General features: G+C 35.9%; 1 protein-coding gene across 1 annotated transcript; it reads left to right on the top strand.

The window, feature by feature from the left end:
- Positions 1-44,535: 44,535 nt before the first annotated feature.
- Positions 44,536-46,565, top strand: LOC118847688 (testis development-related protein-like). Its single transcript, XM_036756270.1, has one exon. The coding sequence runs from the start codon at positions 44,747-44,749 to the stop codon at positions 45,377-45,379; it is 633 nt and encodes a 210-aa protein (XP_036612165.1). The 5' UTR covers positions 44,536-44,746; the 3' UTR covers positions 45,380-46,565.
- Positions 46,566-72,089: the final 25,524 nt, after the last annotated feature.

The raw sequence follows: 72,089 nt of genomic DNA, 5'->3' as shown, positions 1-72,089 counted from the left end.
TTATTTTCTGCTTTGTTAATATGTTTTCACAATTTTTTTCCTTTTAAGTGCTATTTTAGAAATGTTGACCCACCCAAAAAAAAACTTTGTATGTTTTCTCATTCTTCATGCAGTTATTTTTTTCATTGATTCTTTGACTCACTGACTATTCATTATTTTATTAAATCTCCACTCATATCTTTATATTTTGCTTTCCCTCCTGTAACAACGATGTTACTTACAGCTACTGTGGAGCTGTAAGGCCAATAATACCAATACACAGGAGGGCTGCTAGCACAGGTTCTTTGATATGCTTTTCTAAGGAAAGCAGCTTTAAGGGGTGTACAATCTCAGTTTAATTAAACATACAAATATCATTCACTTAGTTCAGGGGAAAAAGTCAGCACCCTGAACTTCAGAGAAAACACAAACAGAAATTATAAGCAGAAATTATATAAACAGAACAAATAATCACAAATCAATGGACAGGCTTCTAGTTCTCTGACCAAGAAATTGCACACATAGTTACCAGAGAGAGAAGCACCAACATCTGGGTTTTCAAAGCCAGGAGGCTCCTTAACATCTACCAAGGACCTCATTTGGCCAAATCACATGAACACTCTTTCAATGAGTGAGCCCCAAGCAAAATTCAAACCTTCCCATGACTTAAGCAGGTCAAACACTTCAGATTCAATCAAAGACTCTTGATTGAAAAAAGGCAAGATTCAAAGGCACTTAATTGTGTTAGTGCTGAGAAGCACTCCAAAACAAAAAACAGCAAAAAGTCCCACTCTGCCTGCCATTACACCTCCCCAGATTGATGGCTATTTTTATGGCATTATGACACAGAAAGTTCACTTGTTTATAATCTACTTGAGTCCTAGCACATGGTTAGACTGAAAGCTCCTAATGGCAAGGAATGTTTCACTTTTGTCTTTGTGTCCCCAGCACCTACTACAATGTTACATATTATTTTATTCAGTTGATTAAGTTTGCACCCCTTAAAGATCATCATATTTTTCAACTTTAATATTTCCAAAAGATCTACAGAGTTCTCTATTTTCTTTTTTGTTTATATTTTTATTACTTTTATGCAGCTCAGAATGAGTAACTTTAAGGTGTCATACAATCATTCTATCCATATTTCTTTTTTTCTGCAATTCAGTTAAGTTTTCTTTTCCAAATTTAGATGATATGTCATCTGGTTCATATATTTTTAATCATGATATTTTTTCATTGTCTGTGGTGACTTTAAACATAATTTAGTTTCCATGTTCCTTTATCTTCACATTGTGAATTTTTTTTCTGTCTTTTTTGATAGAATTACTGCAACTTCCGGTTTTTTTGGAATCACCTAGGACATGGTAAAATTTTATCCCAACTTTATAAATTTGATTCTGTATCTTCCTTCATTTTCAGATGTGATTCTTTATTGTCTGTTTTCTAATATATTCTTTCATTCTTTTTTTCCTTTTTGTTGACTTGTTTAAACAACTCCCATTAACGTTTTCATTGTTAGATTTGTTTTCCTCTTCTTATTTCTCTTGTGTTGACTTTTTTTGTTTAGTCATTTACAGTCATGTCCAACTCTCCATGACCCCTTTTTGGTTTTTCCTTGGCAAAGATACTGGAGTGATTTGCCATTGCCTTCTTCAGATCATTTTATAGATGAGAAACTGAAACAAATAGCATTAAGTGACTTGCTTAGGGTCACCCAGCTCATAAACGTCTGAGGCCAGATTTGAACTCCTGAATATAAGTCTTTCCAACTGCAAGTCCAAGGCTCTATCCAGTGATTTTTAGTCTCATCTTCTAAGTTAGTACATTGTCCTTGAAATTAATTTTGCTTATAGTTTTGATAATAGACTATATCCTTCCCAACCCCAAACAACTCTTCAACTCCTATTCACCCTCTCGGTCCCAAGTTTAATTTACTTAAATTATTAATTTTTTCTTAGTTAATTGCCTATTTTGTTCCTCCCCTTTTTGACCCTTTCTTTTCCCAGTTGATTAACATGTCGATCCCTTTCACTTGCCCACCTTCTTAATGTAAGTAGAATTTTGGAGCATTCTTCCATGAACTACACATTTCATTTGTTTTTCTTAATTCTATCCCCAATTATTATATTTTGAATTCTGTTCTGCCATTCATGGGCTATACACCATTATGCCTTTCTTCTTTATTCTATCTATACCCTTCCCGAAATGTATAGCTTCTGGAGCGAAAAATTTGAGCTCTTTTTTCTATCTTGTTTCTATGTTAGTACATTTGTAGGTCTCATCTCATTCTACATTCCCCTGATTTGCATGCTTCTTTGTTTATCAGTGGGACCTTTGTCTGTGCTTGACTCTAAGAAATAGCAGTCAATAAAGAAGGTAATGAAATGTGGTTAAGACCATTTGGTTTCCCAAGTTAGGAGACCCAGAATTATTCCCTGCTCTGACTATGAACCCCAATCACTCCTAAGATCTAAATATCTTGCCTCTAAGTATATCATCCCCCTAATACCCTGAATATTGGACACTCCAGAGTACTCACTTTGATAAAATGTGATCCTCATTTGTGTTAAAAAACAATAAAAATTCATGACCCCATTTAGGGTTTCCTTAGCCTTTGCCTTTTCCTTCTCCAGCTCATTTTACAGATGAGGAAGCTGTGGAAAAGAGGGTTAAGTGACCTACCCAGGGTCACAAAGCTAATAAGTGTCTGGGACTAGATTTGAATTCAGGAAGATAAATCTTCCCACATTACATGACTTCCTTCTTTTGTATCCCCTTAAAAAAAACCAATAAAATACATAGAAAAGATGGACCTTTGCTTTATATTACAAACATCATCTGAGACCAAATTAGCAATTATTTGTATCAGAGAAACATTTTAAAAAATCTTTCCAATAAAACCAGAGCTAAAATTGTGAATTGGTTCAATAAATCTGAGAAACAATTTGGAAGTAAACTTAAAAAATCATAAAGTTCATGGACTCTTACACCCAGCAATACTAACACTGGGCACATACCCAAATAAGGTCAAAACCAGAAGGAAAGTTTCTGTACATAGAAATATCAGAATTAGCTAGGTTGTTCAGTAGATAGAATGCTGGACCTAAACTCAGGTTCAAATCTCAGACCTGAGTTGAAATTTAATTTCAGACACTTAATAACTAACTATGTGACCTTGAGCAAGATATTCAAATTCTCTGTAATGGCAACTGTCTCCCAGTTATTGTGAGGATCAAATGAAATGATATTTATAAAACAATATAAACACTAGCTATTATTATTGCCTTTACTATAAATTTCCAGGATTATTTAAAATAATACTTTTTGCATGTGAAGCAAAAACTGGAAGCAAAGAGGATTCTCATTGATTGGGGAATGGCTGACTATGTTGTGGAATTTAAAATGATGAAATATTATTGTGTTTTAAGCAATAATAAGCATGAAGAATTCAGAAAACTTGAAAAGCTGTAAGAATTGATGAAGAGTGAGAGCAAATCAATAATTAAAGAAAAATAGCCACAAAAGGCATCAGAACGGTGAGCAAAGCAATATCCAATCAACTTCAGAAGATTGACAGTGAAATGTACATCGTATTTGAATTGCCTTGCCCCACAAGTGCAAAAATATACATTGTATGTGTGCAGTGTTAAGGGTTTGTTTTTGTTTTTTTCACATGCTTAACTACACTTATTTGTCATAAGGAAGGGTAGGAGTATTTATTAGGAAGTAATAGCGAGGTTTAAAAAAATATGGTTCAAGGGCCACCTGTGGAGCACCGACAAAATTTTCTTTCCTACTTCTTGCTGACCATGTGGTGACTCAGCATTTGTGTACAACTTAGATGAAAAACTCCTCGGCTACTTCAAGCAAGTGTTTTGGTGTGAGTAAGCCCTAGGTAGTTCCTTAATTCTCTTCCTTCCCTTCCCTTACTCCATGAAATTGGAATGGGAATGAGATATTCTAACAGGGTAAAAAGGGGAGAGTGAGCTTCCTACTCACTTTCTTCCTCCAACTCAACCAAATGCCAAGCAGTGTTTACTCAAAAGGAAATGGTGAGATGGGCAGCATCTTAGTCTGTGTTCACTGCCATGTGGAGAATGGACAAGTTCACACCTGGGAAGCTCTTACCTAGGCTTCTGGATTTGTTTCCTTTGCTGAGCATGCCATTGAGGATTTTGATTGAGGCTTGGAGGTGGTCTTGTGAGCTTCTAAATGCGTTTAAGTGTAAATGATTGATAAAAAAAAGCTTCTGCATGGAGACAGCCCTGAACCCCTGGTTAATCTTGCTTGTAGACATGAACTTTGAGGGAGATAAGTGTTGTCCAGGTAAAATTTTTTTAAAAATTACTAATCACTTTTCCCAAGAGACAGGAACGGTTGTTATAAGTTAAATTGTTACATTGTGTTTTAGTTTTTGGTATAAATGTGGACTGCACATGTTCTGTGTCTTTTACTGTCTCTTTTATGTACTAGAAATAATTGCTTATCCCTTATCTGGTTCATATTGTAAAATGAGTACCTCTCGATCCTCCTCCAACTTGGAGAAATCTAAAATGTGAGACAAAACACTCCCCTGGGCATTCACTATGGTGCTGATTTAATGAGTCAAAGAGTGTGAGAAAAAAGAACCTAGCCTCTCTTATTAGAGGGAATGCTCCTCAAGACAAAACCCAGTCCAGGGCTAAACAGCTGGTTCCATAGTTGATAGGGAGCAATTACTGAGAGCAAGGAAGTGTGTACAGTGCTCCAGTCCATAGGGGCCCAGCAGCAGGACAATTTTTTTATAGAAACCCCCTATTTTTTTCATTTTAACAAAAAAATTAATTTTTTTTACTGTTTAAAATTTTTGGAGGCAATTGAAGTTAAGTGACTTATCCAAGATCACATAACTAATAAGTGTTTATAATGATGATCCAGAATAGTAGTGGTTGTTATCCCAAAGAAAATGTTTCCCCAATTTCCCTGTGGTAAAACTATCCGTTATCACTAAAAGAGCTTGATTATTTAAACAAGACATCCTTTAGGTTCTTTACTACTTCAACTCGGACAAACGACCAGAGTTCATATCACATTTCTGGACCACTCTCCAAGCCAAAATTTACTTTGTCTGTTGCACTTACTACTGCTAATCTGATAGTAGATAAAATATATTTATTGTGCCTTATAATAGAATCTCCACTATTGCATCCCTTACCATGAGTATATCAGACACACATTGAGAAGTTCTACTCCATTTAGTTCTCCACCAAGTATTTGCTATAGACTACTATCATGAGTCTTCCCCAATTCATTACGCCATACTTTAATCCCAGCGGTGGATAATTATTTGTGGGAAACAAAAAAGAGAAGCAACAAACCTGGGACTGGAAACAGGATTAGAAATCATTTGAGTAAGACAAAAAGTAAAAATATACATGATATCATTTTAGTGGTATCCCACAAACTTCTGGCAGCTAGATGGCTCCTTAGGCCTGGCATCAGGAAGACCTGAGTTCAAATCTGGCCTCAGGCACTTACTAGATCGTGATCCTGGGCAAATGCTTTAACCTCAATTTGTCTTAATCTACTGGAGAAGGAAATGGCAAACTACTCCAGTACCTTTGTCAAGAAAACCCTGTGGATGCTACTGGTATGTTACGGTCGATGGGGTCATAAAGAATGGAATACAACTGAAGAATAACAACAAACTTCTGATACAGAGAATATAAACAATACATTCCTAATATGGATAACAAAATTGGAACTGAGGTATCATACAGGAAAGGCCCAGCATAGTCAGTAGCCAAAAGGGAAAGCTTTACCACTGACAGAAGGAAAAAGAGATGGGAAATGTCAAGAATGTTTTTAATACTCCACAAAGATATTTCAGTGCTCATAGATGTTTGTTGATTCTTTATCTTAATGATTAGTAGCTTTCTACTAATTAATGATTGCTGCACCTGGAAAAATTATGCCAGACAAAACAAGATAATAGAAAATTTCAAAAAAAGGCTTGTTTTTCAATCAGATATACAAACCTATTTTGGGGAACATAATACAGGCAACAAAACCACAGCAATGGTAGAGGAAACATGCATGGCAAACAAGCAGTAATAAAGTCAGAGCAATAAAAACACAAAAGAAAATTTATAATTCTAGATAAAGAATTAAATAAAGGGAGCAAATAAAGTGAAATATTTTTTTCCAGTAACTCATAGAATTATGTTATATTTTTATTTCTTCTGGGGATTATAAACAACTCTGGGTATAAGTGGGTCTCCCTATTAAAGAAGGTGAAAGGCCCTTAAAAGTATGCTTCTATTCCCTGACTTATCAGAAAGGTGGAAAGATTCCTGATTCCCACATAGGATAAAAGAAATGATTAATGAAGGAAATCAGAAAAAAGAAAACTACTATGAAGAGGTTCATAGGATCATAGATTTATGATAGGATAGATGACTATAACACAGAGGAAAAATGGAAGACATTTCTCTGAACTACAGGAGGTATGTCATGGATATTAAGCTTTCCAGATGGTAGAGCTAGATACTCTGAGGAAGAAGCAATATCCCATGCTTCCTGAAATGAAAATGGGGATTTGTGGGTGCTGATGGGTATGATAAAATCCATTACAGGCCTCAGAAATAAGACATATGTTAAAGTTGTCAGCAATTCCCTGCTGAGGAGTATGGTGGCAACCATATGCAAACTGACATGACCAGCAGGGAGATGTGCTGTCTCTCTGGGGCATGTATCTAGGATGTGACAAAGAGGCCCTAGAGGCTTGTCAGATCTGACAGGAACTATGACTTCCAGTAATTTATGTGGGTCTGAATGAAAATGCCAGAAGAAACCTGGATGGAATCTCAAGGGATTACTGTACAGGAACCTGTGGCATAGATAATCTTCTCAACACAATTTCTGATTGAAGATTGGAACTTTAGAGTGAATTAAAAAAGATATGTGAAGCAAATAGCTGGCTAAGGAGACAGTGTTAAGAGATTAGGATATAACTTTACAGACTATGGCTAATATAATGAGGGGCCCTTGGTCAGGGATGGATTTCATCTAAGAAGGACTAGGAGCATGTTTGAAGACATACTAACCTGATAAACAGTTTTAAGTTTAAATTAGAAGGGATATAAAATGATGAAATCAGAAACTGGAAATCAAGAAATGAAACCTGTAAAGAACAGTGGTATAGACTTCATAGGACAAAAATGCTAGAGAGATGAGCAGAACCAGTACTTATAACCAGAGATGTCCATAAACCAATGCATAGGATATGTATGAACAGTGAAAAGAGGACTGGCTCTGGAGTCAGAGGACCTGGATTCAAATACTACCTCTGTTGTTTGCTACCTCTGAGTACTTAGACAGATGAGGTCTCATTTTTCTTCATCTAAAAATTAAGAGGGTTTAACTAAATGGCCTCTGAGGTTCCTTCTACCTCTAGACCTAAAAACTATAACCAAATTTGAGATCATATCACAGAGAAGTAAATACCACATTTTTAGGTTTCACCAAGCTTCATTACCACAGCATAGAGGACTGCAACGGAAAAATATATACCATCTAAGTCAGGATTACATCATGAGTAGAACATTAGCCTTGGAATAAGGAAATATAAATTCTAGTTTTGCCTATGACACATACTAGCTGCGTGGCCACGAGCAAGTTATTTATCTTCTCATTATTCTGGGTTTGCAATCATCAAACTTTTTTGATTATATACCAAAACCGATAAAAAATGAGCACAGTCTCAAAATATATATTTGTTTATAAATTATGTACATGCATTAATTTGCTAATAATGTTTCCTTCATCCCATGGATTACTTCTTGCATTCTCTCATATGTGTATCAAACTTGATAGACCACTACCCCAAGCAGCTCTCTAAGATGAGAAGTTAAAGACGGATGGCCAATATAGGTAGGAGTTTCTTCTCTGGAAATTCTTCACCAATGATATTACAGAACATTACAATATATAATAAAATGTAACAAAACAAAGGGGTATTCAAAAGAATTGCATTAGCAGGGGTATAAAAAGATAACTATTGGTACAGAAGATATATTTCTGTGTAACAATTCACAAACCTGAGAGAATAGCAAGGAGAAGAGCATCCGAGTAAAGATAAAAGCAGGCACATGAAGAAACCACTACTATAGGAGTAGGGTACGGTACTGTGAGGGAAAAATGAATGATGAAGTCCTGCCAAAGATAAGCTGTGATTAATTGTTTTAAATACCCAGACACCTGTTAGAGGACTCTCTCCAAAAAATATTGCATCTGATCAATTTTCTGATCATCTGATCAATGGCTTGTCTTCTCATAATAATAATTACACTTTAGAGGGCAGAGTGATAGGGAAGCTATTTTTCTGTGACATATCTCGGGAGAGGGTATTAATTTTAACTTAGAGATCATAATGGATAAGAAGTGGAATGCTAACCATAGTCTGAAAGGTACCCTAGAATTTAGAAAAGCAAATTCTAAAAAGTTCAGACAAATAATATTTTAATAGATTCCCTACACAGGTATAATCTTATGGGCTAAGATTTTAAAAGGGAATTCATCTCTAGAGGTACTCAGGAGGCTCCGAAGAACAAAAGGTTGACCACCCAATTATAAATGATTCTAAAATAGAAGAAAAAGATTCTAAAGAAATTGCTCTGGTCACAAAACTTTTATGAGCTTTTTAAAGAGGAAGTTTACAAAGAAAAGGAGCAAAAGCATGTAAACAAGGACAGACAATACAATGTCATATTTCTGTAAGAAAACTATCCAGAAGACTAAAACAGAGAATCAAAGGGAGATTGTAAAAATGCCAAGTACAAACAGAAAAGGCTTTATAAAAAGGCACACTAAGAACACAAAACAAGACAAAGAGAACATAGAAAAGTGCTTTGGGGTGGACGATGTCATAAAATGACAGTAAAAGTGAAACTACGAAAGTCCTGTTTTATATCAATTTTCTTTATCATGAAATTGATTTAGAGACTGATCAAAATGCTTAAGAGTAAAATTGAAACCCAAGGCAAGTAAGAAAGTAGAATGAGAACTAGCAGTTGCTCGTAATGATTTCAAATCATCTGGCTTATATGTGACACCTTGTAAGATACTAAAATAATTTATACTGCCATTACTCAACAAATATTTGTGGTATCTGAGAAATCATGATGTCAGGACAATGTTCTGAGATATTAGTGGAATCAGTTGTGGCTAGCTCAAGGAAAATACAAAATCCACTTCACCTAGGCTGCCATAACAATAGCAAAATGCTAATATATATCTCCATTTGACATCAGTCACAGGATATCTTTTTGTAGTTCCTAAAAAAGGTAGGGGAGGCAGAGCCAAGCTATGTGTTTCTTTATACTACCTTATTTTTATCTTTTCCTGTTCCTATTCTTCTTTGATATTTGGCAAGAGTTCAGAGTGCACTGATCCATAAGCCAGACCGGGCTTTCAAGAAGCATTAATCATCCTTAGTACTAGAATTAAGGATGAGTGAATTATAGACTTCTCTAGGTGGTTCAAGTATTATAAATACTTGATTATGCCTTTAAGGTTGACGATCAGTTTCTACCAACATTTGAATAAAGGTTGGGGTGAGCTTCTTGAGAAATATGCTGTAGTCTTCTTAGGTAACTGATATTTTCCTGCTACATACAGGAGCATGTGCCTCAGGTTCAAGAACTCTACTGCTTTACAGTGGATTATACTGTAAACCCTGAAAGTGTGTCTTCTACCAGACACTAGTCACTGTGCAGAGATTCATGCTAGGTTACAAAGATTACCAAAGGACTCAACACACACGCTAAAGAGAACCAGCAAGAGATAGGATCTAACCCATGTTTTGTTTTATTTTTACAAATAGCTCATTTCAATTTACTCAAGGTTGTCAGGGTCCTTAACACAATGTTGAAGAAGACAATATTGAACAGGATTCAGAGGGGGAGAAAGGGGCTTTCTGGTGGCGAAGAAAACCTTCATTTATCTACTTGCAGAAATTTTGCTACAAGGAACTGGATAAGGAACCTTTGAATCTCTCGTGTGTCTCCCAAAAAATTTGGCTCCTTAATAAAAGACTATAGTCTGTTATTTGACAAAGGAATGTCATGGCTCCAACCATCATGGACCTTCTATTCATAAAAAGAATCATCTCTCTGTTTCCTCCATAATAATAGTCAAGTCCATAATTCCATTACAGCGATAAAGTCTCTCTGACTATTAAGGATGATAATTCTGTCTAGGTTTTCATGGTAAGACTGCTGAATCCTGATGTCACTGCAAGCTATTAAATGAGTGGTCATGCTACTTCCCTAAAAGGATAAAAATTAGATCGATCCAATGACTATGATCCAAGTATGGAGAAATAGTGCAGTACCATGGAAACTGCTGATTTGGAGTTGCCAGTTACTACATATACAACTTTAGGCAAGTTACATAGCCTCTCTAGGCCTTGCAAAGGGGTGGAACTAAATAACCTCAAAGTACTTTCTTTGCACAAGGAAATGGCAAACCATTCCAGTATGCTTGTCAAGAAAACCCCAAACTGTGTCACAAACAGTTAGACATAATTTACACAGAATTGTATGCAGGTGTCACATTATCCATAGCCCTTTCATATCTATTGCTAGAATTTGGAGTAAACTAATAAATGAGTTTGCATTTCCAACATTATGCTGAAAATATGATGATCTGGCTTCCAAAGAAACGTGTATTTCCTGAGCGGAAATGAATTTTGATGGGCCTTCTAAAAAGTTTTATTCCATAAGAAGCAGATTCTTCATGCTTGAAATTCACAAATGCAAACTGCTCCGGTTTGCCATCTTCTTTGGAATTTTAATTTTTATCATATGATGTATCTGCTGGAAAAGCTTGAAACGCAGCTGATCAGTTACTTTACTGTCAAGGCTGTTCAGAAAAAGCATGCCTTACTTTGGCCATAGCCCTACAGGAGCTATAGAATCCTCAGACTCCTTTCACTCTTGCTTGTTCTATTCTATGACCACACACCATGATGATTTGGGGATGTTTAGAAAATTTTAAGAGTGGGTCATTGCTCTTTCAGGCATTAGTGCCCAGAAATGAACTTCTTCCTGTATACTGTAAGCTTCAGGAATCACTGGATGTCTTTTACCATCTTAGGGTCTCATCATGTCTTACCTAATTTCTGGGAGTTCATCCTGATACCCTGTAAGTCTATCAAGTACCTGAGAGATTTTATTTCTTCCTTGGCAGATTGATGCTTTTCTAATTTTACATAAACAAAGTGCTCAGATAGATGGGAAAGGAATGTGCATATAATGTTTGGGGTCATGCAAGCAGCTAAAGATGTTTCAGAAATAAATTGCCACATAACAGGACCTGGAAGATTCAAATATTCAAAGGAACATATTATCTCATAGATGTGAAAATCCTCTCTAATAATTCTATCCAGACCAGCTCATCCTGTTTTCCTCTCATCTATTTTTCCATAACTTTGTCACAAGAGGTTCATTCAGTTGGATTCATGTTGGGGGGAGGAGTGCTTTCCTTGTGTTCTAACATCTTAAGTATATTATCAGAGAATGGAGGCTCTCCATTTGTAATCTGTCACTTGTAATGTCATCAGCTAATCTTCCAGTAATCATGACAGAATCATAGTTCAACTGTTTTCATTTACCAAACAAAACCAGTGTCTAGTGGGGAGATAGATGATGCCTCAACAAACTGGTTGCTGCATTATCTATCAATTCCCCAAGATATAAAAGGAACAATTTTAGCCTGCATTAATGGGGATCCTGGCATTTGCCTAACACACAGTCATGGGACCATAGTATTTCTTTTCTTGGCACTAAATACGTGTTTCTAAATTACAGCCACTGACTGCAGCAACTGGAATTAGAGCTCCCTGGGCTCAAGGGATTTAAATATGAGGAGGAAAACTAATCAGCTTCCCCGACCCATTTCAATTAGTTCTTTTTGGTGGCAAACTCCTTTCCAAATGAACGATTATGTGATAGCCCAATCTTCTACTCTAGGGAGAAGAAAAGGAAGCCCATGCAGAATACCTGTGTCCAAAATTGATTTATTAAATATTTTTATACCAAGGTAGAAAGAGGAGAGGAATGCTATAAAACTGCAATTTTGTATCTAGTCCAGGGTTATGGTGCAATAGTTCTCTTAATTGAGATGGCATAGGAGGTCCAAACATGTGTTTCCAGCTTTCCCTTTGTGTATAAAAAAACCCTAAGGATTGTGTTTGGTGTGGAGCAAGATGCTGCTTGATACTTGCTATTCTTCACCTGTCCTATGTAGACTTTTTTAATTTATTTCATTCTGAAGTTAAGAAATAAAACAAGAATTTCTGTAACATAGTAGAAAAGGAAAAAAAAAGATGATTGTATGTGAAACTGCAAATTTATTATGTAAAACTTGAAATTTCTTTTAAATATATAATACTTATTATGTAACTTTCATTTTTTTTCTTCCCTTCCCTTAGCCTTAGAGATGGCTACCATTAGACACAAATGTGTGAGTGTGTATGTGTGTGTATGTAAAATCATTCTATATATACTTTGATTTATCAGTTCTTTCTCTGGATGCAGATAGTGTCCTCCTGCATAGCTCATTTGGAGTTAACTCGAGTATTTATAATAGTCAAAATGACTTACTCAATGGTGTTCTTAGAACAATATTGCTGTTACCGTATACTTTATTTTCTTGGTTCTGCTCATTTTTGTCTTCACTATTTCATGCAAGTCTATTCATATTTTTCTAAGATCATCAAGCTCATTATTTGCCATAGCATAACAGTATTCCATCACACTCATATACCACAATATGTTCTGCCATTCCCCAATTGACATGCAACCCTGAAATTTCCGGTTCTTTGCCACCACAAAGAGAGCTGAAATAAATATTTTTAGAACATATAGGTTATTTTTCTTTCTCCCTAATCATCTTTGGAAAGGGACATAGTAGCAGTGTTGCTAATACTTTGGACATGATTCCAGATTGCTTTCCAAAAGGGTTGGATCAGTTCACAGTTCCACCAACAGTGAATTACTGTCCTAAATTTTCCACATCCCCTTCAACATTGTTTAATTTCCTCTTCAATCATTTTAGTCAATCTGATAGGTGTAAAATATCTCAAGGTTGTTTTAATTTGCATTTCTCTCATCAATAATGTTTTAGAGCATTTTTTTATGTAACCATAAATTGTTTTTATTTTTCATTGGAAAGCTGCCTGTTCATATCCTTTGACCATTTATCAATTGGAGACTGAATCATATTCTTATAGATTTGACAAATTTCTTCATATATTTGAGATATATCTGAGAAACTGTGTATAAAAAAAGTTTTCCCAGTTTTCTGCTTTTCCTTCTGACCTTGGCTACATTTGTTTTATTTATGCAAACACTTATTTTTTTAATTTAATATAATTGAAATTATCCATTTTACACCTCACACTGTTCTTATGTCATGTTTATTCATAAATTGTTCACCTAGCCATAAGTCTGATACGTAATATGTTCCATATTCTTCAGATTTTCTTGTAATATCCCTTACAGTTCAGGTATCCATTTTGACCTTATCTTTGGAAATGGTCTAAAATATTGATCCATGCTCAATTTCTGCCAGACTGCTTTCTAGCTTTCCCAATTTTTTTTTACCAAATAATGTATTTGTATGTCTAAAACTTGCCTTTGCATTTGTCAAACACGAGGTTACCATAGTCATTTGCTGCTATAAATTGTATGTCTATTCTGTTCCACTGATCTACCTTTCTAATTTCTTAACCAGTACCAGATAGTTTTGATAATTCTTGCCTTATTATATAGTTTAAGATCTGGTGCTGCTAACTATGTGATCTTTTAATGCAATAAGTGTTTGAAGTAAGGTGGGAGCATGGGACAGGAACCTTTTCTGATCTACCCAAGTCTAGCTAAAAAGGAGAATATGGTGGTTCCTATCTATGATTCCAAATGCTATGTGGATATTTGGGCTCACATGGGCCCCTACCTATCAAATCAATAATTGAAAAAGAGGGGGCAAGACCTTCTTGGATCATTTTAGGGATAAAAGAAAAAAATTAGGGGGCAGAGCCAAGATGGCAGAGTGAAAACAAGGACTTGCTTGAGCTCTCCCCCAAACCCCTCCAAATACCTGTAAAAATGACTTTAAACAAATTCTAGAGCAGCAGAACCCACAAAATGACAAACTGAAACAAATTTCCATCCCAAGACAACCTGGAAGGTCTACAAGGAAGGTCTGTTGCACTGGGCTGGGAGAGGAGCACAGTCTAGCTTGGGCCATACTGACAAAGACCAGGCCACAGAAAAACTGGAGCTTGGCTCATGGTATTGAATCACTGGGAGCTGTAATGGTTTCCAGACTTCCAAACTGACAAATGCCAAAGACAACTTAGAAGGTTACTAAGAAAGATCTGTCTGACCTGCGTAAGAGAGGAGAGTTGTCTGGCACCAGGCCCAGGGAGGTAGAGGTGGCAGAGGCAGCAGCCCAGAGATAGTGACAGGACCAAGTAGGGATCTCTTTGCTGGCAATGAGGCAGGATTCTCTTTCTTTGCCCTTGCTAAGATCTGTGTCACAGTACTAGGTGGCACTCCTGGGGTGAGGAGAAGCACTGGCTTGGCAGAGCTTGTGGTGGCTGTGGAGAGGTAATCCTCCTCACAGTTCCAAGGCAAAAAACAATGTCTGTGGTCACTCACAGACCATAGCAAAGGCCAGGAAAAGAGTAAAAAACTCTCCTTTGATCATGCCAGCTTGGAAGAAGTGAACATTTACAGGTCCCTAGAATTATCTCTGAAAACAGCTGCACGAGACCCCTGAAGCTTGGGACTCTCCACACTGGAAGTAGAGTTTTACCTTAACAAAGAGCTCAAAACTCAAGTAATTGGCTGGAAAAATGAGTAGACAGTGTAAACAACCTCAGACTATAGAATCTGACTTTGGGGACAAGGAAGATCAAATATACAACCAGAAGAAGATAACAAAGTCAAAATTCCTATATCCAAAGCCTCCAAGAACAGTATGAATTGGTCACAGGCCAAGGAAGAGCACAAAAAGTATTTTGAAAATTAAGTAAGAGAGAAGAGGGGAAAGGTGAAAGGGAATGAGTGAATCTTGCTCTCATATAAATAGACAAAGGGCACAAGATGAGTTGTATATGAAGATGATATCTTAAAAAATAAAATTAAGGGGTGAGAGAGGAATATATTGGGAGGAGAAAGGGAGCAATAGAATGGGGTAACTTATCTCACATGAAAGTGGCAAGAAAAAGCTGTTATAATGGAAAGGAAGAGAGGGTAAGTGAAAGGGAATGAGTGAATCTTGCTCTCATAGGATTTCACTTAAGGAGGGAATAACATACACACACAATTGGGTATCTTACCCTAAAAGAAAGTAGGGTGGAAGGGGATAAGAGGAGGCAGATGATAGAAGGGAAGCAGATTGGGGGAGGAGGTAGTCAAAAGCAAACATTTGTGAAACAGGACAGGGTCAAAGGAGAAAATTGAATAAAGGAGGACAGGATAGGATGGAGGGAAATATAGTTAGTCTTTCACAACATTACTACTATGGAAGTGTTTCGCATGATGACACATGTGTGGCCTATGTTGAACTGCTTGCCTTCTCAAGGAGGGTAAGTGGGGAGGGAAGAAGGGAGAGAATTTGGAACTCAAAATTTTAAAAACAAATGTTTAAAAAAAGTTGTTTTTACATGCAACTGGGAAATAAGATATACAGGCAATGGGATATAGAAATCTATCTTGTCCTACAAGAAAGTAAGTGGAAAGAGGATGGGGGAAGGAGTGGAGTGATAGAAGGGAAGGCAGACTGGGGAAAGGGACAATCAGAATTTATGCTGCCTTAGGGAGGGGGGAGTGTAGAAATGGAGAAAAATTTATAACTCAAATGAAAATAAATAAGAAAAAAAGAAAATCAAGTAAGAGAAGCAGAAGAAAAATTGGGAATAGAAATGAGAGTGATGCAAGAAAGTCATGAAAAATGAGTCAACAGCTTTGTTAAAAGAGACTCGAAAATGCTGAAGGAAAAAGCAACTTAAAAACAGATTCTCCCAAATGGAAAAGGAGATCCAAAAGCTCACTGAAGGAAATAATTGCTTAAAAATTATAATGGAGCAAATGGAAACTAACGACTTTATGAGAAATTAAGAAATTATAAAACAAAAACAAAAGAATGGAAAAATAGCAATGTGAAATATTGCATTGGAAAACAACTGACATGGAAAATAAATCTAGGAGAGATAATTTAAAAATTGTTCAACTACCTGAGAGCCAAGATAAAAAAAAAGAGCCTGGATATCACCTTTCAAGAAATTATCAAGGGAAACTTGCCCTGCTATTCTAGAACCAGAGGGTAAAATAGAAATTGAAAGAATCCACCAATCACCTCTTGAAAGAGATCCCCAAAAGGATATCTCCTAGAAATGCTGCAGTCAAATTCCAGAGTTCCCAGATCAAGGAGACAATATTGCAAGCAGCGAGAAAGAAGCAATTCAAGTATGGTGGAAACACAATCAAGATAATACAAGATTTAGCATATTCTACTTTAAAGTATTGGAGAGCTTTGCATATGATAGTCGCAACAGCAAAGGACTCCAGATTACAACAAAGAATCACCTACCCAGCAAAACTGAGTATAATCCTTCAGGGGGAAAAATGAACCTTCAGTGAAATAGGGGACTTTCAAGTATTCTTGATGAAAAATCCAGAGCTGCATAGAAAATTCGACATTCAAATACAAGACTCAAGAGCAGCATGAAAAGGTAAACAGGAAAGAGAAACCATAAGGGACTTATTAAAGTTGAACTGTTTACATTCCTACATGGAAAGATAATAGTTGTAACTTGTGAGACCTTTCTCAGTATTAGGGTAGTTGGAGGAAATATACATATATAGAGAGACAGAGGGTACAGGGTGAGTTGAGTATGAATGGATATCTAAAAAATAAAATTAAGGGGTGAAAGAGGAAACTACTGGGAGAAGGAGAAAGGGAGAGGTAGAATGTAGTAAATCGTCTTACATAAAAGAGGCAAGAAAGAGTTTTTGCAATGGAGAGGAAGAGGGGGGAGGTGACAGGGAATGAGTGAATCTTAATTTCATCAGATTTGGCTTAAGGAGGGAATAACATATACATTCAATTGGGTATGGAAACCTCTCTTGCCCTACAGGAAAGTAAGGGAGAAGGGGATAGAGGGTGGGGATGAGAGAAGAGAGGCCAGATTAGGGGGGTGGTAACCAGAAACAAACACTTTTGAGGAGGGACAGTTCAAAGGACAGAATAGAATAAATTGAGGGGAGGACAGGATGGAAAGAAATATAGTTGGTGCTTCACAACATGACTGTTACAGAAGTGTTTTGCATGACTACACATGTAAAACCTATATCAAATTGCTTGCCTTCTCAATTAGGTACGTGGGGAGGGAGGAAAGGAGAGAATTTGAATCTCAAAGTTTTAAAAACAAATGTTAAAATTGTTTTTACATGCAACTGGTAAATAAGATATATAGGCAATGGGGTACAGAAATCTATCTTGCCCTATAGGAAAGTAGAAGGGAAGGGGATAAGAGAAGGGGGAAGGGGGCGATAGAAGGGTAGGCAGATTTGGGGAAGATATAATCAGAATACTTGCAGTCTTGGGGTGGGGCAGGGGAGTCTTTGGAGAAAATTTGGAACTCAAAATCTTGTGGAAGTTGAAAACTAAAAATAAATTAATTAATTTAAAAATTAATTAATTAATAAAAATTAATTTAAAAAAACAACAAAAGGAAATATTAAAACTTCTATGGTACATGCCAATTGATGTGGGGAGATTTTCTAGGGAGTGCTGTTTTTCAAATTGTCTGCCAAATGTCAAAATAATGACTTCTTGTGAGTCATTTTCTCAAGTTAGGAATTAAAAGCTTTCTATAAATATGCATGCCACCACCCCAGGGACTAGAAATATGAAATACTGACTCACAAAAGAAAACTGGTCTTCTCAGAGTTATTGCTATTTTCATGATTCTTGAGTTTATGACTCAACTCCATAAAGATAGTAGGAGACATGGTGACTGAAGTGATGTTGGAGGCTTGACTTGCCTGGTACATAATGATTCCAGCTTCTTCATCAGGACACCTTGCTGCTTCATTGAACTAGGCTGCCTTGCCAGCACTGTAGGTGGCAGTTGGTCTACAGTTGGTGGGGATACTTGGCTCTTTCTTTGGATGATGACTTTGGAAGTTGGATTGGAAGTAGAACTGGTGTTTTGCTATCCCAAAGATCTTGGATTCAAGGTCCTGGGCTATCTCCACTGAGTTATTAAGGAGCTCTTAGTTATGTTGCTTTCAGGAAACACAATAAAAATACACAAAAGGTAACATAAAAGTCAAGAGTACAATTTATTATCAAAGAAACCAGAGATAGTTATCATGACCTCTGACAAAGTTAAAGCTAAATAGATTAAATTAAAAGAGAAAATAGGGAGGCTACACTATGCTTTTAGTATTAATAATAATATTAACAATATTATTCAATCTTGTTTTAGACCATTTCAAATAACTAGATGGTATAAAATATCTGAGAATATACCTGTCAAAAAAAGACACAAGAACTATAAGAATATAAATACAAAACACTTTTTACACGAATAAAATCAAATTTAAATAATTGAAATAATGTTTATTGTTCATGGGTGGGAAAGCCAATATAATTTTTAAAATGACAATTTTACCTAACTATTTATTCAATTCCATCTCAATTGAATTACACAAAAAACATAGTTTACTGAGTTAGAGAAAATAATAGTTCTTTTGGAAAAACCAAAGTGCAGGAATGTCAAAGAAACCAAGGGGAAAAAGATGTAAAGGAAGATGAATCAGCAGTGTCAGACCTTAAACTATATTATAAGGTGAGAGCATTATTGAAGTGTAAAATGAACAATTCTAATTACTTTAAATTAAAATTTTCTTCTATAAATAAAATGAATATAGCCAAGAATAAAAGAAATTCAGGAAATTGGGGGGGAAAACTTTCATAGGCAATCTCTCAGATAGGATGTGATTATGTTGGGATATTTCTGTGCTGTAGTTGGAAATTATGAGCTGGTTGATCGAGAAAAATATGGAAAGACTTGGACCTATGAATGAAGATGCTATCCACCTTCAGAGAAAGAGGTCACAAGTGGAAACATGCATAGTACCATCTTACACATACATGTACGAGTGTATATATGTGTATATTTATAGGTATGTATGTATAAGTATATAAATACAAATATGTGTATCTGTGTTTAATTGTAGCCTTCTGGGGTGGTAGATGGGGGCATTGGATACAGTAAAGAGTGCATAGCAGAGAACAAAAGAAAACTTACAAGGAAGCAAAGAAAAGCTTTAAAAACAATGTATAGTATTTATTAATAGGTTTTCTTGAAATGGAAATTGATTGTTTTATATTGAATTCTCTCTGATGTTCTGTGTACATGGCAATGTTCTTTTTCCTTTGTTCATTTTGCACTTAAGTTTAAATGAATAAAAACTTACCCCAAAAATTAGCATTGTGAAAAATGATTTTTTTCCTATCTGGGAGACTCAGTGCTCCACCCTCCCCACCCCCAGCCTCCTTCTCAGAAGTTCTTTAGAAAAACACTACTGATAACGAGATTGAATTGGAAGCCCCTTGGGTGGAGACAGATTCTTCTGTCTAAATAGCTCAAGACTTGGAGTGGTCTGAGATGGTAAAGAAGTGATCTGATAGAACAGATATTTCTTCTGCCAGGAGGTAGAATGCTGGTGGGGAGGTATCAGCCCCTGTTGGAAAGGTATATAAACTGGTCACCCCAACTCCCACATCGAGCCAATTCTGGACTATACCTCCCGTAAAATGCATGTTGCCAGCTTATGAGAGAAATAAAAACATGGATGTGACCTAAATCATTTGTTCCTTTCTTAGAACAAACTCTACTCGGGGTCAGCACCATAAAAAGAAGAGCTATTAGTTGAGATGATGGTGGTGGTTTGACTTTCTTAACCAAAGCTGCCAGCTGTATCTCCCTCAGGGTGACTTAAACTTGCAATTACAAAATTTCTAAAACACAATATCATATCTGTATAGTAAAAAAAGGCATAGAGCTACAAAGACCAGACATTATGGAAAGCACTGTAACAGTTAAAGCTTTGTTAGCCAGTCATAGTTTATGAATTCTTGTGCCAGAGGACAGGATTAGTGGCTAGGAAGTTGGGGGGATTATTGGCTTCAGAGAACAATCACAAACATTCTTAAAAAGTAAGAAGGGTGTGATGCCATTAGCCTCAATGCCCCCGAACTGTGGAAATTATGAAGCATGACCCCATAAGAACTAAAAAAAAAACTTTTATACAAAGATAAGTCATGAAGTTGAAGCTGAGGGCTTTCTGTTTCACCTAGGACAAGACTTTTCATGTATAATTGAGCCCAAATTGGTTAACTGTCCATTTTTTTCCATCACCATCATGGAGGTGAGGGGCTCTTCATTATCCCCTCTGAACTTTGCTGTAGACTATAGAGTTGCTAGAAGCCCAGTCATTCCCTAGGACTTAGGATCAGAGTGTTTTGCAGTTGATAACTTGCAAGACCAGAGTGAAATTATAGGCCACGAGGCAAACAAGCACCTATCCATCAAGGAAACGACAACACAATCTAATTATTACAGCATCTTTCTTTTTGTACTTTTCCTTGCTCCATGGGGAGCCTTGATAGATCAGCTTGCAGTAAAATGCCTGGGCTGACTTCCATACAGGCAAATGTTATTGCTACTCACAAGAACAAGAGGGAAACAGCTCTAAAATGGACAGCCTTGGTGAGTAATCTCCATGCCTACACTTGGGTATGGGAGTAGGATCCATGCTACAATTGAAGGCCCAGAGACCTATTGGGATTTGAGCAAAGATCCAGTATGAAACAAATGATAGAATGCATTGTTGGTCATAACTGTGGAAAAGTAAGGGTATTTTCTAAATTACTTAATGAGGGCAGAGGAATAAAAAGCAAGGGAGTAGAGAACTTAACCCTAATGCTACCATTCCAGCAAGAGGTCAAAAAAGTCTACTAATGAAACCAGATTGAGTTCATTAGTATACTTGCACCATGGTCAGCTAGGGCCATAGCAGTCAAACCAATTTTTACCAGTCAACACCAAGTAAGATGTTTGCTGAGCACCCAAAAGTCTCTGGAGTAATCAACAGGCGACCATTGACTCCAGAGGTATCTTGTATTTTCTGTTTTATATAGCATAAACAAGGGGCTCATTTGATTTTTAAATCATATTTTGTTCAAGTAGAATAGCTAAATTTTCAAAACTGTACAATGTAAGCTTACATTTACTTCCTCAGAAATTTCTTATTATAACTTACATTGAAGAGCTTTTATCACAACCTACAATTTTCCCATGCTGAGATTTGTTAATGGAATTACATTATTACTCAATAAAACCATTTAACACATGTCAATACTATAAATGGGCCACTCCAGGGGTTGGTCATGGAAAAATCTTTTGCATGACAAGAATAAAAGAAAACCAACAGTGATGATAAAAGAAATGACACATTCAATTTGTATTGATCATTGCAACAAATACTGAGACTTCTCCAATTTATTAATAAAAAAACCCTCAATGCTGTTTATCATTTGTTTTGGAGCTAATCTCTAGTAGAGATAATATCAATATGAAAAAATAAAATGACTATGGTAATGTTCAACTAATTTCCCATATCCTACATTTCACAGTAGTCCAAATATTATTTTCCTCAAATATTCAAAAGTTATCTGTGATATTATCAATTTGAGAGTTCTCTTCAATGATATAGGTCACAATCCATCCATACTTGTTGAACCTTTGTGACACTTGTTCACATCTTCCCAAAAGTTTGCCACAGAGTTCCCAAGTAATGTGCTGAATGCCCTCCTCACTTCTCACCAAGTATGGTGAGGGAATTGTCAGAGCACTCTGGCCATTTACTTGTCATTCTCTTGTCACATGACTAGCCCATTGAAGCAGTCTGGCTACCTTGATGACACATGACCAGCCCATCTTCTCGTTCTCTCATACAATTCTTTGATGAAATCCTTTTCCCCTATTCTTCAGACTTCCTTACTAGTTATGTATAGCAGCCTGTTTACTATGCATTTTTGCATTGCCTTTTATATGAAAGTCAGCTTTAGTTCTTCTGAGGCAGTAGTATTCTAGATCCCACATCAACATAAAATGCCATGAAAATTTCTGTATTGAAAAGATGAGCCTTTCCTGTTATTGAAAACTGGGGAGTCAGTAAAAATGATGACCTTACATCAATGCAATCCAGCTTGCTATTCACTGTTCTTTTTCAAGTCACTGTCCATCTGCATTGTCTGTCCTAGAGAGATGGATAGATAGATAGGTAGATATCTTTAATGAGGATAATGAAAATTTTTGCACTCTTACTACAGGTTCTTTGTAAGAATTAAACAAGATAACTCATAAAAAAGTATTTTGTAAAGGTCAAAGCACAATAAATGCCAGTTATTATTGGAGCTTTATTCAACAAAGATGATATGAAGAACATTTTTCTTGATGCTGAAGAAATTAAAGTTTAGATGAAACACAGTTCCTACTTTTTTGGAATTTACAGTGGAGTTAAAAACATTGTTATCTTAAACATATTAGAAGGATACACAGACCAGGACTCTAGGAAACAAAGAGGAATGTGAGGTCAGAAATCAGTGACTAGGATAATCAAGGAAAGCTTTCTAATAAGAAATCTTATTTGAATTGGGCTTTAACATGTCACAGCACACTATTTTCACTTTTTTTCTTGTTGTTTTCCCTTTTGTTACAATTCTTCTTTCACAACATGACTAATGCGGAAATATATTTAACATGACTGTACCTGTATAACATATATCAGATTGCTTACTGTCTTGGGGAGGGTAGTGGGTAGGGAGGGAGAAAAATTTAGAATTCAAAATTTTACAAAAAATGAATGTTGAAAAGTATCTTTACATGTAATTGGAAAAAATAAAATACTAATATAAGGGAAAATAAAATGTTGTACTTACATATTTTGACATTCATTCAAAAACTGAGTTTCAAATTTTTTAGCTCCCACCAGCTTATCCCCTGTAAATTAAGAAGTCAAGAAATGATATCAGATATACCTGATATCATCCAAAACATTTTCATATTAGCCATGTTGCAAAAAAATTAAAAAGCAAGAAAAATGAAGTGAAAAAGTTTGCTAAAATTAACACTCAAAGTTCATAGGTTCTCTCTTTGGAGGAAGATAGCATTTTTATTAAGGGTGTTTTGGAATTGTATTGGATCATTGTATTGGTTAGAATAGTGAAGTCTTTCCCTGTTGATGATCATTAAAATATTACTATTATTGTATACAACATTCTCCTGATTCTGCTCACTACACTTTGCGCCAGTTCATACAAGTCTTCCCACGTTTTTCTGAAACTATTCCACAATCATTTCTTATAGCACAAGAGTATTCTATCACACCCATACACTATAACATGTTCAATCACTTCCCAATGGATGGGCATCTCCTCAATTTCCATTTCTTTAGCACCTATTTTCCAAGTCAGTTTTTTCCCAGTAACATATTTCACATTCTCTTTTTTCAATATTTTGAATTTGTTTTATTGTTTCTTGATGTCTTATGGAGTTATTGGCGCATTAGGGTTAGGGTTAAAGTTAGGGTAAGTGTTAACCCTAAATGACCAATTTTAATTTTTGAGGAATCATTTTTTTCAGTGAATTTTTGTGCCTCTCTTGCTATTTGGTCAACTTTGTTTTTTAAAAAAAGTTCTTTTCTTCAGTGAGGTTTTGTACTTCTTTTGGCATTTGGCCAATTATTTTTTAAGATATTTTTCAGTCTCTTTTTGCATCCCTTTTACCAAGTTGTTAATTCTCTTTGCATAATTTTCTTGCATCTTTCACATTTATTTTCCCAATTTTCCTCTATAACTCTTATTTGATTTTCAAAATCAATTTTTTGGTCTTTCTAGAACTCTTCCAGGAAATCTTTTTGGTCTTCAGTGCAATATTCATAGCATTCATTTTTCTTTGAGGCTTTGCTTATGGATGTTTTCACATCATTACCTTCTGAGTTTGTGTCTTGATCTTCCCTGACATCATAGTTGCTTTTTATGTTCAGGTTATTTTTTGTTGTTTCCTCATTTTTCTTGCCTATCTTGTGACACAGAACTTTACTTTTTTATTTATTTACAATGGTTTATTTTTTTTCCCACTTAATACTACTTCATTATCCCCCAAATACATGTAAAGAAAGTTTTCAACATTCACTTTTATAAGATTTGAGTTCCAAATTTTTCTCCTGCCTTCTTCTTCCTCTCCTCACCCTCCCAAAAAAGAGTAAGGCAATAATAACAATGTAGATGATAATATCAAAATGCCTATGTAGTTCTGTATCGCATAGTATATGAGACTCTCCACATGGAAGGTAGAAGAAGTAAACCATTTATTCAGACACCAGAGAACCATTTCCCATAACCAAATGCTCAGCTCCCACAGCCAGTCAGTCCATTTCATCATAACAGCAAGGAACCCAAAACATTCAACACAGAATGTCACAAGATGGAGCCTGGCCATCCCAAAACCTCGCTGACTCCCTGCTGGGGTCTTCCCCAAAATAAACTCACAGTACAGCTAAGTCAGCCTGTTCAGCTCTAACAATCACGAGGGCAGCCATTAGCAGCCAACAGTAGTCATAACATCTTTTTCTCTCACTCTCTCAGCATTTTCTGTGACATAACTTCCTTTTCCTGTCCGAAAGCTCCTCCTACCATGTAACTTAGGCTTCCTGTGAAGCCAGCAGGTCATGTGACCTATTAATGGATGGGAAAGGTCTTCAAATCTAATTGCCTACTACACCCTCCCACTGCCTAAATCTGATATAGGTTATACATGTACAATCATATTAAGCATATTTCCATCTTAATCATGTTGCGTAAAGATTCATGAGAAAATGGGAAAACCACAGAAAAGGAAAAAAATGGTAATTATATGCTTCAATATGTATTCAGACTCCACAGTTCTTTCTCTAGATGTGGATAGAATCTTCCATCATGAGTCTCTTGGAATTCTCTTAGATCATTGTATTGCTGAGAAGAGCTAAGTCTAGCATAATTGATCATCACACAATATTGCTGTTACTATATGAAATGTTCTACTGGTTCTGCTCACTTCACATCAGTTCATGTAAGTGTTTCCAGATTTTTCTGAAGTCCACCTGCTCATCATTTCTTATAGCATAATAGTATTCCATTACATTCATTTACCACAATTTGTTCAGTCATTCCCCAACTGACAGGCATCCCACAAATTCTTTGCCACCACAAAAAAGATCTGCTATAAATGTTGTTGTACATGTGTGTCCTTTTCACATTTTTATGATCTCTTTGGGATACATACCTAGTAGGGGTATTGGTGGATCATAGTTTTATAGCCCTTTGGGCATAGTTCCAAATTGCTCTCCAAAATGGTTGGATCAGTCCACCAACAATGCATTAGCTTTCCAGTTTCCCTGCATCTTCTCCAACATTTATCATTTTCCTGTTTTGTCAGTATAGGTGTGATGTGGTACCTCAAAGTTGTTTTGATTCATATTTCTCTAATCAAGAGTGATTTAGAGCTTTTTTCATATGACTATAGATAGCTTTGAATTTTCCATCTGAAAACTGCCTGTTCATATCCTTTGATCATGTATCAATGGGGAATGTCTTATATTATTATAAATCTGACTCAGTTCTTGATATATTTGAGAAATGCTACCTTTTTCAGAAACACTGGCTTTAAAAATTGTTTCCCAGCTTTCTGCTTTCCCCCTAATGTTGATTTCATTGTTTTTGTTTGTGCAAAACCATTTTAATTTAAGCAAAATTAGGCATTTTTCACTTCATAAATGTTTTCTCTTGGGGGCAGAGCCAAGATAGCATCTAGAAAACAGGGACTCACTTAAGCTCTCCCCCAAATCACTCCAAACACCCATAAAAATGGCTCTGTCATATTTATTGTATTAGCTTGGCCTACTAATTAGCAATTGACATTTTTTCCAATTGTTTGTTCTGACTTTATTTGTGTGAAAAATGTTTTGTAATTTTTTTCATATATTTCCTGAGTTTGTTTTTGCACATAGACACTGAAACATTTTATATTGTCTACAGTTACTTATATAGAATAGACTCCATAGTTCTTTCTCTGGATGTGGACAGCATTTTGCATTCTGAGTCTCTTGGAGTTGTCTTAGCACTTTGCATTGCTGAGAAGAGCTAAGTCTATGAAAGCTAGTCATTGCACAATGTGGCTGTAACTATGTACAATGTTCTCCTGGTTCTACAATGTTCAGAATCAGTTCATGTACGTCTTTCTGAAGTCAGCCTGCTTATCATTTCTTATAGCACAGTAATATTCCACTACATTCAACTTCTTCAACCATTCCCCAATTGACAGCCATCTCCTCAATTTCCAATGCTTTGCCAGCACAGAAAGAGCTGCTATAAATATTTTTGTACATGTGAGTCCTTTTCCCATTTTTGGGATCTCTTTTGGATACAGCCCTAGAAGTGGTATTGCTGGGTCAAAGAGTATGCACATTTTATAGCCCTTTGGGCATAGTTCCATCTCTAGTGTTTTTAATAAGAATAAGTGCCATGTTTTGTTAAGCTTTTTTTGCAACTACTGAGATAAGTATATGATTTCTGTTAGTTGTGTTATTGAAATGGTGAACTACCTTAATAGTCTTCCTAATATTGAACCAGATCTGCCTTCTTGGTATAAATGTATACTGTATTATCCTGGTGGTAAATTGCTGGAATCTATTTGCAAATATTTTATTTAAATTTTGCAGCAATATTCATTAGGGAAATTGGTCTAAAATTTTCCTTCTCTGTTTTGGCTCTTCCTGTTTTATGTATCAGCCTTTTCCCAATAGTTTATATAGTATTGGAATTAGTTGTTCTTCAAATGTTTGGTAGAATTCACTTATAATCTGTAAAGCCCTGGAGATTTTTTCTTAGGAAGTTTACTGATGGCTTGTTCAATTTCTTTTTCAAAATGGGGTTATTTCCTCTTCTTTTAATCTGGGCAATTTATATTGTCATCAATATTCACCCATTCCACTTAGATTGCCAGGTACATTGGCATACAGTCAGGAAAATCACTAACTATCGCTTTAATGACATTTTCATTGGGGGTGAATTCACCCTTTTCGTTTTTGATGCTAATAATGTTTTTATTCTGTCTTTTTAAAAAGAAAATCAAATTAACCAAAACTTTATCTATTTTATTTTTTAATAAAACCACCTCTTAGTTTTATCTATTAGTTCAATAGTTTTCTTATTTTCCATTTTATTAATCTCTCCTTTCATTTTCAGAGCTTCTAATTTGGTAGTTAATTGTGAATTTTTCATTTGTTCTATTTCTAGCATTTTTAGTTGTATGCTCAATTCATTGATCTCTCTTTCTTTATTTTTTGGTTATGTAAGCATTTATAGATATAAAATTTTCCCTAAGAACTGCTTTCATTTTATCCCATAATTTTTGGTATGTTGTTTCATTGTTGTCATTTTCTTTGATGAAATTATTGATTGTTTCTATAATTTGTTTGACTCCTTCTTTTTATAGGATCACATCATTTAGTTTCCAATTAGTTTTTAGCTTATCTTTCCATGGCCACATGGAAATGTACATATAATTGTTATTGTATCATGATCTGAAACAGATACATTTAGTGTTTCTCTTTCTACATTTAGTTGTCAGATTTTATGCCCTAATGCTTAAGTCAATTTTTATGTAGGTGCCATGTGCCATAGAGGAAAAGGCATATTCCTTTCTATCACCATTCAATTTTCTCCAGAGGTCTACTATATTCTAAATTTATTTACTTGCTTAATTTCTTTCTTGTTTATTTTGTGGTTAGATTTATCTAGATCTAAGAGGAGGAGTTTAAGGTCTCCCATTAGTATAGTTTTGCTTTCTTTTACTTCCTGTAACTCAACTTCTCCTCTCAGATTTTGGATGCTATACTAATTGGTGCATACATGTTTAATGTTTATATTACTTCATTGTGTATGGTACCTTTTAGCAAGATGTAATTTCTTTCCCAACCTCTTTTAATTAGATCTATTTTTGCTTTTGCTTTGTCTGAGATCTGGATTGCTACCCCTCCTTTTTTTTAACTTCAGCTGAAGCATAATAGATTCTACTCCAGCCTTTTACCTTTAGCCTGTGTGTATCTCTCTGTTTCAAATGTGTTTCTTGTAAACAACATATTGTAGGACTATGGTTTTTTATCCACTCTTCTATTTCTTTCTGTTTGATGAGAGTTCATTCCATTCACATTCACAGTTATGATTACTATGTATTTCCCTCCATCCTATTTTAATTTGCTTATACTTTTCTCTCTCCTTTCACCTTGCCCCTCTTCACCAGAGTTTTGCTTCTGACCACCACCTCCCTCAGTCTTCCTTCCCTTTCATCACCCCCCTCTTCTTTCCCCTTTCCCTTACTACTTCTTCCAGGGGCCTGGCATAGTCTCGCATATTGTGCCAGGGCTCTGGGCCTTGCAATTTGCCTTCTGCACTAGGGCTGGAGACCTCACTGCTGGCCTGCTGAGCCAAGATGCAGGGGCCTCAGTTGCTGATCTATGCTGTGACTAAGAGCCTCCAGCTGGCTTGCCTGGACACTGTGCTGGGCTGCTTTCCCCCTTTCCCCAAGAGAGACAGAGCTTTCCTGGAATCATTCTGTTACCTTAAGCTGGAAAATTGTTTCACTCCATATTTCTGTGGGTTCTGTCACAGCAGAATCCATTTAGAGACTTGATTTAACATTTTTTCTGAGGGAAAATGGGGAGAGCTCAGGCAACTTCTTGGCTTCTCTCTGCCATCTTGGAGTACAACATGTTTTAAAAGTAAATATCCAACTATTATATATTTTTACTTGAAAATTTACTTGAACATTTCTATAGTGCTAGTATAGGTAATAAATAACAAAATGTCAAGTATCATTCAAGGTACAAAAATGTTCTACCATTTTGACACCTCTAAGATCTGATTTCAGAATTTCTTTTTTCTAATTAAATTTTTTCCTGCCATTGTAATACATAGTGGCTATAGGACCCATGCCAAGTCACTTAACTTTTTGCTGCTCTAGACAACTCATAGATACCAGAAGTTTGAGAGATTATGTTGATTTTCATTGACAGATAGACATTCCTCACTTGGGAATTCCTAATGAAATCACTGGTCTACTCCCTATCCTTTCCACAACTAGACCATGAGCTCCTTAAAGGCAAAGAATTTCTTGTACACAACTGTATCCCCCAAAGTATTTGGCATATGTGAGTTTTAAAAAACAGTTGCTAATTAACTGGTACTAAGTAATTATGGAGCTACATTTGCCCCACACTACAGATCTCTTTTATCAAATGTCACTGTATGCTACCAAAAATTCCTAGGTGGGTAGGCATTTAATGGCTCACTTTGGGTATGCTTTTCTCCCTGTTAAAAGGCATAATGGTATAGTGAATAGAAAACTGCCAATGAGAGTCTAAAAAATGACCCCTGGCAAACCATACTGTCAGCAACACAGTAGTGAGCACAAGAGCTCTAGGAATGGCAGTACTCCACCCCCTCCCTGCCCCACCCCACCCCTTTACATCAGGATCTTACTTCTAGCCAATCCCTCACAGACATTATTAAGGCAAGCAAGTCCTGTGAACAAGCAGCCAGCCATGCCCATCAGTCATGCCTTCTTGGTGCTACAGTCACATCAATTGAAGACTCTGAAAATAAAGCCCTATAACCAAAGTTCTTGTCACTCAATTGATTCAACATCAAAAATTCATAGGATTTATTAGTGAAAATGACATTAATGAAGAGACAGTACTGTCTACTTTGTTACTACACCCTAAGGACCATGGGACCTTTCTGTCTAACTTGAAACCAAAACCTTCCATATATGTTATGTCCTCCATTAAAATGTAAAATCCTTGAGAGAAGGAATATACCTAGAAGATATATTCAGTGCTTTACACATAGTAATCACTTAATAAATGCTTTATTCATTCATGTAACCTCTGAGTGCTTCAGGAAGTTCTCAACACTACAAATTATAGGCTGTTCTGCCTTGGTAAAAGATTTTCTCAGCTGGAATTCCCTGGAGTTATGAAATTACAGGTCAAGACCCTATAAAAATATCCTCCTTAATCTTGTCTTGTAGAGACCTTAAATAAAATTGATGGAGGCTCAGACCACGTGGATGGGAATATGAAGTCCACTTTGGGGATATTCCTGTGAGCAGAGCCACAGAGAAGGAAGGTTTTAAGGATGTTCCAGGACTGTTTGCTGGACTGTTCTCAAATTCTGTCATCTCTCAACTACTGGCATGCAGAAAACTCGTAATACACAAACTTTAAAGACACATATATTTACATATAGATAAAACAGATGGAGAAATATTCTTATTTATAAATGCACAGATATAAAACAGAGTATCAAAATTTAAATCATGTTGTCATGGATTCACTAATCTAATTTTAACTTACTGTACTGATAATTTTTTTTCAAATTTGCTTATAGCCAATTCTCTTTTATCTTGTATTTCCTGGTTGTTAATACTTAAAAGAATTTTGAACTTTTAATGAGCCAGAAAAAGAATATTACTTTCTCTGCAACTAATTAAATCCTCCATAGTTTGTAGACTAATAGAAGGTAAAATTCCCTACATCCTCATTTTGGATCTATGTGACAAATTGAATGCTCAACAGCCTAGGGCTTATCTTATAACAATCTCCCTTTGTGTGGTAGACTTGTATATCTGGGGGGGGGGAAGGCTGTATTCCCTGATTTACAAAGGTTTATTATTATTCTGCATTTCCTTGCTTCATGTATTTCAAGATAACAGGTGATGTGGCAAAGACATCCACATACTTGCATGGCTAGAGGGATGCTTCAGAATTAAAAATTCAATGAGCAGCTGTAGAACAAAAGATGTCTTTTGCCCTAACAGGTGCTTCCTTTACTTCTAACTGATTTAATAAATGGAAGAGTATCTAATATATTCATTAGACATTGAACAGTTTCCTGTGACAGACACAAAAAATAAATTCAAAACTGGGTTTCTCTGAACTTCTTTCTCCTATCCATCAGGCTTAAATAATGAGATAGATAACTGTAATTTTCAAATCACAGATTATCCAAGTTGGAAGAATCTTCATAGTTAATTTAATCCAATTTAATCCTTACTAGTGCTAAACCCTCTCTGCAACATCCCTGAGAAAAGGTCATTTTCCACTTGAAGACCTACTCAATGATGAATAACTCATTACTTCATTGGGCAGCACATTCTACTTAATTGTTTGGAAACCTGATCATACAAAATATAGGTACAAACTTTGACTACTTAGACTACTATGCCTCTTTTAACATCCACTCATTACTTGAATGTATCACTTATTATACCTTTTTTTGAGATTGTGAACTTGACAAACACCAACAAATAAATATTTCCACTTACAAAGAAGAGAAAAATAAAATTTCAGATGAAAACATAAACCTGTATTAGATATAGGTTTGTTAGGAAGTGTAAATCAAATATAACATGGCAGTACCAAAATGGTCGTATTTATCTATGGCCCCTTCTAAACTCCTTTCTATTCTCTTCTTTGCATTTTTAATATTTTATTGATCCTCTTTTCTTTATATCTCTATTATTAGTCACCCAATTGACCCCACAATTCTCTCAACAATAATAACTGCCCTCACGTTTTAATAAGTAGAATTAAACAAGACAAAGGTATGCATATTTTTGTTTGAATATATATGTACATATATATATATACATATATATATATATATATATCTGACTGTGAACCTGCAGTTATTTCTCCTCTCTGTCAAAGGATAGGAGGCTAGCTTCATTATAAGTCTTCTGTAGTCATTAGAGATATGTATTTATTTCTTATGTCTTTTAAAGTAATTTTTCCTTTAAAATATTATAATCATTGTATAAATTGTTTTCCTAGTTCTCTGCAATTCATTCTGTATCAGTTCATCCTTATCTTCCTGCATTCCACTGGATCTGTCCTTTTTTATTATTTCTGATAAAATGCTATTGCAGTTTATTCATATGCCATAATTTGTTCAGACATTATTCAGTTGATTAGGCCCCCACTTTGTTTCTCCTTCTTCATTACAACCAACCGGATAGCTTTAAATAATTGTGGAGATATAGACCCTTTACCACTTCCTTTGATATATCTGGAGTTCAAATCTAGTAGTACTATCACTGGATCAAAGGAATATATAGCTTAATGACTTTGGATATAGTTCCTAAATAGTTTTCCTGAAAGAATCAATTCCAGCAAGAGTGCATTAGTGTATTCGTCCATGGAAACTATTTTTGGTAGCTTTGTGATATAAAAAGAATTACAGAATCTCACAGTTAGAAGGACCTGAGAGGCCATCCATACTTGAACAAGGATCCCTACTACATTACACTCAATGTATGTTTTGCCTGAAGATCTTCGGTAAAGAGGAACCCCTTCCTTTCCTGAAGTAACCTTTTACATTTTGGGATAGCTCCAATTTTTAGGAAGCTTTTCTTTACATTGAGTGCAAGACTATATCTTTATCTCTGTTAAATGTCCTCTTATTAGACTTGAATCAATGTTCTAGATGAGTGATCTCCAAACTCTTTTAATGATGCACAACTCTAGGGAAAACATTTTTGAGCACACAACCCTGTTTTCTGTTTGTGTGTGTGTGTGTGTGTGTGTGTGTGTGTGTGTGTGTGTGTATGGGTGTGTTTCTAATTAAGGAGAATACTCTTAAAAACAGTCAATAGGGAGTTGATGTCCAAAATAAGTAAGGAGATAATAAAGAGCAAAGTAGAGAGGGGACATGTATGATAGATGGTAGAAATAATGGAATTTGGCCATTTATTAGATAATGGAGTGAGGGAGGGTAAGAAGCTGAAGTTGACAATAAGGTTATGAAATCAACTGGAAGCATGATAGTATAATGTGAAAATTTGGAAGAGAGAGAGATTAGAGAGTAAGAATAAAGATAATGAAGTCTATAATATGGTTTAACCCCTCCATTCCCACTCATCTTGTATTACCCATTCTATCTCACCTCTCCACCTCCAGATAGGGGAAGATAGTGCTCATACTGATTGGTCACCATCACAGAGAGTAGGGCCTATTATGTTTGTCAAAGCCAGGATGTGATCTGGAAGCCAGTGAATAGCTACAGTGGAGCCAAGGAACTTTCCCAATGGTATATACGTGCCTGCTACTATGGGCACTAGATCAATTAGGTGATAATTGTCCTGAGAAGCTCCCAAAGTGGGAGGCTGTGAGGTTGTGTAGGAAAGCTAACAAGAAGCGGAAGAGCGTTAGTATTTGTAGATGTGATTGTATTGGAGAAAGTCTTCCTTCACTAACATGGGACAGGTGGGACCTAACCTGTATTCCCACCTTCTGACTGGTGGATCACACATCCTTTGGAGTCAAGTCATGGCTCCTGTTCTGGTCCAGAGCTCAATTAAGGAAGTCAGGTGGCTGAGACTCACGTTTGGAATGAAATGAGTTTATTACAGATCATTTAACACCAGAATTACATGGTGTCTGAGGAGCAGTTCTAATGCCAGCACTCTCTTACTTAATTCAGGTTTAATGTTGGAATGAAATGAAACATAAGAAACTGAATGGTTAAAAAAGAAAAAAAGTTTACTTTGCCCTAACACACCAAGGACATCCATAAAGGACATAATGGTACTTCACTTTTTCTAGAAGTATCCTCCTAGTGTCCAAATGGAAATAACTCTGGTCATCAGGGTATTATATGGTAAAGTATTTGTTAACTTATTTGGTCTTCATACCAAATCTGAGAAGCTGAGATTCCACATGGGACTTCTTATATCCAGGAAGCTGCATCAGGGACTCCAGTGAATTGGGAAGTGCAGTGGTTAGAGCCCAGGACTTTGAATAAGGAAGATTTGAGTTCGAATTTGGCCTCAGACACTTACTATCTGTGTGATCCTGGGAAAGTCACTTAATCCCTGTCTTCCTCAGTCTATTCATCTATAAAATGGATATAATAGTAACACCTACCTTTTGGGGAAGAAATAATTTGTGTCAGGGAAATGCTGGTCCTATCACACATGGGAAGAACATTCAACAAAGATATAATGTTGGTTCAGTTGGATGCTCATCTCCTCATCTCCACAGAGAAATACTCCTGGTGAGGTGTGCTGACTGCCACAATAGCAGGGAAAGCCCAAGAAGTAACTAGCTCCCTGGAACAAGTCTCAAGGACAGTCCAATGGTTTAGGTTCAGCATAGGAATGAAATGAGATTATCAAAGATAACTGAACATCTTATAAAAGAAAATTTACATCACAATCACATGATATCACAGATGATACCTTGTAAGCGCAAGCAGAGTGACACTTTTTACTGTTCTTTTTTCTTTTGGAGTGCTTCTCAGCACCAAGGGAATCAAGTGCCTTTGATTGACTCTTGCCTTTGTTTGCAGAAAGGCCCACATCCTTTTGCTGGTTAGGTCACTGTAACAACAGCGTGGCTAGCAGCTCCTGTGGGGGTGAAAGAACAACACAAGACCAACAACAAGAAGGTTGCTAACACAGGTTCTTTTATCTGCTCTTCTAAGGAAAGCAACTTTAACAGGTTAACAATCTCAGTTTAATTGAACATACATATATCATTCACTTAGTTCAGGGGGAAAAGATCAGTCCCCTGAACTGCAGGGCAAATACAAACAGAAATTATAAACATCAACAGACAGACCTTGTCTGATTCAAATCACAATTCATAGTTACCAGAGAAGCACCAATATCTGCCTGGGTTATCAAAGCGGGGGTGGGGGGCGGGTGGTGGTGGTGGTATTTCAATAGCTTGCCCAGAGTCTTCTCACCCATACTCTTTCAATGAATATTTGGGGGTACGCTTACCCCCAAAAGTCAAATGTCAACCTCAGATCTTATATACTTATACATACATACATACATACTATATATATATATATATATATATATATATTTCTCTGAAGTTCAGGGTAATGACTTTTTTCCCTGAACTAAGTGAATGATATATGTATGTTTAATTAAACTGAGATTGTAAACCCCTTAAAGTTGCTTTCCTTAGAAAAGCAGATCAAAGAACCTGTGCTAGCAGCCCTCCTGTGTGCTGGTGTTATTGGCCTTACACACCCACATTAGCAGCAACTAGCATTGTTGTTACATACCTATATCTGATGAGATAATATCTGTAAAGCTCTTAGGACAGTCTCTGGCAAATAATAGGTACTAATGAGGTTTAAGCGGGGTTTGAGAGGGTCAATGACCCCTCAAAGACCAGAGTACTCAAGAATTTTTTAAGTCAAGGTGGCAAAGGTTTATTTTTATGCTTTTCAGGGGGCAAGAGTTCTTAAGGAACCTGCAACCTAACAGAAATGATACTAAAGCTTATATAAGAAAAATAGTGAATTATCTGGTAGATACACTAATTAGGTGATAACTGACAACCTTGGTCACAGGCGTCATTCGCTATCAGAAACCAGGGGAAGGGGTTTCTCAGGGGTTTATTTTTGGTCTGTTATGTCTGTAGCAAAATAGCTTTGAGAATTAATGACTATAGCTTGACCTCTGGATTGAATATGATAACTTTGGGAATCGATACATGATAATTTTGTTGTGACAAGATACTCCTATTTTTACAAGAGGATTTCTTTAGAGGTAAGCTTGTTCTTGTGATGGGAAAAGATAGTTTTACTGGGGTTTGCTCATGAGTAATTGTGGGGAAAAGTAGTTTTTTCTTATGGGGGCCCACTCATGAGTTATTGCTAGGCATAGTGTCCTTGGCCTGGGGAGAAAACTGTCAAGGATAATGTTTTGAAGTTAGGGAGAAATGTGATCTTGGAATTGGAGTCCAAGCAAAATCACCCAAGCACCCCATCAGTATGATAATTGCTAATTGCTGTTTTTAATGTTATTATTAAAACAGAATTTCATTGCCTTTTTAAAGAAAAAAACTAAGTTAGTCAACATAGTAACAACTTTCCAGGCTTAGTTGATATTTCTAGTAGCCCAGTTCTTAACAGATGTTGTTTCTACCACAGCCTATTTGGGGTAAGGCGATGTTCCCATATGGTGCCCTGGCTGCCTCTTTGGAGAGCAATGTTCTAGACTGTCAAGTGCTTTTTTGAATGTCATTGCTGTCATTCAGTGTGTTGTAACAGTTCTCCTTTCCAGTTTTGTGACACTGGCAAATTTGATGAGTGCCAATTGTACTTTTATTCAAGTGACTGATAAAATGTCAGGCAGCACTTGACTAGAGATTTCCTTCCAAGCTCAATTCAATGCAATTTAACCAGTATTTATTAAATGCCTATTATATTGCGAGCACTATTCTAACACTGGGGATACACACACAAAATTAAATAATTGTGCTCTCAAAGAGCTTATATGCTACTCAAGTAGACATCACATCTATAACGATTTTCAGTCTATCTATGCAAACACTTACAAATCCATCTAATTATACTATCATCTGGCACACATATCTCTAGTTTTTAGATAGGAATAACAATGAAAAACATCATCGAATGCCTTTTTAAAATCTAGGTAAACCATATATACACATGTTTCTTTCATACCAATTTAGTAATCCTGTCAAAAAAAGGGAAAATCCAGTTAGTCTGGCATGGCCTGTTCTTAAAACTGTGCTGACATTCTGTGATTATCACTTCCACAAATGTTCATCACCACTTTAATAACATGTTCTAAAGATTTTCTAGCCATTGCAGGCAAGTTTTCCAGGCTATTGTACTGAATATTCTATTCTATTCCTTTTATTAAATATAGTGATATTTGAAATCCTTTTCCAATTCTGGGGCATTTCTTCCATTTTCCATTTTCTTTTAAAGATAATGACAGAAGCTCAGCAATCCCACCTTCCATTTCTTTCCCAATCCTAGAACGTGATTTTTTTTCCTAAGCCATCTGTCTTGAACTCATCAAAGGTAGGTACAGGCTCTGTTATTATCTCCTGATTTATCTTGGATATCAGTTCCCTCTTGGTTATTTTTATTTGGTTCTGTTGAAATAAAAGGTCATTCTTCCTGGTTAGAAATACACCCATATACCTGTATACACATAAGCACAGAAGCTGAGTAAGAATTGAGCACCTATGTCATTATTGTCATCAATTATCCTCATGCCACACACCCCCAAGAATTAATTCTGTTCCTTTTCCCAGCCTCCTCTTTGCCCTAGTAGAGCTTACTTATGCTCTGCGACTATTTTGATTATATATTCTATGCCTCTCTTTTTCAAATCTTAGCTGGTTATTGAGTTCCCCTAGCATTTGCATGAATTTCTGTAGATAATTCCCCCCTTTCCTCTTAATCAGAACTGCTCCTCTTTGTATCTTTAGAATTTTATTTGAGATTTATAAGGGACTTTTGAACTCAGCTAGACGAGACTCTTTAATTTACTGGTGCTAAGTGTAACACCTGTGCAGAACTGAGGATTAGCTTTGACATAAATAATATACTGGATGTTAAGTTATCATACATTTCTTGAGAATAAAGAATGGAGCCTAATTTAAGGGAGAGGCTTGGTGTGTGATCCCTTTCCCCAGGTTACTCCTTTCTCTCTCTCCTTTTCCTCTTTCCAACTCTCTCTTCCCTCTCTTCCTCTCTTCCCTCCTTCTTTCCCTCTCTTCCTTGGATTTCTGCTTCTTTTCCACAAGTTATCTAAGTTTTTACCAGTCCATTATTAACAAAAACCTAAATCTCATCATTCTGTGCAAGTTCAGGCCATTCCCCTTGCTTATTAAGGAAGCATCATATTTGTATGATATATTTTTGGCAGGCCAGAGCTCTGATTTCACTGATGCAGGAAATTTTGAATGAGGCAACTCCTTCTTCCAATGCAGAACTATAACTATTATGCAACTAATAGTCTTAGAAAATTGCCGGAGGCATTCAGGCAGATTGACTTAAACTTAGGTCTTCCTGACTCCAAAGTTGGCCCTCTAATTATTATGCCATGCTGCTTCACAATATAATACATGCATGTCTGTGCATATGCACATGCATACATACATATATATATATATATACATATATATATGTATATGTAGGCATTTGTATATATGAAATACCTGCAGTATAGGATAGCATGATACCACTTGAGAATACAAGAGGATTTTGGAATAAAAAAGTTTGAAAACAGCAGTTAAAAGTTGAACTTAGGAAGCTATGTATTTTTTGCTAAATGTAGATCACTAATTTATTTTAGAAAACCAATAAATTAATCCATTAATAATATTAGATTATTAGAACTTAAGATAATTTTCCTAAGGAATTAATTCTTGACCCTTTTCAAAAAATGGTTCCCAACTTTAAAATCAGAAAGACATACAAAAATATCCACATTAGAATTCATAGCCAATTAATTGTATTGAGTGCATAGAGTATACACAGCACTGGGAATCAAATCCTGAGATGAATTTCTTCAGCTTTTATTACAATGTCAGCTTAATTCTCTTTTTTTCCTCTTTTTAAATGCTGAAGGATGCTACCTACCTACTTCCAAAGAGGTTATGAATTAAATATGTAGAATGAGATGCATATTTGTGGACATGCTCAATATGAGAATTTCCCCTGCTTGATTATGCATTGTTGTACAAAGGTATTGTCTTTCTTTTTTATTGGAGGGAAAGAAGTGAGGAAGGAGAGAAAATAAATGATTGTTAATTGAAAAAATTAAAAATGAATAATATTTGTGACCAACATAAATATTTGTCATAAATTATGAATGGATAATAAAAATCTTTCTTTATCTCAGATGTCTTATTTAAATATGATTCATAATATTAATATTATGATCTTTCGTGTTACAGTAAAAAGTGGTTGTATAAAAGGAATCAAAGTTAGTTCTGAATTCATTAAATTGAAGGGTTTTATAAGACCGGTTCAGGGCATGAGGAAACAGGGCTAGATTTTTGGTCAATAATTTTTTAACTATCTCTGCATTAAATATTTTTTCTAACATCTGGGTGTGAATATTTATTTCAATGGGAAAGGGGAGAATAATGTGTCTTTATTGGTATTAACTAAAGATCACAAGGAAGTATGATGATTATTCTGTCCAAAGAACATGCCAAAATGATTTTGTAAGGTTATGTGTAGAATATTTTTTCTTTATCTGGAAAGTATTTTTTGAGGTCTATCACCTTCTTGGTTATATTGTACTATAATAAATCATCATAGAATCACACATATTCTTTTAAAAAAGAAATCCTTGAAGCAAATTGTCTAGGAAGTCATTTCCTGATGCCTCTTTCTCAATAACTTCACTATTACCTCAAAGCCTATATCAGATACATGTCTTAAAGAATAATAAAAACAACCTCAAGCTAGAGTTTATGGCTATTTAAGTTACACTAAAAAGTCAAGTGAACTCAAGAATTGAACCATGGTAGTTTTCCAGGCTATAAAATGGACAGTATTATTAGATTTTCTAATAAGTTTTTATGATGCCACTTGACATATACATAGTGGCTTTGATTACCTGACAGTAATATTCAATTTAGAGGGCCAACTCCACTCATTTCAAGTGCTCAGCATACAGGGAAACACCAGGTATTTTGTGTTGGTTTTTATAGAGGGCCTTGTAGTGACCATAATAGTACCACACATTTTTTTCTCTTTTAACAGTTGGGTTGCTGATCTCACAAATCATCTTTCAGCTGGAAATGAAAGGTGCACTGCTGCCAGCATTTTGTTAGAAATAATGACACACTTTACTACCTGTAAATGCTGACTGAGTGCTTCTGCCTTTTCTTCCCAAGGTGACTGTAATGCAGATTGATGAAAGATTCTGCAGGACTACAAAGGTTAAAGATGCAGACCCAGAGCTAGAATCCAGCCCTGACACTGATGGAGCACAGTACAATGTAAATGCCCACATTACTGTCCTGTCCTCCGATAACCAATGTAATATGAAAACTGACTACAGAAGAAAGGAACAAATTAAATCCATTAATCAAGCATATCTCTGCTAAACAGTTGTTCTAAAGAGATGAACAAATGAAAAATTCACTGTTTGTTTTCATGCTTGCAAGGCTAGGGGAGGAAAATTAATTATAAGGCTGTAACTACACTATTAGTTAAGTTTTTCTTGAGGAAACTATTTATTGCTTTGTCAAAGAACAAATGAACCTCATTAGTGAGATTAGTTTCAGTTGGTAGTTTTGCATTAGGGCAACCTAATAATATACACTCAAACAGATACATGGAGGGAAATTGCTGTGAAGAGTGAAAGTCCCTTTTTAGACTTCTTCATTTATTAGGTTGCTCAGAAGTGACCACAGTAGGGTTTATCACCAAACAAAAAAGGAAATCTTACATTTCATACTCCTCACTTAGAGTGCGCTGCCCACTGATGCTATGTTCAAGCAGTTACTGAGAATGCTTCGATGATGAATCTGTGCATTCAGGAGGTTATAACTTGGCCACAGTATTTCAATCCCCGGTTGACATGTCAAAGAGAGCACAGCACCTCAAGCAATTCTTACTAAGCTTCTCTGGAATCCTTTTCTTTTCAAAATGTTGTAAGAGCCCACAACAACAAGAAATTGACATCCTGGTAGACTAAATTCCTCTCTGTATGTACACACTACAGAACAGAGAAGAAAAAAATTCTTCCTTTCCTCCCAATCCTGTTTTGCAACTCTGACTCAGTCCTGGTCTGGGAGGGAGAGACTAATTCATTTTAAATGTCCATTTAATCTTTGGCTTTTTTGCCGAGATTGCTAACAAGGGGGCCAATTACTGCAAGCTATAAGGGAGGGGGACAGATTGTGCCACAGACACCTGTCTTCTGAAAACTGGATTGGGACCAGAGGCTCATTTCACAGAGACTATAGAACAGCTGTGAAATAATAATGATTTTTGGACACTATTGACCTGGGCTAGATTCAAATCACTGACCTAAAAAGGAAAGGGTTTGGATATTCCATTACCAATCACCCTGAGCTACCCAAATCAACCTCTTCCAATTTTTGCTTTTTTTATTTGTATTTTTCTCTTTTTGCTTATGCTTATGGGAGTACGAAGCAGAGTGATCTTTATGTGCTACTTTTTAAAATTACAGTAACAGTTTTCAAGATATGTTATGATGAGTTGGGGGAAGAATATGTGATGGTCTGTGCTCTAGGGAATTCTGCTCTAACCCTGAGGTTTGCATGCTGGCCATGTCAGAGACAAAGTTTTAAAATTTTGGTTTACATAAAGTTAAAGGTTTTGCTTATAGGCATATTATGACTTGCACAAAAGAATAGCTTAGCAAAAATTAGTTAAATTTGGACAGAAAAAGGCAAATTTTATAAATGTCATGTTAGATACCACGAACCTATTTCTCAAGCAGTGAAAATCAGTATGCTTATTAAATGAATAAAAGAAGAAAATCTTGATCAACCTTTGTTTGAAGAGAATTTGCTTTTAGGAAGAGGATGGGGAATAGGAATTTCCAGGATGTCATTCTTTCAATAAGCCTTTATCAAATTAGCTAATACATACAAATCACTTTGCAAACCAGAAAGTTCTATATACATGTTAACTATTAATATGTGCCTACTATGTTCAAGGCATTACACTACATTATGGAGATGTGGAAATAAAACAAATGTTCCTGCCCTCAAGGGACTTATAGTCTCTAAGGAATGAAATATTTACACAAGTAAATACAAAATAATTTGAGAAGGGAGAGAATACTATCAACTCTAGAAAAGGTAGTACTTGTGATGCACCTTGAGGGAAGCTACAGATTCTGAGGTGGAGCTGAGGAAAGTACATTCTGGGCACAGGAGATAGCCTATGCAAAGGCAGGAAAGTCATATGGTCAAGTCTGTGGTTTAGGAAAATCATTTCAGCAGCTGTGTGAAGGATGAATTGGAGAAGGGAGAAATCAGGAGCAAGGAGAACAATCATTCGGTTTTTCTGATAGTCCACACGAAGCTTGAACTAGTGTGGTGGTCATGTTAATAAAGGGGAGAGGATGGATGTAAGAGATGTTTTTCAGTACAGTTGACATGACTTAGCAAGTGATTGCATGTAGAAGATGAAGAAAAGAGGATGTCTCCGTGATTGTGTACTTGGGCGACTAAAAGGATGATAGTGTTCTCAATCTTTTTTTAATTAAATCATAATTAATATACTATACTTCGGGCTCAGACAATCACAGAATTGTAGTCTTAGAATGAGAATATACTTAAAGACCAACTAGTCCTATTCCATAAAATAAAGAATCTAGGGCTTAGAAAGATAAATTCATCTAATATTATATAGCTCAATTTACTCAAATGTAAGACAGTGGGTTAGGCAAGATGATCTCTAAAGCATTATTCATCTATAAATTATATGAACCTATAATGCAATATCACAAAATTGGATAAAGTAAGAATGGGGACTACTAGAACCTAGATCTCCTGAGTCCTAACCCAGATCTTTTTCTGAAACACTGAACTGCCTCAAAGGCAAAAATCTTCAGAAGATACTAAGACTGAGGTTTATAATAAAGTAGGTATGTTTCTTCCTAACAAGCTAATTAGAAAATTTAATTACTAAACACATATCCGAATATTATAATAAAACTATAGTCATCTTTATTTTTTTAGAATTTTAATTTTACTGAGAAATAAATAAGCCTAATCTACATGATACTAAAACACTAGATTGTCAGTCAATTAAAGAAAAAAAATTAATCCCAGAACCAGGAAATTGACTAGCAGAGGGATGAATTTTTGGCCACTGAACTTGTAAAGACTATCTACCAAGTTATCCAAGGAGTCCTGATCTGGGACAGTGAAGGGAGTACCCACAATGGAAGAAATCATAGCTGTTTTAAAGTTAAAAATTATTAAAATGATCACATAGTCCATAATAAATAAAATTTGAGATCAGAGAATCATATAGCTAAGGCAATCTTTAAATTTAAACTGGTTAAATTTCAATATATTGACCATATGAGAAAATAAACTAAAGGGTAGCTTTAATGACCTCTGAAATACCTTCAAAGATTCTATAATTCTATGATTCTAGCAAATTGTAAAACAACTGTATAGTGAAAACTGAGCCCTCTTTGACTACTCAGTCCCTATTTTTTATAGAAAGAGATTCAAAATAAATAATCATTTTTCCTTAGTACAACTTTGAAATGTCAAACAAAACACAAAATATAGATTTGGATTATGATAAGAAACATATATGATTTGAACTACATACACATGAACACCAAGATATGGGGCCTGAACAAATAGCAACTTACTATTGTGGTTATTTGTTATACAGTCCAAGGTGTCCCAAAAGTCTCAGTGCAACTTTAAACTCTACCTAAAAACTGCACCAAGACTTTTGTTTCTCTTCCATAGCTGGGTATGTAGTACCTATTAAGCACACAAAGTAATATTAGACAGTGTAAGTTTCAAAACTTCTCCAACAAAAGCATTAAAAAATTATAATTAAATTTCATTATTTTTGCTTGCTGTGTTTCAAAGTAATATAGTGGTGACTCTGGGTCCTTGAAAGTTTGTCAGTAAAGTACAAGCTTTTACAGATTCTAATAAGTTGAAAAGACTTCAAGCAGAGTCTCAATGAGAGACTCTGAAGTTTGAGAGGCAGCCTAACGAAATACTAAGAGACTTATCCCTAAGTTATCCATTTGGGTGATGAATTATTTGTTTGTGCCTACATAACTAAGAAAATTACAAAATGCCTCTCAGTCCTGTGTGACAACCTTCTACTTCTACAAGGGCAGTGACAAAAAAGGGAGTAAAGGATGTTAAGAGAAAGGAGATTTATTTAAACAAAATAGAAATATTAATTTAATTGTTGGTAATCTAAATGTGGAATTCTTGTGAAATGACCAAGGTATTGATATATTAGAGAAAATTAATAACATTAGCACAAGACATTAAGAAGGCGCAACTAAATGATGATTAACAGATTCTTCTTGAGGTATCAATAAAGTTGGCAGAGTCTATTTCGTCATATACCCAAAGGCAAAAAAAAACCATCATTTCAGAGGACACTTTATTATACTACCTTACAGTGTTCATAATGAATATAAATAAAAGGGCACCTATAAAGATTGCAATTTGTCAGCTTATTGCCAAAATTTGTTACCAATAATGAAGAGGTGGAGAAATTTTGGAAGGATTTGGCAACATCCTCTAAACCAAATAAACATATACTTTGATATTCAGTGATCCAAATGTTTTATTATTAAGATTTTTTAAAGGTTAGTAGACTATTAACAAGTCTCATCATTGTTTATCATAAATACAGTTTTTAAAAGGAGAAAGTTGCAAGATTTTTGAGTTGGTGACCACCTAAATAGAAGAACAAGCAGGTTTTCACAAATATTTTTAGCAAACAATATCTTTACAATTTAAAAAAATGGCTGAAAAGCACACAGAGGCGCTGCAGCTCGCTCGAAACTAACATGGCCGAGCCCCCCGGCCGGCGGCAGAGGCTCCAGTGGCTCCGGCTTCTGCTCCAGCTCTGGGCTCTGGCCGGGGGTGGGGGCCCCTCACTGAAATAAACCCGAAAAAAAAAATTACAGATCCTCAACCAGTCACCCCGACCGAAATCCAGCAAGTTTAAAGAGGGGTGGGGAAGAGAACGCCCCCAACCCTGCTGTAGCATGTGGAAACTGAGCAAGAGCAAAGTGCTTCTGGATGATTCTCCCGAGGAAGAGGAGAGCCGAGGAGAGGGCAAAGCGCTGCCGCCGCCTCCGGCCGCCGCGGCCGCCGCCTCCTCCTCCCAGAACAAGGACCAGTTACTTCAAGATGAAATTACCTCCTCAGTGTCTCAACTTGCCACGAAGGTTCAGGGAGCCAGTTTCCGAGGTTGGAAAGAAGTGACCTCAATGTTTAATAAAGATGATGAACAGCAACTACTAGAAAAATGCAAATCTCCAAAGTTTAAAGGAACTAACTTAAGAATAAAAGAAGATGTGAAGACTGAAAAGAAATCTGGATTTTGGGACAGTTTGGTGTTAAAACAGAATATGCAATCTAAGAAACCAGATGAGATCGAGGGATGGGAGCCACCTCAGATTACTCTTGAAGATCCAGCTACTGATGTAGGTGACTCTTCTAGGGACCATCTCTCCTGGCCAGGTTGGGAAGATGAGACTAAAGGTTCCACTAAATACACCAACTTGACTAGCTCAGGAAACAGTTCCAGGTGGAGTATCAAGTCAGCCGGAAAATTGGTCAGCATTAGACGGCAAAGCAAAGGTAATCTTACTGATAACTGGGAAGAATTAGAATAGTAATGGCAATTTGAAATACTTTATAAATGGAAATGTTTCTTGATGTCTATGTATAATCAAACCAAAATTTGCTCAATATTGCACCTGTATGCTTAGTTTTGTTCAGATTCTTATAAATATTTATTCTGTTACTTTTAATTAGTATATCAACAGATGATTCATCTGTTTTCTTCATTTAAAAAGAAAAGAAAACCTCTTTCGTGCCTATTTTTCATATTTCGATTTTTCCAGTATTTCAGATTGTTGAGATAACCAAAAATACTGTATTTCCTTTGTGAATGTATAGACTGGTTTTGAATTTGACTGCCTTATCCAGAAACTTGTAGGCCCTTGGGATCCCAAGACTTCTGAAGCTACAGATTGTTAATTTTGGATGACTTCCATTAAAAAAGCCAGTGTTGATTTGTAATTTGCCACAGAACTCTTCATGCCATAGTTATAATTCCTACGTTTTTTGTCTGAGAATCTTCTTTCCTTGTTTTTTTTTAATTAGTCATTCTGCTTCTGTTTGTATGTTGTATGAAATATGAGACTTTGGCAGTTGTACAATTTTCTTCCATTGCCAGAAATTTGCAGAAAGTCAATAAGTCTTCCAAAAGTTAGTCTAAAAGTTACTTAATTTAGCAGAAAATCAAAATTTGCATAAAAAAACTTGGTTAAACAATTACGTAGGAAAGTAAAGGGTTATAATTGAGTGCAAAATGTCAAATAAAAAAATTATATTCATTCGATGCCTGTGGAGAAATAGCTTCTTATTTGCACATGAATAGCAACAATTTTGGTTTTGTTTTGGTTTTATTTTTCCTTAGTTCTCCTTCTTGACTTTTAAATATTGATCTTATTTTTAAATTATTTATTTTTTAAAAGTCACTGTGCTTTTATGTTGTCAGGGTAACTAAGGAATGATGTAATGTGTGCTAACTACATGTCTTAGTACTCTTTCGTTTTAGTTTGGGAATTAAATTGTTATACTTCTGTTTATTATAGATTTCAAACGATATAAAACTGAAAGTGCCTCTTTTTCTATTATAACCACAGATTTGGGTTTAATTTTAAAAATTATATTCTTAATGTAATGGGTGTTAGTTACATCTTGTAAAAAAATGCCTATTTTTAGCAGAAAAATAATTTATGGCTGATCCATTGTTATCAACTACGAAGTTATTTCCTGAAGTAAAAAATGTTTAAATCTCTAAAAAAAAAAAAAAAAAAAAAAAAAAAAAAAAAAGAAAAGCACACAGAAAACAAGGTCCTCATATGTGTGTGTGTATTACTTCTTGGTTATAATAAAACATTTAGTTTGATTGAATAAAATAAATATAATAAAATATTTAGTTTAATAGAATAAAATAAAACCTTAAATGGTCCTTCTATACTTAGTTTAAAATCATGGAAAATTTCTTGAAAGAGATTTATTGGAAATTTCTTTGATTATTAATGTTAAGCACAACAAAACCGGGAGTTCCATATTTACACATGTCAAAAGTGTAGTTGCTGCTGTCATAGAAAATGTCCAACTCTGAGTCTAAAACAAAATGAGATTATTGATTATTTAAAGCTGGAAGTGATCTTCTAGATCAACTAACTGGTCCAACCTCCTCACCTTATACATATATATCTATGTATTCCTCTTGATCTAAAGCTATTGCATAGAAAACTTATTTCAGTATATCTACACATGTTAATGTTTCAATGGATCCATGTTGTCATTGATATAGTACTTTCTTGAATGGTACCAGTTATAACCTATCCATATCTCTCCCAGCTGTTAGCCATGCTATCTAAGAAAATCTGCCATAGAGGATTCAATTAATACATAAGAGATCTTCTCTAGGATGGTATTTAATATCCTCAGGACAACACTAGAAGACACTCCATCTCTTACAGTATACTTGGCTATTTTTTTCAGAGAAGTATCTCTGAAAATAGCTTGGCTGAATATACCCTCCACCCTGGAAGCAGAGCCATACTTTAACAAAGAATTAAAACTCAAGTAAGAGAGGTAGAGGAAAAATGAGAGTGACATAAGAAAATCATGAAAAACAAGTCAATGGCTTAGTAGAGGAGACACACAGAAAAAAAAATGAAGAAAATAACATCTTAAAAAATCAGACTAGGCCAAATAGTAAAAGAGGTCCAAAAAGCCAATGAGGAGAAGAATACCTTAAAAAAACAGAACTGGCCAAATGGAAAAAGAGGAACAAATATTCAAAGAAGAAAAAAAAATTCTTGAAAAGTCGAATTGGTCAAATGGAAATGGAAGTACAAAAGCTCAATGAAGAAAATAATTCCTTAAAAATTAGAATTGAGCAAATGCAAGTGAATGATTTCACGAGAAGTCAAGACACAATAAAACAAAACCAAAGAATGAAAAAATAGAAGAAAATGTGAAATATCTCATTGGAAAAACAACTGACATGGAAAATAGATCCAGGAGAGATAATTTTAAAATTACTGGACTACCTGAAAGCCATGATCAAAAAAAGAGCCTAGACATTATCTTTCAAGAAATTATCAAGGAAAACTGTCCTGACATTCTAGAACCACAGGGTAAAACAGAAATGGAAAGAATCTACCTACCAACTCTTGAAAGAGATCCTCAAATTAAAACTGCCAGGAATATTGTAGCCAAATTCCAGACCTCTCGGATCAAGGAGAAAATATTGCAATCATCCAGAAAGAAACAGTTCAAGTATTGTGGAGCCACAGTCAAGATAACACAAGATTATGTAGCTTCTATATTAAAGGATAATAAGACTTGGAATATGATATTCCAGAGGGCAAAGGAGCTAGAATTACAAGCAAGAATCACCTACCCAGCAAAACTCAGCAAAACTTCAGGGAAAACATGGTCATTGAATATGATATAGGACTTTCAAGGATTCTTGATGAAAAACCCAGAGCTGAATAGAAAATTTGATTTTCAAATACAATACTTAAGAGAAGCATGAAAAGGTAAACAGGAAAGGGAAATCATTAATAACTTTAAACTGTTTACATTCCTACATGGGAGGATGATAACTCATGATAACCTTCTCATTATTAGGGCAGTTAGGAGTGTAGTTAGAGGGCACAGGTATGAGTCAAATAGGAAAAGATGATATCTAAAAAAATAAAATTAAGGGTGAAAGAGGAATGTTCTGGGAGAAAGAGTAAGGAAGAGGTAGAATGGAGTAAATTGTCTCACCTAAAAGAGGCAAGAAAAAGCTTTTTCCATAGAGGGGAAAAGAGGGGATTTAAGGGGGACTGGTTGAACCTTAATCTCACCAAAATTGGCTCAAGGGTGTAACACACACACTCAATTGGGTATAGAAGCATATAGGAAAGTAGGAGTGGAAGGGGATAAGAGAAGGGGGTGGGGTAATAAAAGGGGGAAGGTTGGGGAGGGGTATTAGAAGCAAAACACTTTTGAGGAGGAACAGGATGAAAGGAGAGAAAGAATGGAATAAAAATGAAGGGGAGAAATACAGTTAGCAATAGAAACTGTGAAAAAAAATTTGAAGCAAGTTTCTCTGATAAAGGCCTTACTTCTCAAATATATAGAGAACAGTGTCAAAATTATAAAAATAATAGCTATTCCCCAATTGATAAATGATCAAAAGATATGATCAGTTTTCTGATGAAGTAATCAAAGCTATCTATAGCCATATAAAAATGCTCTAACTCAATATTTATTGGAGATATGCAAATTAAAACCATTCTGAGCTACTACCTAATACCTATTAGATTGGTTTGGTAGAAAGGATGTGGGGAAAAAGACATTAATGCATTGTTGGTGGAGTTGTGAACTAATTCAACCACTCTGTAGACTAATTTGAAGCCATTCCCAAAGGTCTGTAAAACCATGCAAACCTAGCAATACCACTACTCGGTCTGTATCTCAAAAGAGATAAAAAACAAAAAGGTAAAGGAACTATACGTACAAAAATATTTATAGTAGCTCTTTTCTAGTGGCAAGGAATTGGATATGGAGGGGATGCCCATCAATTGAGAAATGGCTAAATAAATTGTGGTATGTGATTATGATGGAATGCTACTGTGTTATAAGATATGATGGGCAGGATGCTCTCAGGAAAACCTAGAAAGACTTGTCAGGCAATAGAAAGTAACAGCAATATTATAAGATGATCAGCTATGAATGACTTAGCTTTTCTCATCAATACAATGATCCAAGACAATTTTTAATATGAAAAACTTTATGCATCCCCAGAGAAAGAATTGGTGGGGTCTGAATTTAAATTGAAGCATGCTTTTTAAAAATTTTATTTATTTTCCTTGATGCTTTTTTTGGTCTATATTTTTACAATATGACTAGTATGGAAATGTTTTACATGACTACACATGTATAATCTATATGGAATTGCTGGCCTTCTCAAAGAGGGGGGTGGGAAGGAAGGAAGAAAATTTGGAACTCAAAGTTTTAAAAACAAATGTTAAAAATTGTTTCAACGTGTGACTGAGGAAAATAAAATATTAAATAAATTCAAAAATAAACAAAAATTTAAAAATAAGCCCTTAACATTTTGCAAAAGGTTCTCTGCTTTCTAGGACCCCTTTCTGGAAAACAATGAACTCTACAAACTAGCCTAACAAACTGTTAACTGTAGAATATTCATTTTTCTTGACTTTTAAAAAAATTATTGTTTGGAAATTAAGTGAAGAGGTATAAAGGTGGTAATGTAAAAGGTTACATGAACTTAGCTCCCCTAAGGATTTACCAGCAAATGTAAAAAAAAGACACCAGATATAGGAATAATCTATAAAAACTAAGGGAAACACCAATTAGCTTTCCCACTCAGTCCTGAATGGGTGTTAAGATTTCACAAGATGGCCATAAGCCTGTGGGTTCTGTGACCTGAGGCTATCCAAGAAATCAGAATCCAGTATAATCTCCAGTATCCAGATCCCTTAGATTATTACAGAAAGAAACAGAGGCAGAGGCCACCAACACCACAGCAGCAATAGAATAGCAGACCTGAAATCACCATAATCTTTGATATTTGCTGGTCATATAAGAAAATGAAGGAGATGAAGAAAGGCTAGAGAAGCTCAAGGCATTTCAAAAGGATCAATCTCTGGTATTCATTTTTGACCTGTTAGAGTTGCATCAGTGGTCAAAATCTCAAAGAAAAGCATGAGTCCAAGGCCAGTGACTACACTGAATCACCAGAAGACATAGACAAAAACCAAATCCTCAGGTAGAGGACAAACCTGGTCTCAGCTCCAAACCCAGCTCTTTTCCTGAGGTCAGGGTTGTAGAAATGTGACAGGCATGTCACACAGAAAAAATAAAATAATAGCAGTCACTTATATAGATCTAAATATATATGTATAATCATATATATTTGTGTATATACACATAATATACATATGTGTACATGTATATATGTGCATATATACTCATATATATAATTTCATTTGATCACAACCATGCACATATTTTTATTGTTCCCATTTTACAGATGAGAAAACTGAGGCAGATAGTAGTTTTCTGACTTGCCCAGGGTCACACTGCTATTAAGAATCTGAGGTAGAATTTGAGATGGGTCTTCTTGATTCTAGATCCAACACTCTAACCACTACACAACCAGTGATACTCCACTCCATTCAAGAGTGATAGAGGAGGTAGAAATTGGCAGCGATATAAAGTCTAAATACAGGAACCAATCCTGGAGAAATGAGTAAAATTTCATATCACGATGCATTTGCAGTTGTTATTGTGGTTGCTTCTTCACAGCTTTTAAAGGATCCCAGGATTCTTAAATCATTTCTCCTTGACCTATTTTGTAAATCAATTGAATACAATGAAGAAATAGCAAGGGTTAAGCAAGCTCAATGGTTAAACCCATGATAGTAGCTTCACAATTAGTACAAATAGAGCAATAGAATACAACAACAAATACAGGGGGGAAAATAGCTTGACCATAAGGATGCCAAAATTGGATGAGAGAAATTAAGAGAAAAAAAATTAAATTTATTGAGGAAAAAAATTGTAAGGAAAATAACTTGCTTAGAACAGAAGGTAGAAATATGACACAAGTAGGATACTATCTGAAAAATACAATAGGGCAAAAAAAAGTAAGAAACCAAGTATACTAGAATAAAGCCAAAAGCCTGAAAAAAGAATTTAGAAGAAGCAACAATGCTTGACATGCAATAAGTGCCTATCACTTTTCATTCATTCATTCACCTTATTAAAGATAACTGACCTACAAAATAGGTCAGGGAGGAATTATTTAAGAATCATGGCACTCTCCAAAAACCATGAAGAAACAACCACAATAACAACCAAAAAATTCCTCCTGATATGAAATTTCAAGAAATCATGAGAGAAAACTTTCCAGAACTATTAGAAACTAGAGGGAGGGCCAATTGAAAATACAAATAATTTATCAGTTGCCTCCTGAAACACATTAGGTAGGGAGAAAACACAAGCATATCAAAGCCCAAATCCAGAATCAAAGACATGTACGGCAAACATCCAAGGAGAAAGAGTGCAAGTATTGATGAACCACAGGCAGGCTTCACTAGGATACAACTATTACAAAGAAAACAACATCTTGCAATGTGATGTTCCAAAAATCAAAAGAAAAAGGCTTATAACTAAGAAATAATTTACCTTCCGAAACTGAGTCTCATGGGGAGGACAGGAGGAAAAGAGAAAGGAGGACTTTTAATAGACCAGATGATTTTCAAATATTTCTGATTAAAATGCTGGAGATGGACAAACTTTTTGAAATGCGAACATTAGGAGGTAAGGAAAATATAGATGAGAAAATGCATTTCAAAATTTGGAAGGTGTTTAAATATTATAAAGTACTTACATACTAATAAAGGGAAAAAGATAAATGTCCCATCAGAATCTTCTTTTCTTCAAAGGTTAAAGGAAATTATCAGAAACTCTGTTCTCTAATTAAATGAAATGAATACATATTGATAAAAATATAAAATACTGAAGTTAATTAAATGAGAAATAAAATATCAAATAACACAAATCTGAGAAAGAAATAAAGTTACTAAGTCATAAATGAACTCTCAAAGGAAAAATGAAATAGGCTAACATGAATTTACAAGTGAATTTCATCAAATGTCAAAGAGCAATTAACTTCACTACCGAATTGTTAATTGTTTTTTAAAATAGTTATTCTACCAAAATTTTATTTTGGTAGACAAATATTATTTTGATACCCAAGCCACAGAGAGTTGCAGAGACAGAAACTTATAGACTAAGATCTCTAATGAATGCGAATGTTAAAATGTTGAAAAAATAGTAAATTGTGAGATCTTTGAGGACAGGTAATATCTTTTGCTTCTTTTTATTTCACCAGTGTTTAGAACAGTTCCTGGAACATAGTGGGTGCTTAATAAATATTTATTGACTGACTAAAGATGCAGCAACATATTAAGAAAGATTATGCAATACAAGCAAACTGGATTTATACTTGGAATGCAGAGTTGCTTCAATATTAAGGTATATTGATAAGCATAACAGAACATTTATTAAGAAAAAATTAAAAAGCACATGTTTATTTGAATAAATGCAGAAAAATCTTTTGAAAAATGCAATATTTCTTTATATTAAAAGTATAAGATATCAAAAAATGTTTAAAAAACATTCTCTCACTACTAATAATAATACATTCAAATTAAAGCAACTTTGAAGCTCCTTTTCACCCTGATCATATTGGCAAAAATGACTCATCAAAAAAATAAATTACTGTTTTTGGAGGGGTTATGGGAAAACAACCATACTAAGGCATCTTGTGAAGCTTTGGATTCATGTAATCATTCTGGGAAATACTTAAGTGACATATCCAACTTACTAAACTATGCATCACCTTTGACACAGAAATACAAGTAGTATACCCCAAAGATATCAAAAGAAGAGAGAAATAGTCCATATCTCCACAGATGTTTAAAAAGACAGCACCTTTTTTATTAACAAAAACTGGAAATAAAGTGAGTGCTCATCAACTGAGGAATGGCTGAACAAATTATGGCATATGAATGTAATAGAATATCATCGCACCATAAAAACTAATGAAAGGGATAGATCCAAAGAAATCTGAAATGACATGGATGAACTGATAGAGTGAAGTGAGCAGAACTAAGAGAAAAATTTACATGATATGTTCATGGAAAATTACTTTAAAGACTTAAGAACTATGATGCATACAAATGATAACTACATTAGATTGATAAAGAAATTAGCTTCCTATCTCTAGGCACAGTGTTGATAAACTACAGGTCCAGAATCAGACATATACATTCAGACACAACATATGTGTACATTTGTTTTGCTTAACTATATTTTTTGTTACAAGAAAAAGGCTCAATTTTTATTTATTAATTTGAAGAGAAAATTGTGCATTGAATTGGGGTAGCAATAGAAATATTTTTTTTCCTCTTACATCTTTCATTTATTTAATATATTTAGTTTTCGGCATTGATTTTCACAAGAGTTTGAATTACAAAATTTCTCCCCATTTCCACCTTCCCCCCCACTCCAAGATGCCGTATATCCTGGTTGCCCTGTTCCCCAGTCAGCCCTCCCTTCTGTCACCCCATTCCCCTCTCATCCACTTTTCCCTTCCTTTCTGGTAGGGCAAGATAAATTTCTATGCCCCATTGCCTCTGTATCTTATTTTCTAGTTGCATGCAAATTTCTTTTTTGTTTTTGAACATCTGTGTTTAAAACTTTGAGTTCCAAATTCTCTCTCCTCTTCCCTTCCCACCCACCCTCCTTAAGAAGTCAAGCAATTCAACATAGGCCACATGTGTATCATTATGTATAACCCTTCCACAATACTCATGTTGCGAAAGACTAACTATATTTTGCTCCTTCCCAACCCATCCCCCTTTATTGAATTTTCTCCCTTGACCCTGTCCCCTTTCCAAAGTGTTTGTTTTGACTACCTCCACCCCCATCTGCCCTCCCTCCATCATCCTCCCTTTTTTATCTTCTTCCCTCTTCTTTCCTGTGGGGTAAGATACCCAATTGAGTATGTATGTCATTCCCTCCTCAGGCCAAATCTGATGAGAGCAAGATTCAGTCATTCCCCCCTCACCTGCCCTCTCCTCCCACAGAACTGCTTCATATTGCCACCTTTATGCAAGATAATCCACCCTATTCTATCTCTCCCTATCTCCCTTTCTCAATATATTCCTCTCTCATCCCTTAATTTGATTTCATTTCTTTTGGATATCTTCCCTTCATCTTCAACTCAACCTGTGCCCACTCTCTCTCTCCCTCTACATATATATATACATACATACATACACATTCACTTATATATATATATAAACATATATACATATATATATATGCATATGCCCTTCAGCTACCCTAGTACTGAGGTCTCATGAATCAGACACATCATCTTTCCATGTAGGAATGTAAATAAAACAGTTCAACTTTAGTAAGTCCCTTGCGATTTCTTTTTCTTGTTCTTTTTCTTGATTACCTTTTCATGCTTCTCTTAATTCTTGGGTTTGAAAGTCAAATTTTCTATTCAGCTCTGATCTTTTCACTGAGAAAGCTCAAAAGTCCTCTATTTTATTGAAAATCCATATTTTGCCTTGGAGCATGACACTCAGTTTTGCTGGGTAGGTGATTCTTGGTTTTAATCCTAGCTCCATTGACCTCCCAAATATCGTATTCCAACCCTTAGATCTCTTAATGTAGAAGCTGCCAGATCTTGGATTATTCTGATTGGGTTTCCACAATACTCAAATTGTTTCTTTCTGGCTGCTTGCAGTATTTTCTCCTTGATCTGGGAGCTCTGGAATTTGGCGACAATATTCCTAAGAGATTTCTTTTTGGGATCTATTTGAGGAGGCGATAGGTGGATTCTTTCAATTTCTATTTTGCCCTGTGGCTCTAGAATATCAGGGCAGTTCTCCCTGATAATTTCTTGAAAGGTGATATCTAGGTTCTTTTTTTGATCATGGCTTTCAGGTAGTCCAATAATTTTTAAATTATCTCTCTTGGATCTATTTTCCAGGCCAGTGGTTTTTCCAATGAGATATTGGACATTGTCTTCCATTTTTTCATTCCTTTGGTTCTGTTTTATAATATCTTGATTTCTCATCAAGTCATGAGCTTCCACTTGCTCCAATCTAATTTTTAAGGTAGTATTTTCTTCAGTGGTCTTTTGGACCTCCTATTCCATTTGGGTAATTCTGCCTTTCAAGGCATTCTTCTCCTCATTGGCTTTTTGGAACTCTTTTGCCATTTGAATTAGTCTATTTTTTAAGGTGTTGTTTTCTTCAGTATATTTTTCAGTATTTTTGGGGGTCTCCTTTAGCAAGTCATTGACTTGTTTTTCATGGTTTTCTCGCATCCTTCTCATTTCTCTTCCCAATTTTTCCTCTACTTCTCTAACTTGCTTTTCCAAATACTTTTTGAGCTTTTCCATGGCCTGGGACCAGTTCATGTTTTTCTTGGAGGCTTTTGTTGCAGGCTCTTTGACCTTGTTAACTTCTTCTGTCTGTATGTGTTGGTCTTCTTTGTCACCAAAGAAAGAATCCAAAGTGTGAGACTGAATCTGGGTGCATTTTTTCTGCCTGGCCGTATTCCCAACCAACTAACTTGATGCTTGAATTTTTCAGAGGGGTATGACTGCTTGTAGACTAAAGAGTTCTATGTTCCACCCTTGGGGGCATGTGCCAGCTCTGCCACACCAGCCCTCCTCCTTCTCCAAGAACCCCCAACCCGGACTGGACCTAGATCTTCAGCAGGCTCTTCACTCCTCCTCTGATCCGCCACTTAATTCCTCCCACCAGGTGGTCCTGGGGCCGGAAGCAACTGTAGCTGTACTTCTGTAGCTGCCCCACCTCTGCTGCTCCGGGAGGTGGTGGTCAAACCTCGAACTCCTTCCACTCCCGCAGCTTTTCCTACTAACCTTCTCTGTTGTCTTTGGTGTTTGTGGGTTGAGAAGTCTGGTAACTGTGACAGCTCACTGATTCAGGGCGCTAGGGCATGCTCCGCCCGGCCCCTGGTCCAGTTGGTCCTCGCTGCTCACGCTGGGCTCTGTTCTGCTCTGCCCCACTCTGCTGCCAGCTCCGTGTGGGATAGACCTCACCCAGATACCATCCAGGCTGTCCTGGGCTGGAGCCCTGCTTCTCTCTGCTATTTTGTGGGTTCTGCAGTTCTAGAATTGGTTCAGAGCCATTTTTTATAGGTTTTTGGAGGGGCTCGGCGGGGGGCTCACGCTAGTCCCTGCTTTCCAGCTGCCATCTTCTCTCCACCCCTGCAACAGAAATATTTAAAAAGGAAAAAAGATATCAATGAAATATTTAAAAATACACAAAGGAAGAGAAGGTAATTCTGAAGAAGAGCAGACAAGCAAGAGCATTTTGGTACTAGCATGTTAAATGTAATTTAGATCTAACAAAAAGCTTTATATAATAGGAAGGGGTTCTTAGTTATATATGCAATTCTTTTTCTTTTCTTTGTATATAAAAATGTTCATTTATTGGTGTTTGCCAAGTTCATCATCTAAAGAATAATTTTTTTAAAAGGAGATGTATTTTAAAAATGATTGGATTTTGAAAGAGGGATATGGAGAGTCATAGTTGGTATCGGTGCTTTGAATGACTATGTAACATTAAGATAAGAAAGAAAGTTAAGAGGAGAATCTGATTTTTGTGAGAGAGACAGAATTCAACTTAGGGTATGATATATTTGAGATAAAGAAAGAACATCCAAGCAGAAATATTCTTCAAGCAGCTGGAAATGAGTTTGAGCTGAGAAGATCAGAATATTAGGTATAGATTTGGGAATCTTTCTCATAGAAATGATTGTTGAAACTAAAAAAGTGGAGAAGTCTACCGAAAAAATAGCATAGAAAAGGAGACAAGATGGCTGAGAATGGAATCTTGGTGAATGCCTATTTTTAGAAGAATGTAAGAGAAGCAGTTGAAACACAAGTTCATTAAGAGAGGTAATCTCAGTAGACAGAGAAAGGAGAAGACAGGTTAAGAGGAGAACTAAAACTAAATTGTATTACTGCAAAGACAAATATATACATACATATATGTGTATATATATATGTATATATATATATGTATATACATATAAAATACATTCCATTTTCTTCTCCAGCTTATTTTGCAGATGAGAAACTGTTATGGTAATTAGGGTGGGACTTTTTTACTGTTTTCTCTTTTGGAATGCTCAGGTAATCAAGTACCTTTGATGAATTTTGCTTTTCAGTTGCAATGGAAAGCAAAGTGGACTTCTTGTTGTCTTTATTTTGGAGTTCTTCTCAGCAATAAGGAATCTTTGATTGAATCAGGAGTTTTTGATGACTTGCTTATGTCAAGGGAAGGTCTAGTTCATATGAGTTTGAGTTGCATGGTTGTGATGCTCCCTGACCCTGAAGAAGTGTATATAAACTCAGAGGTTAGCATTTTTTCTTTGGGGGCCACACTCATTGAAAGAGTGTGGTGACAAGACTCTGGGTAGCCATTGAAGCAGCCCCCCAGCTTTGAAAAATCCAGATGTTGCTGCTTCTCTGGTAACTATGTATCGAGGTGTCAGACAGATGGCTAGAAGCTTGTCTACCGGTTTGTGTTATTTGCTCTGTTTATTTCTGCTTGTAATTTCTGTCTGTATTCTCTCCGAAGTTCAGGGTGCTGGCTTTTCCCCCTGAACTAAGTGAATGGCATATGTATGTTTAATTAAAGTAAGATTGTTAACCACTTAAAGTTGCTTTCCTTAGAAAAGCAGATCAAAGGACCTATGCTAACAGCCCTAATGTGTGCTGGTGTTATCGGTCTTGTTGTTGGTCTTTCACCTCCACAGCTGCTGCTAGCAACATTGCTGTTACAAGAACTGAAGCAAACAGAGGCAAATGACTTGCCCTTTAAGTGTCTGAGATCATATTTGAACTCACAAAATGAGTGTTCCTAAATTCAGGCCTGGCACTCTATCTACTGCAACACTTACCTGCCTATTACATACATACACACATACATACATACATACATATGTATATCTATATATGCATATATATATATATAGAGAGAGAGAGAGAGAGAGAGAGACAGAATATGTGTGCATGTAATATGTTATTTATCTTTGCATAACTGAGCAAAGGGCATAGTGTGCTGGAGGGATTAATGAATATTTATTGAATGTTGTTAAATGAATTCAGACACTAATAGTGTCAGAGAAACCTAGAGAGAAAAAACTCTCTAGAAAGAGGTTCTGGCCAACAGCATCAAATGTTCTGACAGGCCTAAAGATATATGGAATAAAAAAAATCAAATTTTTAGTTATTAAGATCATTGGTGACCTTTAAAGCTAATTGAGATTGCAAGAGGTTGATAAGTATATGTTTATAGAATTAGATGAGTACAAACCACTTTTTAAGATTTATTTAGTATTTAATTTTTCCCAGTTACAGGTAAAAACGATTTTTAATATTTGTTTTTAAAATTCTGAGTTCCAAACTCTCTACTCCCTCTCCCCACTCCCCCCCAACATTGAGAAGGCAAGCAATTCTCTATCGGTTATATATGTGTAGTCATGCAAAACCTATCCATAGCAGTCATGTTGTGAAAGAAAACATAGACAAAAGAAAAACTGAAGAAAAACAAAGCTTAAAAAAAGTGTGCTTCAATTTGTACTCAGACAGCATCAGTTCTTTCTCTGGAAATGGACAGCATTTTTCATCCTAAGTCCTTCAGAATTGTCATGGGTCATTGTATTGCTGACAACAGCTGAGTCATTCACAGGTGATCATTTTGCAATATTGCTGTTGCTTTGCACCCATTATGTTTTATTTTGCATCAAACTATGCAAATCTTTCCAGGTCTATCTGAGAGCATCCTGCTCATCATTTCTTATAGTGCAATAGTATTCCATTATAATTATATACCACAACTTCTTAAGCCATTCCCCAACTGATGGGTGTTGCCTCAATTTCTAATTCTTTACCCCCAGAAAAGAACTGCTATAAATATTTTTGTACCTATAGGTTCTTTTTCTTTCTTTTTTTCTTTTTTTATATCTTTTGGATACAGACCTAAGTAGTAGTATTGCTAGGTCAAAGTGTTATTGCTGGTCAGAGTTCCAGGGGAAAAAAGAGTGTTTGTGGTTGCTCATGAACCAGTGCACGTGACAGAAGAGTAGTAAATACACCTCTCCCTAGATCATACCACCTTGGAAGAGCCAAATACTTACACATCCCCAGAATTATTTCTAAAAAATAGCTGAACAAAAAGGCTGAAGCTTGAGACAGTGCCCCCTCCACTTGGGAAGCAGAGGCCCACTTTAGCATAGAGCTAAAATTCAAGAAATAGGCTGAAAAATAAGTAAAATGCAGAGAAAATTCTTAGAAAGTTACTGTGGTGATAAGAAAGATCAAAAACCATTCAAAAGAAGACAACAAAATCAAAATTCCTGCATCCAAAGCCTTAAAGAAAACTATGAATTGGTTTCAGGCCATGGAAGAGTTCAAAAAGGATTTTAAAAATCAAGTAAGAGAAGTAGATGAAAAATTGGTAAGAGAAATGAGAGTGATGCAAGAAAATCATGAAAAATGAGTCAACAGTAAAAGAGATGCAAAAAATACCCAAAAAAACCTTAAAATAGAGTAGGCCAAATGATAAGGAGAAAGAGAGAGAGAGAGAGAGAGAGAGAGAGAGAGAGAGAGAGAGAGAGAGAGAGAGAGAATCCAATGAAGAGAAGGATACCTCGAAAAACAAAATTGGCCAATTGTAAAAATATGTACAAAAATTCACTGAAGAGAAGATCTTAAAAAATTAAATTGGCCAAGTAAAAAAGGAGGTACAAAAGCTAAATGAAGAAAATAATCCCTTAAAAGTTAGAATTAATTCCCCAATTGATAAATGGTCAAAGGAAATGAACAGGCAATTTTCGGGTGAAGAAATTAAAGTTATTTTTAGCCATAAAAAAATGCTCTCAATTACTATTGATTACAGAAATGTAAATTAAAACAACTCTGAGATACCACATTACACCTATAAGATTGGTTAATATGATAGAAAAGGATAATGAGAAGTTGTGGGAAAATCGGAACACTACTGCTCTGTTAGTGGAGTTGTGAACTGATCCAACCATTCTGTAGAGCAATGTGGCACTATTCCTAAAGGGCTATGAAACTGTATGTACCTTTTGTTCCAACAATACCCTTACTAGGTCTGTATCCAAAGAGATCATAAAAAAGGGAAAAGGACACACATGTACAAATATATTTATAACAGCTCTTTTTCTGTTGTCAAATAATTGTAAATTGAGAGGATGCCCACCAATTAAGGAATGACTGAATAAGTTGTGGTATATGACTGTAATGGAATGCTATTATGCAAAAAGAAATGATGGGGAGGCAGATTTCAGAAAAACCTGGAAAGACTTACATGAAATGATGCTAAGTAAAATGAGCAGAACCAGGACAACATTGTACATGGTAACAGAAACACTGCACAATGATCAACTTTGACAGATTTAGCTCTTCTCAGCAATACAACGATCTTAGACAATTACAAAAGACTCATGATGGAAAATGCCATCCAAAACCAGAGAAAGAACAACGGAGTCTGAATGAAGATAGAAGCATATTTTTTCATTTTTTTTCTTTGTTGTGGTTCTTCCCTTTTGCCTGATTCTTTTTTCAGAACATGACTAATGTGAAAATATGTTTAGTATGATTGTACATGTATAACATATATCAGGGAAGTGGCAGAAGGAAGGAGAAAAAAATTGAAACTCAAAAACCCATAAAAGTGAATGTTGAAAACTATTTTCATATGTATTTGAAAAAAATACCATTAAATGGGAAAAAGTTAGAACCAGGCAAGTGGAAGCTAATAACTTTAGGAGACATCACACAGCAATAAAACAAAATCAAAAGAATAAAAAAATGTGAAATATATCATTGGAAAAAAACTGACCTGGAAAACAGATCAAGAAAGATAATTTAAGAATTACTAGATTACCTGAAAGTCATGATCAAAAAAAGAGCTTTGATGCCATTATTTCAGGAGATTATCAAGGAATATTCACTGTTATTCTAGAGCCAGAAAGTAAAATAAAAATTGAAAGAATCCACCAATCACCTCCTGAAAGAAATCTCAAAAGGAAAATTTCCAGGAATATTAGTCAAATTCCAGACCTCCAAGACCAAGGAAAAAGTACTGCAAGTGACCAAAAAGAAACAAATCAAATATCATGGATATCATAATATCAGGATAACACAAGATTTAGCAACTTTTACATTAAAGGATATGAAGGCTTGGAATATGACATTCTGGAGGGCAAAGGAACTAGGATTGCAATCAAGAATCACCAACCGAGCAAAACTGAGTGTGATCCTTCAGGGGAAAAAAACAAATATTCAATGAAACAGAGGACTTTCAAGCACTCTTGATGAATAGATCATAGAAAGTTTGAAGAGCTGAGTAGAAAGTTTGTTTTTCAAATACAAGACTCAAGAGAAGCATAAAAATGTAAACAGGAAAGAGAAATAATAATGGATTTGATAAAGTTAATCTGTTCATTTCCCACATGGGAAAATTATATTTATAACTCCTAAAAACTTTCTCAATATTAGGGCAGTTAGAAGGAGTATATATAGAAAACAGAGGTGTAAGTTCGATGTGATAGTATGAGTATCTAAAACAATAATATTAAGGGATGAAAAAGAAGAATACACTAGGAGAAATGGAAAGGGAGAGGCAGAATGACATTAATTATCTGACATAAAAGAAGCCTGAAAGAGATTTAACAGTGGAGGGGAAAATGTGGAAAGTGGGGAGCACATGAACCTTACTCTCATCAGAATTGGCTTAAAGAGGTGTGCTGGTAACCAAAAATGGGCTTCTTAGCACTTCATTCAACAAGTGCCCTTGAATAGTTTGGCTTTTGTTCCCTTTGAGTAATTCATTGACCCTTACTAGGTGCTAAGCCCCAGGCCCAAACCCCTGTCAGGTGTAAAACCTTAGTGGGTGTGGATTGGCAACTAAGGTGAGGCCCAAGGTGGGGCTAACTCCAGGGAGGGCCTAGTTTATATGTCTGGGAGAGCAGAGGCTTTTAGACCACGTGGGTTTAAGTCACCTCTTTGTGACGATTCTAGGTCACATGGGTGAGTCGCATGTGTGACTCACCCCTGATGCTGAGAAAGATATAAAAACCAGGAGTTAGCTGTCTGTTCTTCGGAGCTCTTTGTGGCAGCAGTGGCAGCAAGTGACTCTGGGCCAGCCCTTGTTCTGAGCTCCTGGGCTGAATCTAGATGTTGGTAACTATGAATTGTGTTGGGTCTGTCTGTTGATGTTTGTACTTTGTTTGCAATTTGCTCTGAAGTTCAGGGTGCTGGCTTTTTACCCTGAACTAAGTGAATGCTGTCTGTATGCTGGATTAAAGTAAACTTGTCAACCCCTTCACCTTGCTTTCCTTAGTTAAGCAGATCAAAAGAACCTGTGCTGTTGGCAGCTTTCCGAGTGCTGGCTGTGGGTGGATCTTACACCCCCACAGAAGCTTCTAGCCAGATTGTTGAAACAAGAGGGAATGATATACACACTCAGTTGTGTGTAGAAATCTATCTTACCTACAGGAAAGTAGGAAGGGAAGGCAATAAGAGAAGGGGGAGCTGATAGAAGCCAGCAGTTTGAGGGAGGTAAAAGTCAGAAGTAAAACACTTTTAAGAATAGACAGGGTAAAAGGAGAGAGAGAGAGAGAGAGAGAGGGACAGAGAGAGAGAGAGAGAGAGAGAGTAGGGTAAACAGTGGTAAAAGGTGATGGAGCAAAATAATTATTGGTAATCATTACTGTGAAAAAATTTACAATGAGTTTCTCTGATAAAGACTTCATTTCTCAAACATATAGTAAACTGAGTCAAATTTTTAGAAATAAGAGCTATTCCTCAATCAATAAATGGTCAAAAGATATGAATAGGCAGTTTTCAGGCAAAGTAATTAAAGCTATCTATAGTCATATGTTAAAAAAAATGCTCTAAATCACTACTGGAGAAAGAAATGCAAAATAAAACAACTCTGAACTACTAACCTGTTGGATTGGCCAACATGACAGAAAAGGAAAATGACAAAATGGTGGGAGAGGATGTGGGCAAATTAAAACACTAATGTACTACTAGTAAAGTCACATACTGTTTCAACCATTCTGGAGAGCAATTTGGAACTATGTCTAAAAGCATACCCTTTGACCAAGCAATACCACTACTAGGTCTGTAACCCAAAGAGATTAAAAGAAAAGAAAGGACTTACATATACAAAAGTATTTATAGTAGCTCTTTTAGTGGTGGCAAAAAATGGAAATTGAGAGGATATCTATCAATTGGGGAATGGCTGAACAAGTTTTTGTATATGATTATGATGAAATATTTTAAGAAACGATGAGCAGGATGCCCTCAAAAAAATATGGAGAGACTTACATGAATTGATAAAAAGTGAAATGAGAAGAACCAGGAAAACATTGTACACAGTAACAGCAATTTTGTACGATGATCTACTATGAATAACATAGCTATTCTCAGCAATACAATAATCCAAGACAATTCTGTAGCACTTATAATGAAAGTTGCTGTCTACCTCCAGGGAAAGAACTGGTAGAGACTGAATGCAGATAAAATACACTTTTGCTTTACTTTCTTCATTTGTCGTGTGTTTTATTTTTCACTGTTTCCTTTCACAGAATGACTTACATGGAAATGTGTTTTGCATAACTACACATATGTAATCTACATCAAATTGCTTGTCTTCTCGATGGGGGCATGGAAATTTGAAAAAAAAAGTAAAAATTGTTTTACATATAAGTGGCAAAAAATAGAGCGTTTAAGAAAAAATTAATTAAAAAAGTTAAAATGTATGTAAACATAATATATAAAAAGTTTATATATGTATGTGTAACATGTATGTTAAAAGTCTTTAAATATGGAGAGGTAATCAAACAATTTTCAAAAGAAGATTTGTAAACTATTACCAATCATATAAAGATTTCTCTAATTAGTTAATAATAAAAAGAAACACAAATCAAAAAAATAAAAAGAATGAAGACCTGAATGTGTTTACAGGCAGAGAAAAACTCATCTGAATGGGAACACTTCAAAGTTTGAGAAATGGAGCAAAACATAGCTGGGAGAATGTCCAAATATATGAAGAAAGAGAGAAGACCAAATTTATGAAGAAAAAGATTACTTTTGGCAATGAAAAGAGACATTTCTTTTTTCAAGACAAAACAAAGGAAAAGATTATGAAAATGGGTATGTATTTTGGAGAAGGAAATTTGATGGCCTCTATAAAGAGTCACAAAATCCATGAAGACCCAGCACATTGTGAGTGCTCCTTAGAAAAGTCACTAAAATTTCATTGAGTGAGACTATCATCTTAATTAAACTGGGTGAAAATGTATGAAGTAATTTATCTAAAATAACTGGACTTCCTTGTGCAAAGGTCATATATAAATATAGCCAGATTCCTCCCCTCCCCCATTAAATTAGAGGTCAGCATATATGAGAAATCTTCTGACCTTTCTCCTTTCCTCACCCCCTCTAGCAGTTGAGGAGAGGTGTTTGTTTGCTTGTTTATTTTTTTCCCCTCTCCTCAATAGCTCCAATGAGCTTGAGGAAGGATATTTATTTCATAAAACTTTTGGAGAGTCATAAAGTTCTGTTCTCCTTCCTCAGGGATGAAATTTAGTAAATACCACTGAAAGTTAGCTCATCAGAAGGCAGAGCTAAGATGGAAACTTGAAGACAGGGACTCACTTAAGCTCTCCCACAAACCCCTCCAAACACCTGTAAAAATGACTCTAAACAAATTCTTGAGCTACAGAACCCATGAACTAACAGAGGGAAACAAGTCTCCAGCCCAAGACAGCCTGGATGGTCACTGGGAAGGGTCTATCACACCATGCTGGGAGTGCAGCGCAGCCCAATGTGAGCTATACCAGGATAGACCAGGCTGGGAGTAGACCAGGCAGAGGAGGCCTCAGGGCCCTGAATCACTGAGCTATGGCAGTTACGAGATTTCTCAACCCACAAACACCAAAGAAAATAGATCAAGTCAGTGGGAAAACTGTTGGATATGGATGAGAGAAGTGCGTGGGCTGGCCCTGCAGCTGCTTGCAGAGCTCCAGCATCAGCTGCTTCCAGCGCCCCTGGCCCACATGGTGGGAGGAATCAAGTGGCTAACCAGGGCAGGAATGCAGGGAGCACTTTGCTGGCTCAGAGGCAAAGTTCCCTTGTTTTGCTCTTCTTGGATCTGGGTCGTGGTCCTGGTTGGTGGTTCTTATGGGAGAAGGAGCACTGGTGTGCCACAGCTTTGTGGTGACTGTGGAGATGGAGTCCTCCTGGTGGTTACATAACAGAAAGGAGTGCCTGCACTCACAGACCAGAGCACAGGCCAGTTGTATCATACCACCTCAGAATAGAAGTATCTCTGAAAACAACACTTCAAAACCCCTGAAGCTTAGGACAAAGCACTCTCCACTCTGAAAACAGTCATACCCTGACCAAAAGCTCAAAAGTCATAATTGGCTGGGAAAATGAGCATGCAGAGCAAAAGGACTCAGACTCAGACTACAGGATATTTCTTTGATGACAAAGAAGACCAAAACATACAGCCAGAAGAAGGCAACAAAGTCAAAGATTTTACATTAAAAGCCTTCAAGAAAAATATGAATTGGTCTCAGGCTATGGAAGACCTCAAAAAGGATTTGGAAAAGCAAAGTAGAGGAAAAATTGGGAAGAGAAATGAGAGTGATGCAAGAAAATCATGAAAAAAAAGTCAAAAAGTTGATAAAGGAGATCCAAAAAATACTGAAGAAAATAAACACCTTAAAAATAGACTAAATCAAATGGCAAAAGAGGTCCAAAAAGCCAATGAGGAGAAGTATGCCTTAAAAGGCAGAATTAGCCAAACAGAAAAAGAGGTCCAAAAGACCACTTAAGAAGATACTACTTTAAAAACTAGAATGAAGCAAGTGGAAGGCAGTGACTTTATGAGAAATCAAGAACTTATAAAACAGAACCAAAAGAATAAAAATTGGAAGACAATGTGAAATATCTCATTGGAAAAACCAGTGACCTGGAGAACAGATTCAGGAGAGATAATTTGAAAAATTATTGGACTACCTGAAAGCCATGACCAAAAAAAGAGCCTGAACATCATCTTTTGAGAAATTATCAAGGAAAACTGCCCTGATAGTCTAGAATCAGAGGGTAAAATAGAAATTGAAAGAATCCACTGATTGCCTCTTGAAAAAGATCCCAAAAAGAAAACTCCTAAGAATATTTTAGCCAAATTCCAGAGTTCCCAGGTCAAGGAGAAAATATTGCAATCACAGAAAGAAACAATTTGAGTACTGTGGAAATATAATCAGGATAACACAAGATCTAGCAGTTTCTACATTAATGGATCAAAGGGCTTGGGATATGATATATTGGAGGTCAATGGAGCTAGGATTAAAACCAAGGAATCACCTATCCAGCAAAACTGAGTATAACAGTCCAATGCAAAATATGGATTTTCAGTAAAATAGAAGACTGTCATGCTTTCTCCATAAAAATACCACAGCTGAACAGAAAATCTGACTTTCAAATACAAGAATCAAGAGAAGCATGAAAAGGTAAACAGGAAAGAGAAATCATAAGAGACTTACTAAAGCTGAACCATTTTGTTTACATTCCTACATGACAAGATGCTATTTATAGCTCATGTGACCTTTCTCAGTATTAGGGTAGTTGAAGGGAATATACATATATATAGACAGAAGGCACAGTATGACTTAGATACAAAAGGATGATACCTAAAAAAATAAAATTAAGGGGTGAAAGAGGAATATGTTGGCAGAAGGAGAAAGGGGGAGATAGAATGCGGTAAATTTTCTCACACAAAAGCGGCATGAAAAAGCAGTTATAATGGAAGGGAAAAGGGGGCAGGTGAAAGGGAATGAGTGAATCTTGTTCTCATCAGATTTGACTTAAGGAAGGAATAACACACTCAATTGGGTATCACACCCTACAGGAAAGTAGGGGGGAAGGGGAGAAGAGAGGGGGATGATAGAAGGGAGGGCAGATTGGGGGAGGAGGTAGTCAAACGCAAACACTTTTGAAAAGGGACAGGGTTAAGGGTGAAAACTGAATAAAGGGGAACAGGATAGGATGAAGGGAAATATAGTTAGTCTTTCACAACATGGCTATAATGGAAGTGTTTTGCATAAGGATACATGTGTGGCCTATGTTGAATTGCTTGCCTTCTCAAGGAGGGTGGGGGGGAGGGAAGAAGGGAGAGAATTTGGAATTCAAAGTTTTAAAAACAAATGTTCAAAAAAAAGTTGTTTTTACATGCAACTGGGAAATAATATATACAGGCAATGGGGTATGGAAATCTATCTTGCCCTATAAGAAAGTAAGGAGAAAAGGGATAAAGTGGGTGGGGGGGAGTGGGGTGACAGAAGGGAGGGTAGACTGGGGAAAAGGGCAATCAGAATATATGCCATCTTGGAGAGGGGGGGAGGGTAGAAACGGGGAGAAAATCTGTAACTCAAAATCCTGTGGAAATCAATGTTGAAAACTAAAAATATTAAATAATAAAAAATAAATTAAAAAAAGAAAGTTACCTCATCCCTTAAAGCAGCCTAATTGATTGCCATTGGATACTCTTTCTAATTGAGCATTTTTAATAAGGAAAGACATTTTTATGTGACCTCCAAATGCAGTGTGAACTATTTGGCTGGATTTCATTTTTTCCAGAACAACAAATCCTAAAAGAAATCATAAAGGAAATAAAATAGCATTTTTCACTCCTTGAGGCTGGAGGGCATGGGGTGTGTGGTGTGACTTAAAACCGGCTCTTTTGCTAAAGTCAATTTTCTCAGAATGCAGCTGAGACTCAAAACTCACAATAAACTTTGCAGAGCCTGGACTATGTTGCTAATAGGAAGAAAATTGTGTCATTTTTTTTAAAGTTGGACAACTTGTTTAAAACGATATTTTAATATCTGTATATAGTGTTTTTAAACTGGAAATCACAAATTCAAATTCACATCTAACTCCAAAGTTTGGTGATCTGAGACAGATTCTGTATTTCACTGTTGCCCTTGTAGGATAAAACCTACCTACCTGTGCTCCTCTAAGCCTCAGGCAACTAGGAACTTTCATTAACATTTCTAGCCCTAGTCCCAAAGATAAGTTAAATCTACAGTATGAATGCATTACCTTTGTAGGGGAAAACTAGCCGGAATTAGTAGAAGCTTCTGCTTGCACCACCACCAACTCCCTGATGACAAGTTTCTAAAGGTCTTCTAAGGGAGCCTCCAGCACTTACATTGCCTTAAAGCCATTCCAGAATAATTTTGATCTCTAGGATGGGAGAAACCTTGTATAATCAGTTAACTAGCATTTATTAGGAAGCCATTATACTATACTATACTGCACTATGCTGTTCTTTGCATTGTACCAAGCACTGGTCTGGGCCTTTTTGTTGGACAAAAATTAAAACACCCTAAAATGTTTTAAATGCAACACTACCAATGTAATAGTGCTCTGAAGGACTGCAGTCTATGTAGAGGTGAAGTCCACAATGGAATTCCTGACGTAAAATGAAGGGGAGCAACACTAGGAGAATCACCTACACAGCAGACATTTCCTACATAGCCCTGAATCTTCAACAACGGTCAAGCTTATATGAATTAAAGTAACTAACACGCCATAGCCGATTTACATCTAACCCATGCTAGGGTCTAAATCGAGACTAAATCTCCTAACACCATACTCAGTATTCTCCAGTACAATCGTAAAAATCTCCTTCAGTGAGGGCCACATCAAGGAAAGAGAACACCAAATCTTTGCCCCCGTAGAGGTTTCAGTGGAGAAGATTGTCCCTTTCTAATAGTTCCATCCTTAATCCTCCAAAAAGAAGATGCCTCCCAAAAATCCGAACCTTTAGTCCTTGGTTATAGACTAGGTGTTATGTACTACTGGGTATTATACTGGACACAATTTGGAAGCACTTTATTATTGGCAGATTACGATAAAGGATTTTCATGGGCTTGCTTGGGTGATTGTCTATGTAGGTGCCACTATTGATCATTCTACTGAGTGCCCAGCCATTGCTGGTGCCTACTACTCACTAACACAACCTGCAGGTCAAAGCTTCAGGATATGACCAGTTCATCACACTGACTCAGTAATGGCCATAAAGACTGATGTAAGCAGTCAAATTATGCAGTGGATAAAGTGCTGAATCTAGAGTCAGGACGATCTGAGTTCAATGCTAGTCTCAGACACAGTTCCCTCTGAGTTCACATCTTCTGGCAAGTTAGGCAAGGGAGTGGGCTCATCCTCCTATCATTGGTCATTTTCTACTCCAAGAAGAGTATAGCAGTTGTAACTTCCCACAGTGTCCCTAGCATGGACTGAAGGAACCCAAGAGCTCCAAAGATAGATATAGTTCCATGCAAATCAAACTAAAAAGAGTCTAATATGTCAACTTAGACAAAACAATCTTAAAATTTATTTGGATGGACAATAGTTTTGCATCTTAAGAGAAATAATGAAAAAAATGCAAGAATGAAAAGGCCTAGATTAACAGATCTTAAATTTTATTAAAGAACCACATAAGGTCATTTATAATTATTATTATGCTCAATCATTAAGCAGTTGATTTATATTACATATATAATTATTATTATAAATTAGTAACCAACTATTTCATTCTTATTTTAAAAAAAAAGATCCAAGAAGCAGAATGGAGAAATAAATATAGAACTGGCTTTGGAGAAAGGAATATCTAGGTCAGCCTTCTGACATATACTGACTATATGACCCTGGGTAGGTTGTTTAATCTCTCAATTTCCCTAGACAACTCTCAAAGACTATAAGTTACAGAGAATACGCTGATCTGTTTTGGAAGAGGGACTTTCCTCATCTGAAATTCCTATGCCAATCAAAGCACACAAAAAAACCTAGAAGCAAATGAATACAGTGGTCCAATGTTCTATAAACCTACAATCAAAACTACTAGGAGAAAGATCAGTTATTCCACAATAATAGCTGGAATGCTGAAGATAGTTTGGCAGCAACTAAGTTTAGTCACTCAACTTACACCATACATCCCAATAAGTTCCAAGTAATTAAATGATCTAAATATAAAAGGTCACACCATTTAAAGTATTAGAGAATAGAAGCAGGTACCTTATACAACATGACTAGGTGAAAAATTCTTAACCAAAAGATTGAAGTGTCAGTAGATTAATTTCAGGGCCTGATCACTTCTCTAGTAGACAACTGCATACCCAATCTCTCAGCTTCCAGGATCCCTCCTCTCCTTTTTATTCTTCTTACAGCTACCAAATTAGTTTTCTCAAAAGACATGGTCCTCTATTTCTGAGAGTCTTCTCAAAGGAAACAGCACAGTACAATGGACCTGGGTCACTACTTGTGTAATCTTGAGCACATCACTTAGTGTCTCTATGCCTCAGTTTCATTATCTGTAAAAAGAGGTGTTAACTGTTTGCCTTCTAAGATCCCTTCTAATTCTAGATCTATGATCCTGACTATCTAGTTATATCTAACACCATGCTCCCCACTCCAGACATTTTAACTCACCTAATATGGCTTCCTTACTTCCAGCTACAGGCTCTAAGTTGGTCACACTATAGTACCGGTTCCTTTTCCAGGAAGAAGCATGTAACATGATTCTTGTCAAAGACAGGATGTGCTTTAGTTTCAAAGTCTGCTTGATGCTGAATGTTTTATTATATACTACTTTGACTGCTTCCCTATCTTGCTTTTTACCTTGACAACAGGTACCACAGGTAGCAGGAGTGATTAGGAAAACCTCTCATCAGTTTAATCATGTCCCTCATCCCAGACACAGAAATAGTCCCTGACTCCCCACTACTTGTCTAGTTTCTAATCTATCATTTTCTTTTGCCCATTAACATCTATCTCTACCTCACTGCTGGTAGCTTGCTTGGTTTCCGACACTGTTTTTCCTTATTCCCCACTACCTGTGCACTCTTGAGGCTCTACTCCCTCTACATTCAAATCCATCCCACACATTACAGCTAAACTTCCTAAAGCATAACATTCATCATTCAACTTCTCTGATCAAATTCTCAATGACTTTCCATTGCTTACAAAATATCAAATTCCTTAGTGTGGCATTTGACACTTGCTTTCTTTCTTTTTTTTCTTTTTCTTTCTCTCATTCTTTCTTACTTTATTTTTCTGAATTCTTTTTATTTCATTAAATATTTCCCAATTATATGTAAAAAAATTAACAATCTTTTTTTATAAGTTTGATTTCCAAATTCTCACCCTCCCACCAGCCCTGCTTCCTTCTTAAGTAGTCAGGAAATTAGATTTCAATTACACATGTGAGGTTATGCAGAACATGTTTCCATATTAGCCATGTTGCAAAAAATAGAAATAAAATAAAACAATAAAAAATAAAGAATTTTTTTTAAAAAAACATATGGTTGACTTTGCATTCAGAGTTCATCAATTCTCTCTGTGGAGTGCCAAGCATTTTTCTTTCTGGGTCTCTTGGAATTGTTTTAAATCGTTGCCATGATCAGAGTAGCTATCTTTCACAGTTAATCATCTTTACAATATTGCTGTTACTGTGAACAATGTTCTCCTGGTTCTGCTCACTTTGCATGAGTTCATGTACGTCTTCCCAGGTTTTTTCTGAAATCATTCTGCTTGTTATTTCTTATAAC

Source organism: Trichosurus vulpecula, chromosome 4, assembly GCF_011100635.1.
Source record: "Trichosurus vulpecula isolate mTriVul1 chromosome 4, mTriVul1.pri, whole genome shotgun sequence".
Classification (NCBI taxonomy): domain Eukaryota; kingdom Metazoa; phylum Chordata; class Mammalia; order Diprotodontia; family Phalangeridae; genus Trichosurus; species Trichosurus vulpecula.
Note: the sequence above shows the minus strand (reverse complement) of the source record. Positions and strands in the feature narration are given on the sequence as shown.

Excerpts from the sequence above, each read along its gene's own strand:
- LOC118847688 (XM_036756270.1), top strand. The coding sequence starts at position 44,747 with ATGTGGAAACTGAGCAAGAGCAAAGTGCTTCTGGATGATTCTCCCGAG.